Source organism: Halichoerus grypus, chromosome 7 (assembly GCF_964656455.1).
Source record: "Halichoerus grypus chromosome 7, mHalGry1.hap1.1, whole genome shotgun sequence".
Classification (NCBI taxonomy): Eukaryota; Metazoa; Chordata; class Mammalia; order Carnivora; family Phocidae; genus Halichoerus; species Halichoerus grypus.
Window position 1 is genome coordinate 75,297,128 of NC_135718.1, and position 72,089 is coordinate 75,369,216.

Genomic DNA, 72,089 nt, shown 5'->3' on the forward strand with positions numbered 1-72,089 from the left:
TTTATTATTATATTGTCCCTGCCCTTTTATTTTTACTTTGAATAATTTGTCAGTCAGATCAAAGATTTAGGTGTGTTGTTTCTTTACCAGCAAGGAGACCTTCATCTCTAAACATTTCTTTATGTTGTCACTGCGTGTGAATCATAGGTTGGTGAGGCATGGAATTTCTGGTCAAAATATTTTTCCCTCACAATTTTGTTTTTTTTTTTTTTTTTAAGATTTTATTTATTTATTTGACACACAGAGAGAGATAGTGAGAAAGAGAGGACAAGCAGGGGGAACTGCAGGCAGAGGGAGAAGCAGGCTCCCCACCGAGCAAAGAGGCCAACACAGGGCTCAATCCCAGGATCCTGGGATCATAACTTGAGCCGAAGGCAGACGCTTAACCAACTGAGCCACCTAGGCGCCCGCTCCATCTCTCACAGTTTTGTAGGGAAAGTTTCTCCAAACAAGTAAAGAACCACTTTTTTGTCCCTTCAAGTTCAATTAACTGTTCCACATGCATGTTATAGGCTTAGTTCACATATGAGGATGAATACTTCTTAAATACATTTATTTAATAGCATAAAGTTTCTGTGAGCAAGTTGAATGATTTAGCAATACTGAAATTCTACCTAGTATGTTTAACTCAACTTGAATAGTAATGTGATTAAAACTGATTTATAAAAACATACATTCACCAAAATGTTAGGTTACCAAATATATTATCTTTACTGTCAAACACAGTGAAGAGGCAAAGAGACAATCTGCTGCCTATGTACAGTGAATAAATAATGGAAGAAACAGCCTTTCTGACCTCAAGTTCTCTCCAGTACAATATAGGGACTATATTCCTTTTAACATAATAGAATAGTTGGACATCTTGAAAAAAATAATTAAGGTTTTTTATTGGTTTCACCACAGAAGTTTCATAGATGTGCTATCTACTTAGCCATAAAACTTCTCATGGTTGTGAAACCTTCCATTCTTTTAAAAAGGAAGTCTAGGGCACCTGGGTGGCTCAGTCAGATTTTGGCTCAGGTCATGATCTCAGGGTTGTGGGGTCGAGCCCTGCATCGGGCTCCATGCTCAATGAGGAGTCTGTCTGCTTGAGGATTCTCTCCCTCTCCCTTTGCTCCTCCCCTGCTTGTGTGCTTTCTCTCTTTAAAATAAATAAATAAATCTTTAAAAAATAAAAGGAAGCCTGACTTTGAACTCTTGTATTAATTTAATACAATGTATACTTGTACACAGGGGTTAAATCTCCTCAGTAAAAGTAAATGAAATGGAAAGTTGAATACAAAGGAAACAATCCTGTAGGAAGCCAGGTGAGAGTGGAAATAAACAAAATTGAAGGAATTTTTAAACATCTAAATTTAAAAAGGTAAAAATCACACCAAGAAGATTCTCATGCATGGACAGCACACGTGACAATTTTAACAGTGTCCAAAACATTATATGGGACATGGGTTCAAAAAAATTGCCATTAGTATTTCTGTTGTAGCCTCCAAGGAACAAAGAAATCTTGCTTCTAAACCATCATTTTTAAATGGTAATATAGATACTTGTTTTATTTATTCCTCTTGCTGACCTTTATTTACCAAGAGGGTCTTCTGCAGAGTGGAAGGGTGTATAGCAAGTAATAAGGTTTGGTTGGTTGTATATTCTAGTTGGAGAAAAGTATTCATAAACAACTTTGCTACAAAGCAGTAACAAAGTAACTGTTATACAAGATGTTGTTAAGCGCCTTGGGGATAAAAGAAGGGAGAGGTGACTCCTTGTTGGTATGATCAAAGAAGACCTCATAAGAAAGGTCACATTTGAGGGAGTCCAGAAAGATAATAGGATTTCAACACTCAGAGCTCTCAGGGTGCGGATGGTCTCCTAAGGATAAAGAATACTTTGAACCAAAGCCTTAAAGCAGAAATGTAACAAAGGAATGATAAAGAGATCCCCTTGAGTGTACAGTAGAGGGCTTGAAGGATTGTAATGAGTGGCTAAATTAAAGTGTGATAGCTAGGCTAGAGTTATAGAATGTTTAAATCTGGATTGAAGACTTCTTTATAAATTTGGTAGAAAATATTAATTTTAATTTGACTAGTTTATTTTATCTAGAAGTTATTATTAAGTGTCAGAGATTTAAAGAGTGAGATGTAGGAATTTCACAGATTACATTATCATACTTTAACTAAATTATGCCTCACAAAAGTATCTTACATGTACTTCTAACTATATCATGGACTGAACATCATAACAACAGCAGAGACCCAATGAGAACTTAAAAGGCCCACCCGACAATTCAATGCTAAGAGGAGGAAAACACCAGGGGGATCTAACTAGATACGACAATAGATTAGCCTAAAACATTAGTGCATTTTCCAAAATATTTGCTTTTTTTAAAAAGATTTTACTTATTTATTTGAGAGAGAGAGAGAGAGCACACAAGCACGGGAGTGGCAGAGGGAGAGGGAGAAGCAGACCCTCCACTGAGCAAGGAGCCAGATGTGGGGCTCGATCCCAGGACCCTGGGATCCTGACCTGAGCCAAAGGCAGATGCTTAATGACTGAGCCACCGAGGCACCCCATTTTCCAAAATATTTGAGTTTTGATTTGCAACCATCACTCTTAATGATGAACAGTTTGCCCTTAAGATGTAAGCTAATAAAAGGATAAAGCCATTGCAAATAGCCAGGTATTGAAAATACTGCGTACTTAATCATTTTTGAAAATTCTTCATTCATATTTTAATTTCAAAATATACTGACATAGTAATGCATACTAATTATTTAATACACATGCTGAACTTTTAACTAATAGTAGCACCCAATCAGAAAAGTTTACAAATTATTGTAAAGTATAAGAATATTTGCAAACTGGATTTGAAGTTCACTACAACCCTGTTTTTGGGAGGAAAATATTTGAAGATTTACAAGTGAAAATTAAGTTAGTTGGCTCTAGGAAATATAATCTGTAGATACTATAAATTGGACACGTATTATTCCTTCCTTTTGTACCTTTCTATTGGTCAAACATGAAGGAGTATTAGCATCTCAGTGTTGAAATATGATAAATGTTTTAACATATATGATAGGTGACCATCTGACACTCAGACCAGGATAGGAGGCTGGTGTCAATCTGTAAATTCAAAATGCATTTAAATATTAGTAAATCTTAATCTCTTTATTATTTAGATTAAAATAAATATTAATAGGAATTCTAAAGTTACCTCTACACCGCCGTCAATCTTCTTGATCCTTACTTTGTGAATCACTACTCTACAGTTTTACCTTTAGCTTAATATTAAAATTCTATTCAGATGCAAACACATCAACAGAATAATCTCGTATTTCCACCTGTCTGCATCAAATAGTAACACCTGACTGCATGAAACCACTCCGCTCTTTCTGGCTGACTGTTCTATATTTTCCCTTACCTGAAAATTTTATAAGCTTAGTTTGCCTTTTAGTTTAAACTACATCATCAACCATAGTATCCTTTAAATATAACATAAGACATATAACATAATCTGACATAAAACAGATTAACAAGAGAAAAACAAATTTGATTTGTACATATGGAAGCCCATAAAAATATGAGACTCTCCAAAGTGACCAGGACATGCAGCTTTTACACCTTTTAGACAAGGAAACAACGAACTTGTGAAGGATTGACAAAACAAAGGGGTTTGGGCTCCAGAAACCACAGGGCAGGTGGAGCATCCTGAAGGCGGAGCAGAAGCACCTGGGCCTGGGCAGCCGAGCTTCTCAATGAGAAGCTGGCATTGGCGAGGTTCTCTCATGGGGATGGAGAGGGGGGCAAATGATGACCAGGAGTAGACATGTCTACAAGCACATGCAACGTCCACAGGGACTCCCAGAAATAACTGGGAGAGACTTTTGATGAGAGTAAAAGGCTCCGTAATTTGATCATTAGGGTCGACTGCTCCCAAGCCCAAGACAAGTAGAGAAATCAGTAATCACAGGCCAATGTTTGAGGTTGGTTTTGTGGAAGCAGAATCATCCACATTTGGGTTGTGGTTCAAGCTATGGGCGTAGATGTGATTATTAGCGGAAGGCGTCGACAGAGTTTCTTTCAAGAAAAAATTCTTAAGAGACATCCTCATTTATTCTACAATTTAATCTACATTAACATATTTTTCTATAACCACTCAGACTCCAAAGTTTTGATTTTTTGGTGAATAAGAGTTGAGAGGGGGGGAAATGAATAAAATAAAGTGGAATGTGGTCTCTAAAGATAAAGACACTTAATCGTAGCATGCAGATAAGAACTTTTAAGTGTTATTCATAAGAGGCTATTACTGTAAAGATGTACACATGCTCAGTTTAAAGACAGGGACATATCAGCACTATTAAGGTCAATTTAATGAAAACTGGAAAAAAATTAACTCATGCTTAGGATTCCATACTTCATTTTGGTAGCCCTGATCACTGCTTTAGAATCATTCTTTGGTCTATTTTCAGAGAAATATTACTCAACTATAGAATTGGTTGCTTTAAAAATGGATGAACTACATGGTTTTGATTCCTTTGAAATGTTATTGTAAGCAAACTTCTTTTCTTTGTCCTATGATAATCAACAGAGGAGGATTTTTTAAAATATAAATCATTTGCTAGATCATATACTAGATGAATCATCAAGTCATCTACACTATAGTTTCAAATATTTTCTTTTTTATATTGCCAGATTACTACTGATAAGGACAAGATGGCACTTTTCTTTAAAACTGTGCTAAAAAAAGAAATAAAATCAAGGATTGATTTCTGTAACATTAATTTAGAAGAGTTGTGGCTACTGAAATAGGCAGCATAAAAGAGAGCATTGCAAAATCGACATGGGTTAAGACTTTCTTGGCTTCATCAGGTTTATACTACAAGTTAACCTTTCAAGCCTTCTCCCAATATAGATCAGTCTAGAGAACACACAGGAAAGCCGAATATGTTACATAAGTAAACAAAAGAATGAAATTAGCATTTGAAGGATTTTTATAACCAAAGGGATAATACTATAAACTGCTCAAATTTGAGGATTATTTAAAATAATCAAATATTTTTAAATTTGATCGTTTTTATAATTAAAATAAATTCTTAAAAAAAAGATTTTGCTTATTTATTTGAGAGAGAGAGCATGGTGGGGTGGCAGGTACAGAGGGAGAGGGAGAAGCAGACTCCCCACTGAGCAGGGAGCCCTACACAGGGCTTGATCCCAAGACCCTGGGATCATGACCTGAGCTGAAGGTAGACACAACTGACTGAGCCACCCAGGTGCCCCAACTGAAAGAAATTCTTAAACCATCTTCCTCAATGATACGTTTAACTAATAAACTAATGACAAATTTGAGCAAAACCTGAAAAAAAAACATTCTATATATTTATTTATAGGAAAGAATTATAATAGGATAACAACAGTAAGCACTAAGGAACATTTGCAAAAGAGAATAAGTGCAGGTAATCGTTAAAAACATAATACTCTCTTAGAAAATCAATCCTTTAAGTTGCATACCATTACTATTTGAAGTAAGAACAGAAAAACTGAAGTGTGTTAACCAACATTCTTTCTGTATCAACATGGGGTCATAGCAAATCAAACTGGAAATTTAAAATATAATTAGAAGACACCGAGCTTTTTGACAGAAGCTCAAAAATAGACATTATTGGAAGAGCTCAATGATTCTGAAAAACCTTGGCCAAAGATTTTGAAATACTTAACAGAGCAGCAAGGAAGCACAAATTAAAGAAAAGCAACTATGTGTGTATTTACTAAGCAAGCACAAGCTAAAGATGCATGTAGAGGCTTCAGTTTGATTCATTCACCCTTCCACACATCTATTAAGAGAACATTCTGGGGACACTTGGCTGGCTCAGTCAATAGAGCATGCTACTCTTAATCTTGGGGTCATGAGTTCCAGCCCCGCTTAGGGTGTAGAGATTACTTAAAAAAAAAAAGAAAGAGAGAATATTCCACCTGACACCATAATACATGAGAAGGTCAGACACAAAAATAATAAAAGCATGCTTCTTCCCAGGAGAGTTTGTAGTTTGGTTAGGCATGAAGAGACATGACCTGATGTGTGTAAGATGGTGAGAATAGACAGACAGCTCCCAGCAGAGGGACAAGGCAGGGAATGGAAACAGTGGGACCAAGGAGTCATGACTACATCTGCTCAGCGTGGTGAGTTACAATGAAACTCAAGACAGAGCATTTCAAGATTCAGAGGACAGCATAGCTCTGTTTTATAGAGTAGGCAACATAAGCCAACGAGCATACCTAGTATTACTCACATAAGAGGAGCTCAGAGATTCTAGCCGCATGTGCTTCTAATTTCACAGTATCTCTGAATTTCACTCTGAGCCTGAGTGGAGGAGATTATATTTGATAGAATCGAGCCACCAGAAAGTCTTAAGAAGTTTCTGACTTGAGTACAGTGTAGGAGAAACACCAATGACCAGCAAGAATTAGTATCTATAAGTAGTATTTGCTTTCTTACAGGAACCTAAAATGGATCTCAAATTTACTTAAGTACAGCTTTTATGATTAACGTAACTTTTCTTAATTGATTTTTCCAATTCGTTAAAATAAAATCAACAGAATTTCCTTGATTTATCTTTAAGGCATTGATGTGGTTTTTTTGTTTTTCATTTTTTGGGGTTTTTTTACAGTGTCGATTTTGCCAAGCTGAGACTACACTTCCCACCTTCCCTTCCTCATATTGTTCTGGGTTAGGGCTGACCGCTGGAGAAGTTAGCAGATGTGGAAGGCAGGAGGGAAGCAGGAAGACTTCTATTCTGCAGACAAAACTCCCACACATTATTGATTGGCTGGCTCACCTCGGTGACATGGGATAGCCAGGTCCTCAATCCTCCACCTTCCACTTCAAGGCTACCCATCAGCAAAAGCAGAGCCCACAGCCCTGCATAGACTTTGTCCCCAGGTTCCTCTGCCATCTCTGGTTGGTGACTTTTCCCTGACCTACCAACCACTCCCATTCAGAATTCATTTCCCTGACTTCTCCCATACTTGTAGAAGGTCTCAACCCCATAATAAATATTTTATTCCATATCATATACCAGACCTTAAGAGATACAGGCATAAAATGAAGAGGTTTTATTTTCCCAATTGAACCAAGAGTTTAATTTCTACTTTTTTATTAGTCAAACTGCTTTCAAAATGAACTTGGCATTCATTTAAATACCACTTAAAAATACTTTCCTCCATAATGGTAGACTTTATATTGAGAAGACGTTAGTTAAAATAATACAAGTTGTAACATATTTTCCTCTGATAAAGGCTGATTCTGCTCAACAAAAATTTGGCGATGACTATTCACCATATTATTTGATTCTATCCTGGTGGTTTTGAACTGTTCTTTGTTCTGTGGTTTATCTCCTCTATCATGCTTCATTCCTTTTAATGTATGAACCTGCATATAATCTGAAATTCATCCTGACAGGAAGATACTTGAAATCACAGGCGGGTCACCATTCAGCCACTAGAGGTAACAGCCATACCTTATATCTGGTGTCACTTCCTGAAGATGTTGGAATAATAATAATAATAATAATAATAATAATAATAATAACAGCTGCAAAAAAGATAGCATTTAAAACAAATACCATATACCATAGCACATAATTTTTAGATGTAAACTCAGTCTTCTCTATCATTGAGCATGTAGAAGTTGACATTATTCTTAGTTTAAACATGAGGAGCTGAGATCTCAAGGACATTTTTAGAATTGCTTGTAAGTCATGCAGCTCCTAAGTGGCAGAGAAAATATTTGAACCCAAATCTGCCCATTGTCAAAGACATTATTCTTCACATCAAATTTCTCTGCTTCTCTTCATGAATCACCGGTTTTTCTTTTTTTTTAAGATTTTATTTATTTATTTGAGAGAGAGAGAGAAAGAGAGAAAGCACACTAGCGGTGGGGAGGGACAGAGGCAGAGGGAGAAGCAGGGAGCCCAACGTGGGCCTCAATCCTAGGAACCTGAAATCATGACCTGAGCTGAAGGCAGATGCTTAACTGACTGAGCCACCCAGGTGCCCTTCATCTGTTTTTCTTTATTTCAAAACTCATCCTTTTTTGTGAGATAAAATAGAACATAAAACAAAATATAACATACTTTCTTTTTATGTGTGTGTGTGTCCCTGCATGTTATCGATGTCAAGGTGATACATGAACTGTTTTGTATGGCTACCTTAAAATATTTTTTCCAAAATTATTAAATCTGACAAGGCTATTTTGGCCATCGTAAAAACAAAAGCCAATGACAACAAAACAGAAAAGCATAGAGAAAAAGTTGGAAGTTGGGTCTTCAGTTCAGAGTGGGATCTTAATAGAATAAAAAAATTCCAGCAATGCTTCCTCAACTCAGCTACCTTGGAAATATGACAAGAATCATCTCTCTCATGACATTACAGTATTTCACTTGTCAAACATTTTAAGAGCAAAAAACAGAGAGAGATGTGTATTGGCTCCAGTCCCAGTTTAAAATGGGTTTGCCCACTCATTCCTAAAAGCACTTATATAAATGCTGTCAGCCCATCCACTCAGCCACTCGCATTGACAAGCTTTGTTTATCAAGAGGTTGTGATCTGTGGGGTTGGGGAAGACCGTATCATTTCGCTCTTCCCTTTTTACATTTCCAAAGTATTGAAATGTAGATTAAGAGATGGAAAATATAACTCCTCTTCTTTGCTTTCATGCTCATGAACCTATTTCCCCAAAATGATTTTGTCATGATGAAAACTGATGGCAATTTTCATGTTTCAAATATAAAAGTGTAGGATATGAGAGTGAGACCATGAAAGAGAAAATGCTGAAATCTATGATTAATTGGATCAGCAAAGATACAAAGCTTTAGCATGAGTGATAAATGACAAATTTATCTTGTAATTTAACAATGGGTAGCTAATGAGAAACCTGTCTTATCTATTTCTCTCAGTGGGGGAGATTATTCAATAAAATAATCTGGCATCTCTCCCTGAAATAGGCACTCTCCTTCATTTAAAACAATAAAATTCAGAACACAGGAAGTCATAGCTTGTTTTGCATCATCACCGGACAATTCAGTTAACCCTTTACTCCTTAGAAGTATCTCGGTTGTTTTATTCAGGTGGATGCGCATGTGTATGCAAGTGTCTGTGTTTAACCTAGAGTCGAGTAGTTAGAATTTTAGAGCTGTAGTTTGAGAGGAGAGAATGAACAGAGTTGATTCATGCTAGCTCTTAAGAACTAACCTCCAACCTGGGAGATCAGAAAGGTCTGATAAATATAGTTACAAGACAGGCTACAGGTATAGAAAATGCCAATACTTTCCCCCACTGCCTGGAAGGTTCCTCAGTCCCTTCATCAGACCTCAACTCAAAAACGGCTTCTTCAGAGCCACTTTCTCCGAGTCCCCTGAAGTCTCCGAATCTGTTAATTTGCTTTGTTAGATGTTCCTTTCTCGCAATTTATCTCAGTTCATAGGATGACTTGAACAAAATCGATAAGGCTTGTGGGGGAGACAATGTTTTTGGTCTTTGTGCCATCGCACCTCCAGGGACCAGAGACCAGCCCTGTGGTTAGAAAATGCTAGGTGCTCCTAAATGTAAGTTGAAACAATACTCAAATGAGTAACTAATCTACAGGTAATGAATGGTACAATCCGGCCTGCAATTTAAACTTGCTTGTCATAAAAAACAAAGGCAGAAATGCTAAGAGAAGATAGAGGTGTATAAGACTTTTTTACAATGCAAAACCAAACCTGATATTCCCTGACATTAAATGATAAGAAAACTTACATGACACACTAGAGAAGTCAAATTGACTTTAGTATTAATTTTGCTACTTTTGTATTTCTGAAGGGCATAGTAGCTCAGACTCACTGTATGAGAAAGGCAAGGTTGGAGAGGGAGGGAGATTGCAATGTGGGTCAGTCCGGGTACATATTTGATTTACTGACCTATTGGTCTTTCCTGAACTTATCAAGAGTTGCTTGGGGCGCCCAGGTGGCTCAGTCAGTTAAGTGTCTAGCTCTTGATTTCAGTTCAGGTCATGATCTCAGGGTCGTGAGATGGAGCCCTACGTGGAGATCCACGCTGGGCGTGGAGCCTGCTTGGGATTCTCTCCCTCTCTCTCTGTCCCTCCTCCACCCCTTAAAAAAAAAAAAAAAAAAAAAAAAAGCGTTGCTCAGTGGAGTGATCTTCCAGCAGAAAAGATCAAAGATTGATAATAGTATCTTCCTCATGTCATTGCTATGAAGATTACAAGATTTTCTTTTCTTTTCTTTTCTTTTTTAAGATTTTATTTATTTTTTGACAGAGAGAGAGACAGCGAGAGAGGAAACACAAGCAGGAGGAGCAGGAGAGGGAGAAGAAGGCTTCCCGCGGAGCAGGGAGCCCGATGAGGGGCTCGATACCAGGACCCTGGGATCATGACCTGAGCCAAAGGCACGCGCCTAATGACTGAGCCACCCAGGCGCCCCAGATTACAAGATTTTCAAAAGTTCAAGTTGCCTATTTCTTGGAGTATAATAAACTCACAATAAATAAGCTCACAAAAATACAGTTCATTTCAGCTAACTAAAGACTTTGTGGATCTTTTCCACAATGCAAGTTAGATACCATCATCACAATTGGTGTTCTTTTCATTTTTATTATTCCAATGTCTCAAGGGTGTTTGTCTTTGAAAGCGTGGGATTGTACCTCCGATGTGTTGCTCCAAAGTCATATAATCACTGAGTAATAATGTGCAACATTTAAAGTAAAAGCTATGAAAATCTGTCTAAACAAGCTAATCTGATTAGGCATAATTTGCTGAGAATATTTTTATTCTCAATACAAAAAATTGTATTCTCAATACAAAAAAAAAGAAACTACAAATTTGAAAAAGCAATATGTATGTTATTTTATATGTACACTAATGATAGAAAATTTGGACAATATTGGCAGGAAGAAAGAATGATGTTTTTCTCTCAGATAATGAGATTATATAATAAACAATTTTTTAAACTAGAGTCTCTTCTGTGTGGTTTACCTTTCAGGATATGGGTGGTGCAAAAAGAAGTCGATGATACATTTTCTGAATTACGATGTGATATACAATATTGAGCCTAAAACATAGATTTTTCTCTTTTCTTAGTTTGAGAACTAACTCACTAGAGATTGTTCAAATATATAGAAAATAGGAAGAGCTGTTTGTATTATGTGTAGATTACTGGTATCTGGTAATAGGCACAGATAACATTTGGTTGACATCAAAATATAAGTAATTAGAAATTACTGTTGTCATTTCTATTAGAGTATCTTCTATTACCTCAATTTGAAGATCTTTTCAGCATTTATTTAATTTAGACAAGCTCCAGGGATGCGTGGGTGGCTCAGTCAGTTAAGTGTCTGCCCTGGGATCCAGCCCCAAGGTAGCAGTCTGCTTCTCCCTCTGCCTCTGTCCCTCCCCCCACTCGTGCGCACTCTCTCTCTCTGTCTGAAATAAATGAATAAAATCTTTTTTAAAAAAGAAAAAAATTAGACAAGCTCTAGTTGAAGACAAAAAAGCAAGCTTACATTTTTAAGTATCAATCACATCCTAAATATCCATTAGTAAGACAAAATTTAAGTTTATTACTAAGAGTCTTAAAGGAAATAAAAACCATTTAGGACAAAATTTTAAATTAAAATTGCTGGATAATCCATAAATTGTTTCTGAATTAACTCAACATGAAATTCAATGGACAAATACAATTTTGTCTTCAATATTAAATTACTCCAAAATTTTTTTTTTCATAAAATTACTTGCATCTTCCAAAAATATTTCCATTAAAATTAACTGGGAAAAACAAAATACACCATTAATCAATGGTCTTGAATTTCAAACATGATGAGTGCCTCTTGTCAAATGCTCATAGTCAGGTAATTAAGGACTTCTGGGTTTTTTAAGGTCACTGCCTTGACACTGAATAGCCACACTGAAGAAACAGTGTCAGGGTTCTATGTGTTATGCTAGTGTTGCTCAGAAGTGTGGGATTGCTGATAATATTTTCTTTTAGAAGTAAATCTAGCATCGTCCTTTGAGACTCAAACCCCGGAATGTGGGCAAGCATCTATAAAGAAATAAGAGCAGCAAGCTGGAAATGGGGCTTAAACCAACTTCTGTTCTTCCCACCCTTTGAGGCAATGTGAATCAAGAGTTCATTAAAAATGAAAAATCTCAGCAAGCATTCTGATAATAGTTCGGGCTGCAGCTTTTATTTTACTAGTGGGAAACAGAAAAGAATTTGCCCAACATAGTTAAAAAATCGAGTTCCTTTTGTCTCTATCCTCTGATTTCATTATCACATTTTTCTTCTCTAGCTGAAAAAAATCCTACATCCTATCTTGCCATTCTGATTTTAAAGCAACAACATTTTGTATTTAAAATGTTATTCACAGATTGTTATAAAAACAACCCCAAAGATCAGGCCATTATATAATATATTTATATATATTTCACCAACTAAAAATAATGGATGAAAAATGTCACCATTCAACCACAAGAAACTTTATAAAAAATTTAAGTATTAGTATTCTGAGTTTTATTAGACGGCCACTGACAAATGTTTTATGTAGTTGGAAGTCAAATGTTAAGATATATATATGTATACAATAAAAACTTAAATTAACTGTATATTGTATTGAGACCAATGGAGAAGTCTCACTACAGTTTCTCGCTTGATTGCTTAAACAAATTTTAAAAACAGCAAGAAACAGTTGCTGAAGCCACTGAACCTGACTCTTCATTTATAACCCTTTTTTCCTTCTTCTTCTGCATATAACGTGGATAGAATTGCAACCTGCAGCGTTAGACATATATTACAACTACTTTGAACATGCAACGTGTTATTTTTTACCAAGGAGACATGATATTTTAAAAAGGCTCAGCTAAAACACTGAAGTCATGATCACCAAAATTCTATCTGTCTGAACACCTTTATCACTTGATAATTCAGCTGGGGAAAGACATCTAAATCCTTTAACATGAGCTTGTTGTTGGGTTTGTGAATGGACTAGTTGAAAAAGAAGGCTAGCACAAAATCTATTAGTATAAGAATAGAGAATGCTCAAGAGTTCAGAGGAATGTGTAAACAGGGTAAGAAGGTAGCAAAGTGGGAATAAATTAGTAGAGAAAGTCACACCCTCTCTGGAAGATGACAGACTGGGGTACGTATCCCAATTAAGGCCAGTAAGCTGTGGGAAACGTTGGAGCTCCAACAGAATAACACATAGGTGCAAAGACAAAAGTTGGAACATCACCGTACCTGACTTATAGAAGCTAGATCCATGAAAAGGGCCTGGAGTAATCTCTTGGTAAGTATAATTACAACACAATAAGGAAAGTGTTAATAAAGTTGGTTAGGAAAAGGCACTGCCATTTAATTACATTCAATTAAGGGCAAGGGAATACAATTTCTGCTTTTATATTCCTACTCAGTTTTGGCTTCGTTTATATTTTATAGTTAATTACACAATTAATATGAGTTCATTATAGTAAAAAGAATCACGTAATACAATCACTAGGGGATAACCTTTGTTTATATGCCACCTGTTTTCTTTATTTATTAAGGTACATAATCGGGAACCTGGATATATACAATTAGGTAATTTCTTCTCATTTTATAACAAGTTAATTTCTTTCTATGTCAATAAATGCAACACATATACACAGAAATTATTATCCTTATTCTCATGTAATGGACAATAGAACTGTGGCTAGTTACAGTTACTAAGTAAGAGAGCTAATCAAATGTCTAATAACATGTTGTCCAAGTGTCTTGATTTTTATTAACAAATTGCCCAGACTTACACCATTATAATTCCCTCAATAATATATATTTATATATGTTGTTTATATGAATATATACACAGATAGACAGTTGAGGCAATTTTATATATTCTCTTATCAATACTGATAATTATAAATATTTTTCATTTCTACTAAAAGTCCATTTAAATTTTTATGTTTTTGATTACTTTTGAATTGGACATCACCATATAATTAAGAATCATTTACACCCTAGTTTTTCTTTTATTTTGAGTTTACTTTATTTCTGTGTGTAAGACTTCTTGAAGGAATACATCCATTTCGTTTGTTTATGATACAGATGTTTTAAATTCTTCCTGAATTTTTAACATGTACTTGAATTTGTATGAATTAAAAGATTTCACTTACTGGAGATTCATCTATATATTTTTAATGTTTTTTTCTTTGAGTTCATGCTTCAAAATCCTTCCCCTCCACACTGATATTTCCCTCAAGTATGTTTACAGTTTCTCTTTGCATTTAAATATTTGGTCTACCCAGTATTTATTTGAGTAATGATATAAGAGGAATTGAACTATTAAATGACTTAGTCTATTTTCCCAAGTTGATAAAAGCAATAATAAATTTGGCATATTGATTTGAGGTGTGATCAGAACTGTACATTTTGAAAATCTGTTTCACACCTCTCTACTTGAAATTGACTTGGCACCCACTTATTTTATCTTTCTATTAATATGACTTAATATCTGAGAGGTCAATTTTATATTAGAAGGTTTTTCAAAAAATATTAGAAAATTTTTCAAAAATTTTCTTGGCTATTCTGTCTTCCTTATTTGTCCACATCAATACGAGAATTCTTTTTTAAAGAAAAGGAAAATCTTGCTACTTCGATCCAAATTTCATCAAATTCCAGGTTAGTTAAATCATTTTGCATATACTGAATTATTATATTCCTCAGCAAAATTTGGTAATTTTTTTCTCTAGAGATTCTAAACAATTCTTGTTTTAGTATTGATATATATTTATAGTTTTGTTGAGATCTTTTTCTCTTCTGTAACCGATTGCTAGACTTAATGTTATATTAATATCTGGTGGCCTGTTTAATTTTTATTGTTGGAATCAGTTGATGTTTCTTTATGGAAATCACTTAAAATTATTCTTTTAACATTTGGAGCAAATCTGTATATGTAGGACAAGATGACATCAATATAAGTATAGATACGTATATAGGCTTTTCAATTTTATATGTATTTGTAAATATCAATATAAAAAATCTTAACCATTTAGTCTATGATTAATATATGAAAGATAAGTCTTTTAATAGTTCCTATTTTTAATGTACTTAGCAATTTTGCAAAAAAAAAAAAAATCCTTAATTTGGCAAGTCATCACAGGATGGCTGAATTAAAGAGCAGCAATAATAAAAAATTCTTTATTTTTGTAATAGCCAGCACTTGTCAGTGATACATGAGGTATATTTGACTTTATTTATTGCATTATTTTGTTCTTTTCATTATTTTGCTTCCATTTCTTCATAATTTTTCTATGATACCAACTTTGACTGTTAGTGTTCACTTTCTTCTGTTTTCTAGAGTCTGCTTACAGGTGTTTTGGCTTCTATTAATAATTATATTTCACATTTTCATAGGTATTTATTATCTGAAGCTATTTACACTTTAGAATCAAATGTAAAACAGTTTTATATCCTGGTTAATTAGATAAATATCAAGTCTTTCTTTAGTCTATGTTGTGTTTATACCACCTGTTACTTCTTTTTTTAAATGTTTTGTTTGTATATTACTATTCCATAGAATTTTACATTATATAAAACTTCTATGGATAAAGATTTTACATTTGCCTTCTTTTGGCAGTAATACCTATCAGTCATGTCATGTTATTTCTATTTTAAATGATGTAATCCACATAGACCACCTTTCTAAGCCTTGCCTTTCTCATTCTTACCTATACTTGGTAAATCTTCATTTCCTTTTTTGTAGGCTTAAAAACTATGCTGTGTATTAGAACTTTCTATAGCTTTTATACACGAAAAAAATGCAATTAAAATTCTTAAATTTTAATGTGTTTTTTAAACTTCATTAATGTAATTCCATTGATTTTTAAGGAATTAATTCATAGAAACTTGAAGCTATCACTTTTTTCTTGGGTTTATGCAAAGTATAACATTTCATTAGTGCTCCACTCTCCTTCCATCCCTCCCTTCTTTTATAAAATTTCTCCATTTTTTTTTTTAAGAGAGTGAAAGAGCACACACACATGTTGTGGGGAGAGGTGGGGGAGAGAGAGTCTTAGGCAGACTCCACACCCAGCATAGCATGGAGCTGGATGTGGAGCTCGATCTCACCACCCTAAGATCATGACCTGAGCCAAAATCAAGAGTCCCAAGCTTAACCAACTGAGCCCCCCAGTGCCCTGAGGATATTTTAATAATACACTCTTTTGTAAAAGTCTTTCTTCCTAAAGGATAGCATCCCTGGGTATAAGATTCTAATTCAAAGTTATCATTCCACTGTCTCTTGGCTGCATGATTATTGCTAAGAAACAAATCATCACGCTAATTGCCCTTCTTTCTGGCAACTTTTAAAATCTCTTTAATTAGAGTATCTTCTGCATTTTAGTGTTATGTCTCTGGGTATAGATTTCTGTTTGTTATTCTTGTCTGGGAATCATGGGGTTTCTGAAATGAAGGACCTGTGTCTTCCATCAATGTTGGAACAATATCAGTTGTTTTATATTTTTAAAATCTTATCTCTTCTGTTCTTTCTAACCTCTTCTATTGGCTGTTATACATCTTTTATATATAAAAATATTTGGGCTTTGTATCAAAATAATTCTTGCTCTCTTCTCTATTCCAATTTTCCTCTCCTTCACATTTTCCAGCACCTGTCTCCACGTCACTTATCTTGGGTTTTCTACTTTTCAGATGTGTCATCCGGTTCACTCTCTTCCCAACTGTGCCTTATCTTTGGCTTACCCTACCCACTGATTGACTTTTTTTTTTTTTTTTAAGACTTATTCATTTATCTTAGAGAGAAAGAAAGTGCGCCTGAGCAGGAGAGGGGCAGAGGGAGAGGGGAAACAGACTCCCTGCTGAGTGTGGAGCCAACGCAGGGCTCATCTCTGGACTGGAGATCACGACAGCCGAAACCAAGAGTCCAACGCTTAACCAACTGAGCCACCCAGGCACCCCTTATTGATTTTTTTAAAACAATTTTTATATTTTTAGTTTCTTAAAGGTCTATTTGTTTTTAATAAAATAAGCTTGGTCACATTAATAGATTTTTATTTTTTAATCATAACTTATTTTTTATGGTTTATTTTAACAAAAAAGAATCACCATTATATTCATTATATATAAATTTCCTTATCTGCAATTGTACACTTTGTTCGTTTTGTTGATGACCATTTTTCCTTTATATATCTTTTTAAAGGCTTTCCATTACAAGTTTATGTTTCTTGCCAGTTCATTTAGAACATTTTTGAGGTGTGTTTTTAAAATGCATCCTTCAAAGATTTTAGTTTTCTTTTGCTAATTTCCTAAAAGCACTTATCAGACAGGAACAATTAGAATAAATATTTTAGCTTGGGTTTTTTTCTAGCCACATAGGTAATATAAATTGCCCTGAATCCAAGTAAGAATAGGCTTCCGTTTAGAAGTTTTCAAGAGAAAAATTTTTCCCACTCTATTTAGAGCCAAGGTTAAGATAATTATAGATCCCGCCATTGTCCCTTGTAGAGTTCTTTTGTTTCATCTAGTCAGCTCACGGTGAATGTCGACTTTCAGTGGTTCCAGCATTATTGAACGGATCTCCCACTTGCCCTCCCATTCTCTGATTCTTAAGTCTAGTAATACCTAGATTCTGTGTCAACAGAAATAAGCAATATGTTCCAGGCAAGCAATAGCTTCAAGACTTTCTTCCCCAATGAATTTGTCACTTCTGAAGAATTTCCTTTCTTCCACATCAGCTCAGTCATGTATTTAGGAAAACGTATTTTTATACCTCAACCAGCATTTCTAGCTGTGTGCCCAGAAAAGAAGTTTCTCTAATCATTTTGTTGACAGTATTTGAAAAGCAGTAAATCAATTTAGGCTTTTTTGCACCCAAAATTATTCACATATTTCTCTTATATTTTTCCTAATTATTTACTTCACATGTTTTCAGGGTTTATCAAAGTAGAGTCTCATTTAATTGCCATTCAAAATGAATTGATAGGGATAAAGTTTAGATTAAAAATTTTTTTTTACCTTTTTTTAAAATTTTTATTTTCTTATGTTAATCACCATACATTACATCATTAGTTTTTGATGTAGTGTTCCATGATTCATTGTTTGCATATAACACCTAATGCTCCATTCAGTACATGCCCTCTTTAATACCCATCACCAAGCTAACCCATCCCCCCACCCCCCTCCCCTCTAGAACCCTCAGTTTGTTTCTCAGTCCATAGTCTCTTATGGTTCGTCTCCCCCTCTGATTTCCCCCCTTCATTTACATTATATGTTAAAAAAAGAAGATAGTAGATTAAAAATTTTAAAAATAAGTAACAGTGGTTTTAACACACTTAAAAAAAGATAGTTTATCTCTGTCATGAAATACGGGCATTCTAAGACAGGTATTGTGCCTTAAATATCATTAAAGATCTAGGATTCTAGACGCTAGATTTCTACCGCATAGTCCCAGATGGCTGTGCTAACTCCAACTATCACATTGGCATTCAACCCAACAGAAAGAACACTGAGACACTGCCTTTGTTAAGACTTGTCAGAAGTTATACACACCCCCTCTACTTATGGGCCTCTGACCCTGACCAGAACACTGTCACGTTGCAACATTTAGCTTCAAGGTAACTTGGAAAATAACAGCTTTATACTAGGTAGTTATGTGCCCAATTTATATTCTAGGTTCCTATTAGTGAAGAAGAATAAATAGAACCTGGGGGAGAACCATCAGCCTCTGATACAATATATCCATCTATAAGCACTGATCCTTGCACAGGAACACACTGATTTTCACCCCTAAAGAGGCAATTGCAAATTTGTCAGTTACCACAGCTTCTTCCAAGAATAGGATACCTAGGAGTGTTGATTTCTTTCCCGCAAGCCATGATACAACTTCTGATGGCCTGATTATTTATAAATGGTGGGTATAAACCCTGAAAGTAATCATAATTAAAACTTCCAAATAATAAATAACTAGCAGGTCAATAGCAATCATCAAACCTTCCTTGATAACACCAAGAATGATTACCTTTCCTGGTTATACAGTACGTTCTCAAGCTTGTTCAGCTGTCAACCCCCGTTTCTACTTTCTGAGGGGAAAAAAACAAAAACAGAACAAAACCAAAAAAAAAACAACTTTTTTTTCATCTGTAGTACCAGCCTCTGTCTTCGGGAGATTGTTCTTCGTCCATTACCCTCCATGGACCCATCTGAGGATGCCCATCCTAGAGCATCCAGAATTTTTGTGACCTGCAGATTTGGGAGCCTCCTAAACTGATTATCTTAAAGGATGAGTTTTCACCACTTTTTGTAGGCTAGGCTCATGACTTTTCACTCACTTCAATTCTTTTTAAAGCCTGTTGATTTGTTTGCTTGGTCCAGTGTACGAGAAACCACAGGCAAGCATGCTTGTCTAGACATAGCCAAGACTGCACCCACAGAGCCCCCACTGGGAAGCAAGAAGGGGCAAAGGAGAATATTCTCCGCAGTCTCTTCCCTAAAGGTCTCTAGTACTGTACATCTCACCTCTACTTCATTGCATCAGATCAAACGCATTTCTATGATGCCATCCCCTTTTACCAAAACAAGTAAAATTTGTCCTTATTTCTGGCAGTCATAAGCCAAAAGAATACTTGGGGGCTCTATTACACTATACGTGGGGAGAGAAATATTCCAAGAGCAGTACCTGTCATCATATGACTTCTTTGTAGTTCAGTTAAGAGCTTGGATTACAGGACAATGCCTGAGTTCAAACCCTAGATTTGTTACTTTTAGTAACCTCTGGCAGGTTTGTTTCAGATGAGGATAATACTATTGCCTATGTCCTCAGGTTGTCATATGAATAACATCAAATAAAATCATATTAGCAGAGCGTCTGTCAGTTAGGTACAGAGCTCTATAAATATTAGACATAATGATACTAAATTATAATGCTTATAATAATAATGACAGTGATTATATTGTTTGTCCCACATCCCTTAGATTTAACCTCAGATTTACAGTGGAATGAAGCTGAGGACCACATTTCCAGTCAATTCTCTGGATCCCTATAATATTTAATAACTATTATGTACCGGACACTGTTCAAGGCACTGGGTTGAAGCAGTGAATAAACAAAAATCCTGCTCCAATGGGATTTCTAGCAATCTCCAAGGAAGCTCATTTCCCATAACATCCCAATGGGATGCATAACATCCCAATCCTCTGGATAGATACAGCAAATGAAGAACTAGAATTTCCCGGCGTGCATTGCTTTCAGGATTTTTCCTGAAGGCAAGTGCCTGCCTTTCCTCAAGAGATTACACTCCCAGAATCAACTACCAGTTTACTGACTCTCCACTTGTTTATTTGATGGCCCTCTTCTTCTCTGCCTGGACTGAAAAATATTTCCACAGGTAAGGAATATAGGTTGGAGTTCATCCCGTGTAATTAAGCTTGATAACACATAGTGAAGGAGATACTCAACATCCCCCTGCCTGTTTCAGGTAGACTTTGTTTCATGAAGCAGACTCAAAGTACACTATGTGCTTGAGTCTTAGAAGATTATACTCACTCCAGATCTGTCTACCTTATAATTACTGTCAAATCTTCCAAGATTCTGGCTGTAGGTGCTCTGCCAGTCCTTACTTTCTGTACTTTGGAATTTTTGTCTCTTGCTCTCTGTGCCTTCGGAAGAATTTTAATTAGAATTTTAGAGAAAATACATGTGGCGCTGCTAAGCACACACCATTCAAATCAGATACAGCCATCATTTTCAGATATAATCCCAAACATGTTACAATTTTCACTGTTAATTTGACTTGACTTTCTCCCTATAATATTTTTAGCACTTTTATTTTGCTTTTTAATATCATAAAGAATTCTAACCAGACTTATTTATACAGCATCCTTAACATCTATGTAATTTTAACATTTCGTTAAAATATTCTTTTCAGAACATAATTTTATGTTATGGTTCCTTAACATATCTATCACCTTATATTTACATTATTAAATGTATTAAATCTACTACAAAAATTATACATAACCACCAAAAGATAGATTTCTTGGACTTTTTTTTTTTCACTGACTTCAAAGATATTTTTAAAGTATTTTAAAATACTGTTTATTGATGGTACGGGTGTTTTGTAAGAAAAAAAGGTATGCAGTATTTACGTGAGGCTAGAGCACACTTCCCAGCATCCTTGCAGATTGTGTTTTGTTGTGGACACACAGCAAATATGGCCTGGGAATTACCTCCCAAGAAAAGCCTTTCATGCCATTCTCTATCTCTCTCTCCTCCCTGGGGCCATTTCTCTGAGCACTGACATCAAGAATAAACCTGAGTCCCCAGATGACTATGCTGAGCAAAGAGAGCCTATTCTCTACTCTCACCACTGTTGGAACTTCTCGCAAACAAAACATAAACTTCTGTTGTAGAAACCCATTTAATTTTGTGGTTGGTTTTTTTTTTACAGCAGTAAACTTAACCTGACTGATTCAGAAGCCAAGTAAAGTGATCTATGAGCTCCCCTTTCTATATTAGCTACTGAGAAAGGGTGAAGCAAGTCTCAATGGTTGGGTGTACTGGCAGAAGGAAGAAGTGCTATAGTATTAATCTCTCCTCCTCACCTGATTCCATCCCCCTTGTGTATCCTCCCTTTTATTAGGATTTACTTTAAGAAAGAGTTCATAGACATTCGAGCACCACAGGGTACCTGACTCCCTGCTTTCATGTGCTGTGTTCTGAAAGGGTGTCCTTATGATAGCAACACATGCTCTCTTTGGGTAGTGGCTCCTAGAATATTAAAAGGCAAAAAGAGTGAAACAGTCAGCTATTATCATTGTCAAACCTCAGAAACAGTGATAAAATTGTTCCAGGATCTTGCAAGGGAGAGGCTGACTTCAGCATAAAGCACCAGCGTATGGGGGACCCAATGATGTACTGCACTCCAGGAATGCTTCTCTAACCCTCCCACCACATAAAGTGGTGAAGTTAACACACGTTAGATTTATATCATGATGAAGAGGGACATTCCCAGGGGTTTTCTCTGCTCCCTCAGAGCTTTCAACTCATCACAGCAACTGTGGCCCCCAAATTGAGGAAAGGAGCCAGGGCCCAGACTTTTGGGTTTGAATTTTCTTTGTTTCTCATTTGGCTGATTCCCTAAACATATAAATAAAATTGTCATGCAATTTATCTTCTTGCATTATAAGCACCAATTCTCAATTTATCTAATTAGTGGCAACATTAGGTTGTTGAGGACAGCAAGAATATCCTCCTGATGAAGGAACAATGCAATGAAATTTAGAATACCCTTCATGGGGGCTCAGGTACACTGCTTCCAATGGGGTTACACATACCTAGGACTTTACAAATAAGCAGTATTTATAATTGTGCTTTTATTTTTATTTTCTGCTTTATAACCAAACGCTTTCCATTAGAATGACCAAAAATATACTGACATGGTAATAACTTAGGGATTCGCAAAGGTGCATTCAGTACTTAAATAATGATACAAAGGACATAACATTTCCAAGACTTTCAACCCTCACTCAATTTATAGGTGATCTCTTGTCTACATCTGTTCTCAAAATCTCCCCAAAAGACTCAATCTACCTTATAAAGAAACTTGTGGCTGGCTAAAGGTCTTCAGTCAAAAAGAAAAAAAATTAGAATTTTGTCATGTATACTATTTATTTATTTTTTCCAATCATATTTTTAATTTTTTTAAATTTGTTTTTGGATTCTATGGTAGTTCTATTTTTAATTTTTTTTATTATGTTATGTGAGTCACCATCATGTATACTATTTAGGTCCTGATCTCTTTACTGAAAGGTACATTCTAGCCACAAAACGGTAATAAGGTCTCAAGCAATATCTAAAATCATCATTGTGAGAAAATTGAAGTTTTTGAGATCTACAGAATATTGCAGGTGATAAAATCCCAATCTTTTCAGCATAATACAACCTCCTTACATAACTACCAGAGGGTAAAAACAAAACTAAACAACACAAACAAAAACCCTTACTGTGGACTGCTGAGGCTGAATCAGCCAGCCATTCTTTTTTTTTTTTTTTTTTTTAAGATTTTATTTATTTATTTTTGAGAGAGAGAATGAGAGGGAGTGAGTACATGAGAGGGGGGAGGGTCAGAGGGAGAAGCAGACTCCCTGCCAAGCAGGGAGCCCGATGCGGGACTCGATCCCGGGACTCCAGGATCATGACCTGAGCCGAAGGCAGTCGCTTAACCAACTGAGCCACCCAGGCGCCCCTCAGCCAGCCATTCTTAAACCTTAATTATATATGTCCCCAATAATCTCTCTATCTGAAATTATATATACATATATGTATATATATACGCACACACATATACACACATATATACACACATATATACATAAACATATACATATATATTTGTTCATAACATTAGAATGTGCATTAGGGATTTTAACTCTACAATATAGGAACCACTAGCAATTCATATCCTATATGAATGTTTCTCCAGATCCAAGAGCTTGGGCTTAACCTCTTTGTTTATGCACACAAAACAGCTTAAATAATGGTAGCTATTCTTGCAGATATTGTTCTGGCCACATCAGTGAATTGAGGGGTTCTAATGTTGATCAAACTGTATTACCCATAACCAACTGAGAATTTCTAAAAACACAAGTAAGTGATTTTAAATTCCCATTGTTGGCCTACAAAACAGGAGACTCAATAGGAGATATTTAGTGGTGCTTATGCTCTCAATGGAATTATTTATAATAAATGTTGTGGTACACAGCAAAAGCAACACTGAAGAATCCATAGAGAATGTACTAGAAGATTGTCATGAAAAACAGTATTTTTACCTTCATGCATAGAGGTTGCTTGAGATAATAAAAATCATAGAAAATGTTATTTATTTACACAAGGTAATTCAAACATAAGTAATGTGGCCCCAGACTTGGAAAAGAAATATTGGCTAGTATCAGGAAGTCTGGCCATTTTCTGGGCCATGAGGTTGGCCAAGACAGCCACTTTATTGTGCCTGCAGAAGGTACATAAAAAAGATTTTATTGGCAGATGTTAAGATTACTGCAATCCTGAATATTCATTCCATACCCTGGATATTTCATACAAATTGGGGGATTTCACCTCTGTAGTTGGGGATGTGGCTGGTTCATGCCTCACCAGCTGTACTAATAGTCTAAGCAAAGCCATAAAGATGGGATATAATTTTGAGCCAGATCCAAAGGACATCTGAGCTCCTCAGGATAGAATTATCCAGTTGCTCAATCAAAATTCTATTAATATGTGCTAATGATTATCTTAGAACTCTCTGAATGTTTTGAAAACCTCAAATGCAAAAAGCCCATTGCAGTAACCATAGCAAAGAAACTACTGGACTATATTTTTCTTAATACGTACAAGTACTCACTTTGTTTGAATCATCATAAGGAATTTTGCAAAACATTAGCACTTGATCAAAAATTTTGTTGCCTCCATCTTCTACATTTTTAGGAAAAGTAGAGCATACAAACAATACTCTGAACTCAAATTGGCCAAGCTCTCAGAAAGCCTTGAAAATATTCCTTTGGCCAGGACTTTTGACCCTAATATTAATGGCCATTATATGTTAGTTGTTTCCAGATTTCATACACTAAACTCTATAAAATAACAATGGGAAGACCTATGGTCTAACAATAGGAGTAGTCATCACTGATTCTGCCTTGACTCTTGAAAATCTGGCTATGTATTTTTGAAAGGCTAAGTCAATATTCTAATTCTTAGCATCTCCAGATATAAATTTCCTTTCTTTAGCATCTATCTTCAGAACATCCCCATGTATGTCTTGAAAATTAAGTCTTCTGAAAGATATACTACAGAAAGTCTTCTTTGAAAAATGCTCTGGAAAGGATACTGAGAAGTCCTCCTGACAACCAATAGGGTAGCTAAATTACAAGGTGGATCCTGGAACAGAATCATTAAAGTGTAAAATGAAGGCCAAAGCACAAACATAGACACATAGATTAAAAGAAGAGAATAGAAAGCCAAGAAATAAACCCCTGATTATATGGTCAATTAATCTTCAACAAAGAAGGCAAGAACACAATGAGAAAAAGACAGTCTTTTCAACAAATGATGTTGGGAAAACTGGACACCTATGTGCAAAAGAATGAAACTGGACCACTTTTTTACACCATAAGCAAAAATAAACTCAAAATGGATTAAGAACGTAAGTGAGACCAGAATCCATAAAAATCCTAGAAGAGAGCACAGGCAATGTCTCTGACATCAGCTGTAAGAATATCTTTCTAGATATATCTCCTGAGGCAAAGGAAATAAAAGCAAAAATAAACTATTGGGACTACATCAACATAAAAAGCTTCTGCACAGCAAAGTAAACACCAATAAAACTAAAAGACAACCTACTGAATGGTAGAAGATATTTGCAAATGACATATCTGATAGAGTTACTATCCTAAATATATAAAGAACTTACACAATTCAACACACAAAAAATGAATAAACCAATTAAAAAATGGACAGAAGACATGAATAGACATTTCTCCAAATAACACATACAGATGGCCAGCAGACACATAAAAAGATGCTCAACATCATTCATCATCAGGGAAATGCAAATCAAAATGACAATGAGATATTACCTTATACCTATCAGAATGGTTAATATCAAAAACACAAGAAACAACAAGTGTTGGCAAGGATGTGGAGAAAAAGTGAGCTTTATGCACTTTTGGTAGGAAGGCAAACTGGTGCAGGCACTGTGGAAGACAGTATTGAGTTTCCTCAAAAAATTAAAAATAGAGCTACCTTATGACCCAGTAATTGCACAACTGGGTATTTACCCAAAGAATACAAAAACTAATTCAAAAGGATATATGTACCCCTATGTTTATTGCAGCATTCTTTACAATAACCAAATTATGGAAGCAGCCCAAGTGTCCATCGACTGATGAATGAATATATATACATATAAATATATCTATAATGGAATATATATTATATATATAACATAATATAATATATAACATACAAACTATATATTATATATAATCAATTATATATATGTTATATATATAATGGAATATTATTCAGACATAAAAAGGAATGAAATCTTGTCATTCGCAACAACATAGATGGATCTAGAGAGTATAATGCTAAATGAAATAAGCCAGAGAAAGACAAATACTATATGATTTCACTCATATGTGGAATTTAAGAAACAAAACAAATGAGCAAAGAAAAAAAAAAAAAAGACAAACCAAAAAACAGTCTCTTAACTATAGAGAACAAACAGATGGTCACCAGAGGGAAGATGGGTGGGGAAGGGGGGGAAATAAGTGAAGGTGATTAAGAACACACTTATCTTGATGAGCACTGAGTAATATATGGAATTGTTGAATCATTATATTATACACCTGAAATTAATATAGTGCTGTATGTTAACTACAGTGGAATTAAAATTCTAAAAATAAATAAAAAATAAATGTACACAAAAAATTGAAGGCCAAAGAAATTGTGTCAAAGATAGCTTTCAGATTTCTAACCTGAGCAATTAGTGAGATGAAGTTACCTTTAAACAATATGGAAAAAGTATAGATAAAGTAGGATTAGTTCAGTTTAAAAGTAGAAAAATTATCTAGTGTTCACTACTGAACCTGTTATGTTAGAATGGATTTTAGACAACCAAGTCCAGATGCTGAGTTAAACATATGAGTCTGCAGTTCAGAAAAATTTTAGGGTAGACATATAATTTGGGAGTTGGAATTATTTTTCCATAGAGTTTTTCTATCTATTAATCTATCTATTAATCTATCTATGTATCTAACTATGTATCTGTGTATCTATCTATGTATCTATCTATCTATCTTCTATATCTGCTGTGAACTGAATGTTTGTGTCCCCCCCAGGATTCATATGTTGAAACCCTAATCCTCAAAGTGATGATATTTGGAGATGGGGCTCTGGGAGGTACTTAGATCATAAGAGTGGAGCCCTCATGATATAATTAGTGCCCTTTTTTTTTTAAGATTTTATTTATGTATTTGAGAGAGAGAACACGTGCATAGGGGGAGAGGGAGAAGCAGACTCCCTGCTGAGCACAGAGCCTGACATGGTGCTTGATCCCAGAACCCTGAAATCATGACCTGAGCAGAAGGCAGACGCTTAACAAATTGAGCCATCCAGGGACCCCAAATTAGTGCTCTTATAAGAAGAAACATGAGCAAGCTTGCTTCTTCTCCCTCTCTTCATCATGTGAAAATACAGCAAGAAAGCTTCCATCTATAAACCAGGTACAAAATAAGCCAGCACCTTGATCTTGGATTTCTCAGCCTTCAGAACTGTGAAAAATAAATTTCTATTGTTTAAGTCATCCAATTGATGCTATTTTTGTTATAGCTCCCCAAACAGATTAAGATACTGTCCATCTTTCAATCACCTATGCATTTAGATATAGAGATCTATTTCTCCAGCTGAAATCAACTCTCCTGAAAATTGATCCCAAGGAACCAACTGAAGCTGGGGTACCATTTTGCCAGAAGCAATCTGCTAAGTCAAAGAATAGTTAAAATTGTAGTGGAGAACTCCTGAATTTTCCTTATTTTATTAAATGCTATCTTGAGTTGCCAAGTACATAAAACTATGCACACATTTACACACATACATAAAAACACACAAGAAACAAAATTACAGGAGTGAGAATAAGTAGAAAATGAAATAGCTTGGCTTTACTGTAACTAGAGAGAATCATAGGTACTCTGATCCTAATCCTAAGTAACATAATGATCACTATCTACCAAACACAATAAAATAAAAAAAAGCCAGTGATAATGATCTGCACAAGCAGTATGAGGTAATGAGGTGGAGGAGGACTATTTATCCAAACCCAAAATATTGACCAATGTGTCCTCATATTTTCAAGATTCTTCTCATCGAAATTCTAAGATGCTTTTTGTTGCCCAGACTGTCTTAGGTGCAACGTCTAAAGTACTTTTGACATTGCAAGTTTCATTAAACTACAAATATACATATATTGGTAACTGAGTGAGAAGTGCTAACAGCAAGTCTAAATGCTTTTTCTGTGGAAAGAATGACTAACCTCTACTAGAACCGTTTCCCTGGAAACCTAATGGTTTAAGGTAACTGTGGCACATAAGCTCTGTTACTAAGCAGTGATATTTATTGCAAAAATGATTCATATTTGATGAACTGCATTTGGGTTTGCAGGGCTGGGAGTGAGCTATTAAAACCTATTGAGGTGCAGGCCCCCAAACCTCATGTGCCCTGGACTCCTCTACTCAAGTTGTTCCTAGGGGGACCTGAAGTTTTGCTCAAGGGATGTTACAAGATGCTGGTCCAATGTTGAGTAAGACTAACCAAATCCAGGGTGGTTCCCACTTCAGCGTATATTGTCTCATCCTTTATAAAAGGACTGGTGCTTGGGTGGCCCAAACAATGTGTCCCTGAGTATTGTAAAAATTCCTCTTGGAGACTATACCCCTGAAGCTTCCAGGTATGTTGGGATCCCCACCCTGTACTTTTGCAAAAAAACTAAAGTGAACTTGGTACCAGATTATGGCCCATGCCTGTGTGAATGAAAATGCCAATCCAAACATGAAAGTACCTTCAGTGTTATGTGTAGTATGTGTGACAGTCATTTTTTTTAAATCTATACTGTCATCACTTACAAGAACAAATGACACACATGGTTTAAATGTTTCACCAATGTGTCCAGTAAAAATGTAGCCATATCTTCACATTCTGGGCAATGACATTTCTAATTAAATTTGCAAATGCTTATTCCTGCTAAGGATACATAATTTCTTTGAGTCTAAATTAAAAAAAAACCTATTACAAATACTGCATCATTTAAAAATAAGTATTTCCACTTCATGTTATTTTTGCTTAATACATATTACATTCTAAAACACTTGTTTGGAATTCTAGTCTTTTTTTATTCATAAAATTTTATTAAAGATAATTTCCCTATTTATCATAATTTTAATTACAGCATGTTTTATAAATAGATTGCATATTGTATTCTTTCAAAAGATGTGTACATTTGCCTTAATTACACAAAAGTTTACTTATGTACTTGTATCTTTATAAATGCCCATGTTGAACCAAGAATTGTGTACCGAGGTTGATAACATCTAGCAGAACCAACTGAGTTATGCTGTATAAAAATGCAGGCATGGGGCACCTGGGTGGCTCAATCAGTTAAGTGTCCAACTCTTGATTTCAGCTCAGGTCATGATCTCAGGGTGGTGAGATTGAGCCCTGCCTGGAGCTCTGCACTGGGAATGGAGCCTCCTTGGAATTCTCTCTCTCCCTCTGCCCCTCCCCACCCCTGCTCGCACGAGCTCTCTCTCTAAAAAAATTTTTATAAAATGCAGGCCCAAGTTTTCAACAGAAGCCAGAAATTTTGCTTATGATTTGAAATTTCCTGGTCTTTAAACATTGACAACTATGATAGAAGCCACTGAACATTCACAGTGCTCCTTGTCCCCTTCCCTTAGTGTTGATGCTCCCTTGCCAAGCTAGGCTCCTGGTCGTCCAGCTCCTGGCCTCCTTACAAATAGACATACCACCGGGTTCAAACCAATGGCATATAAGTGGAAGGGACTGTCCGCCCCCTTTAGGCTTAACCTTAAAACATCTTTAAATTGTTATTCTTCCTCCATTTCCTCTTGCCAGGGTTGGATCACAGATGTGGTTGTACCCAGATGCCAGTATATAAATTAGGGGAAGGAAGAGCTAAAACATCCGAAGGAAGCTGTGTTTCTGAAAACTAGACATTCTGCCCATTTGTGCCACTGACGCTGCACTGAAAATGGGAAATGTCTCAAGCTCATGCAAGCCAGCTTATTTGGAGAACTATATATTATTGCAGCAAACAATTACCTTAACTAACACTGTAACTCATTTAGAAGTTTGTGAAGGAAAAAAAAAAATGGAAAAACACCTGTTGGCTTGGAAATTGAGGCCACAGGCCGACATTTCCAGTCTAGCCCTCACCGTCTACACCAGCTGTATCTTCTCCTTGCTGGAATCCTCACAAAATACTTGTGCACCCATCTGGGGTTTTGAAATGTTATTCTCTCTACCTGAAATGTGCTTTTATCGCTTTCTGTCTATTGAAGTCCTATTTATGATTTAAGACACACCACCATTGTCAGCTTCTCCTCTGAAGTGATGAAGTGATTTAAACAATAAACAATAAGATGATAGATTTTAAGACTATCCCAAATGTATTAACTCGGTAAACATTTATTTAGCATGTGGTGCCACCTCGGGATGGTGAGAACAATGACCCAGAGGATAATATGATCAGCAGCCCAAATGCCCCCTGAGAAACCCCCTCCCTATCGCCTCTTTTGTGCTTCATTATAGTCCATTTATACACATACCACAGCATCCTTCATGATGATAATATTGACTTGTTCCCATGTTTTCCTTCCTTTGGATCCTAAGCTCCTTGAGGATAGATCCCAAGCCTTATTTACCTTTGTTTTCATTTTAGGCTTATTCCCCAGGAAATAGACACCGAAGCAAAGATTTCCTGGCAGGAGGTTTGTTGGGGAATACTCTGGAACAAGTTCTCCAAGGGAATGTGGGAAGCGGGATGGGACAGAAGGAGAAGTTGGACAGTTGGACTGCATGGCAGTTGTACAGAGGCCTGGATCGATGGGATGCTTCACTAAGTTCTGGGGCTGGCACGATGCTGCAGAGTGGGCCCACATCACAGTCTTCTTAACCTTCTCTCCTACTGAATCAACATTGGGTTGAAGCTGTCCCCAGGGAAAGAGTGATAGAAGCTTGAGTAAAACAGCCCCCTTCTGCTGAGGCAATTCCCCGGAGACAGACTCGTCTGTGAGCTGCCAACAGGCAGCTTCCCCAGCAGCTGAGGAAATGAGTGTGTGGTCCTGAGGGGAAGCCGAGCAGAGGAACAGTGGGTCCCCTGCAGCATCATTCATGACAGTGGATATGAAATCCATGTTTATTGAATTAATAATGGTGAGATAGTCTTAAACTGTATCATTTCATGTTTGTGAAATGATTCATATGGTCCTGTTCAGCAGTTTCTCAATCATGTGTGCTGTGACATAGGGGATTACAAGTACCCATTTATTTATTCCCTCAGGCATCAGGGCAGCTAGCTAAGAGCTGTGGATCAGAGCTATGATTCGGTGACACTGGGCCATGAGCAGCCTTCTCCACCAACCATATTCAGTGGACTTCAGAATATTTCATTTTCTGTGTGTTTCATTACACGGCAAAGGTTGAGAAGCACAGGGGCACTGGAAATATAAGAGAAAATATCCTGAGGACTCTTCAAGGCAGGAGACCATATCATTTTACTCACAGGAAGTGACAGGATATACACTTTACTTTTACTAATGGAAGACCATGACTTATGTGTGAAAGAAAAAGAATTGAGGCGATTCCCCTTAAAGTTTAAATCACACTAAGTAACGACATGCAGCTATAATCCTTTTCCAATTGAAATGCAAGGCACATCCAGCATCTTTTATCCAAAGAGCTCCATCTGGTTTAGGGGTTTTTCTTTCTGCAAGTCAGCAGGCCGGTGTAAGTGGAATCCATAGTGGAAAACTAAGAGAAATCCAGGGAGAGACTCATCTATGATGACTTAATATGTTTTCAAATCATTTCTGAAATCTATTCACTTAAAGTGTATTAAAATAACTAAGTTACAGTTCAGAGAACATCCTTCATTTATGACAACACACAGAGAAAATGCAAAGAAATCCTGTATTTGCCTTCCCTAATGACTAGCCTCGTAATTTGCTGTGTAATTAAAACCACTTCTTAACCTGTCTGTATTTACCTCCCCGAGTTCTATGTGTTTTAAGAAGATACTCTTTATAATCGAAAAGAATGTCTCTAGGGTGAACATTTGCAATTTCTATTAACCACAAACCTCTTTTTCAAGTTTAGGATAAGCCTATGACTCTGTGTTCCCAAGGATACAGTCCTGGCATATCCTGCCCAGAGCTGTGACTCTTTGTGTGGCTCAAGACTAGACAAGACTGGAAGGTCATTATCTACCTTCAATGCTCCAAGTCATCTACACTGTGTGTCTCAGAGTGTGTTATAACAGCTCTACACAAATGTTTTCGATGTTGAAAGACCTCTGCCACCCATGTCTGTTTAAAATCTAAAAATGAGAGTGTAAGAGATTCAAGAAAGGGAACTTGGTGCCACATCCTACTCAAGCGAATCTGATGAAGAAAAGACGATGGGGGCTATGGATATACTATTTGACACCTCTCCGGTGCTGCTTCAGATTCTCATTTTACCTGTTTTTGGAGCCCTTGATGCTTTGCTCATCTCTAGCTGCTGCTGAGGAGATCCATTCCCCAGGCATGCTGTCAGACGCAAACATTGACCAATGGAAGGTGGAGGAAGCAGACAGAAAAGTCCCTCTCCATTTCCCCTTTTATGTCCATTTTGGAGCACGGTGTTTTCTTTATAGACTATCTGCTGATGTTGCAAGTAACAGGGAAAGTTTGTGTCTCTCCATGAAGCAAGGACCTCTGGTTAATGCTCACGCCTTTATTTCTCACTCTTCTTGCCCTATATTCTTTTTTGCTGTTCTGGCATTTCTCAATAAAGTGTCAGTACTCAAGGGAAAAAAAAAAAAACCACACACACACACCCTTAAAAATGTATTCTGCAGTCTATTACTGAAATAGAACAAAAGTAGACTAAATTATTGTACTTTAGTCAGATTACTTTGGGACTTCTTTTTTAAAAACAGAGGAATAAGAGGTATTCCTTTTGGCCAATAGCCAAACCTGCATCACTAAGAATCTTCACTCTAAAATGAGGCGGTTAGACTTGACGATCTCTCAGTCTCTTCCAGCATCTATCTTTATATTAAAATGTGGTCAAACTTGAAGATTTGGGACTCTTAACAACTGTTTTCAGAACTTGAATTAAAAGAACGCTTAAAAAATTGTATTTTGTATTCTCGATGTAGTATCTCCTCGTAAAATTACGAGAAATCTTAAGGGAAATGATACTATTTATATGGTTCAAATTAGGAAAAGCAAAGGAGTTTACAACCCTGTCTCTTGTAAAACAAGTTCTGCCAAGATAGTTGATAAAATGTGAAGTTAGGAAGTTAATTGCTGAAAGTGCAGGCATATTTGGATTTTGGTTATATAGTTAAAATTCTGTGTGTGAATATACAGGAAAATATTCTCTTTAGAAGAGAAGAGCCAGAAATAGGAATTTTGTGAGACCTTCTTGGCTCATGGAAATACAAGGGTCTCTATCTTCAGAATAAGACAATATTTTTGAGAATAGGTAACCTCCATGTCACCATACCTTGACTGACTTCTGATTCTCGGTTTTGTTTTTTTTTTTAATTCCCTTATGGCAGAAAACCACATAGTAATTATCAAATTAACGTTTCTAACTTTCCAAAACCACCTAGTTTTGATTCCCATGTTGCCATAAAACCACGTTTTCCTGTTTGGATCCAAACTGCCATACGATATTTACTATTTAATTTTTATGAATTAGCAACATAAAATAAAATGTAATAAACTTAGTAGCCTTTCTTCTATCCACAGAAATCCTGGACTAAATATAAAAGGAATAATTTTTTAGTGGCACCTGGGTGGGCTTAGTCAGTTAAGCGGCTGCCTTCTGCTCAGGTCATGATCCCAGGGTCCTGGGACCCAGCCCCACATCAGGCTCCTTGCTCAGCGGGGAGTCTGCTTCTCCCCTGCCTGCCATTCTCCCTGCTTGTGCTTGCTCTCTGTCTCTCTCTCTTGCTCTCTCTGTGTCAAATAAATAAATAAAATCTTTTTTAAAAATAAAAGTTTTTAAAAAGGAATAATTTTTTAAATATAGCAGAAAAAAATTTTAAAAAAGAAAAGAGAATTTGTCAAAGCTCAAAATCCAGGGTAGATTTGCAGTCTGAGAGAAGTAGGTCCAGAAATAGAACATAATGACTGGGTTATCCTGTGATAAGTGGCATAAGAGCTTTTCCTTAGGCCCAGGCAAAAATCAGACTCTAGAGCTGAGACATTTGCACAACATAGGAAGCCTAGCAGTCCCCTCCCTCTAGGGCAGGGAATGAAAAGGAATCCATGTGCCCTCAAGATAGGAGTAGGAAGTTTGTCTTTAACTTGAACTCAGGGTATAGGAAAAGCTATAGCCTCTCCCAGGTGCAAGTATTGAGCCCCAAATTATCACATTCCCTTTGTTTACATATCTAAAAGCCACTAATTAATATAAAAGGACGTATAAGATCACTTTTTTGTGAAATCAACTGAACACCTGCTGGAAAAAAACTTGAAATTACTCTCTAGGAACAGTTAATGCTATAGTTTCTAAGATAACCCCAGTATAGGAAGAAGCAACTGAAGATGAGCTGGCAGCAAAAAAATTAAATAATTCATGGCTAAACATTTTACCATGAAGAAGAGAACTCAAGCACAACATATATGAAGTACCCAGAAAAACTAAAATAGAAGAACAATTTTAAAGTGATGTAAAAATTACTTAGAACCATTAGCAACATAGGAAGAAGAGAAGTCATAATGAAAGAACCAGAACTATGAACAAAAGAATAGGTAGCTCTGATAAAAATAAAATTTGGAACTTAAAATCTCAGCAACTGAGTTAAATAGCTAATTACACCCAGCGGAAAAAGAAATTGGTAAATATTTAAGAAAGAAGTGAGAAAAATACCCAAGATTTGTAATAGATAAATAAAGTAATATAAAATATGAGAGATTATGTTACATGAAAATATTAAGAAAAAGCAGTGTTTTAAGACAACATGAATTTCTATATAGCAAATCCAAAAGAATACAGAGATAAATTATTAGAATAAATAATAGACCCTTAATAGTTTTCCAAATACAAAATAATCACAAAATTAATAGCTGTCCTTTAGTGTAGCCAAAAAAAAAAAAAAATCAATTAAGCAAGCTAATTTTAAAAAGTAGAGGTTAGTTTGGGATGATGAAAAAGTTCTTATGATGGTTGCACAACAGCATGAATGTATTCACTGCCACTAAACTTGTACACTTAAAAACTGTTTAAATTGTCAATTTTTATGCATATTTTACCACAATAAAAATAGTTTTTATATGCCAAGGCAAAAATAACTGAAAATACCAAATAATTAAATAAAAATACACAAGAACTTTTTGAAGAAAGTTATAAATTTCTACTGAAATAAACAAATGAGAATCTTATTGTAGAATTAAACCATGTTTGTAAATGGAAGAATTCAATATCGTATGCCAATTTTCTCCATAAAAATGTATACATTAAATGTAATTCTAATAACCTCAGAAGTGTTTTACAATGACACTGGGATATTTCTCATAAAAATCATATTGAAGAACAAGTTATTAAAAATAACAAAGTCAATTGTGAAGTTGATGAATGTGGATGATTTATCTCATAAAATAGCAAGCTTTATGTAATGTTACAGCCATGCAAGGTAAGCAGGGCTCCATGAATATCTTTCCCAGAGATTGGGATATGTGAAAGAAGAGGAAACTGAGTTTAGAAACTCTCAGGCATACCCTGATGGCTAGGGAGCATCCTGGATTGACATTCAAAGATGGGAGAATCCATTGGCCCGTGGATGCCTCGGATGATAGCTGATAGGTGAACTGAGTCACCCTGAAGGTATTCTTCCCAAGTAGGTATAATGTCAAGGTTAAAAGACCCAACTATTTAGAGGGTATGAGCTTTATTTCTGGCAAAGGAACTGAAATAGGAAGTTGGTGGCAAGACATTAGCCAAAATGTGCATTATCCATGTCATGAAACTTAGTAGTGTTCCTCCCAAGGGCCCACCAAAGAACATATGCTTGTATCCCCTAATAACATGTGGGATGACTGCTACTGAGCATCTATGACCAATGAAGAAAGACCTGCAAGAGTAGGACAGTTGAATGTGAGCACACAACAACATGAATAAACAAACAAGCAAACACTTAACCTGTCCCTTTCCTCTCTTAACTCCTTTACTTCTTTCAATTTCTGGAAAAATAAGGTGTGTGCCTGAGATATCATCCAGAGTAGGAAGACATGAATGGTCATGCCAGTTTTCAGCAGTTGGAGAAAAATTAAGGCATTTATACCCCCTCTGAATTCAACCCATTTAATAAGCTGTTTATTTATTTATTTTTTAAAGAATTTATTTATTTATTTGACAGAGAGACAACGAGAGAGGGAACACAAGCAGGGGGAGTGGGAGAGGGAGAAGCAGGCTTCCTGCTGAGCAGGGAGCCTGACACGGGGCTCGATCCCAGAACCCTGGGATCAAGACCTGAGCCGAAGGCAGACGCTTAATGACTGAGCCACCCAGGCCCCCCTAATAAGCTGTTTATAACAAGAAAAATAATACACAGAAAACTCAGAGTACTAAATCTTACAATCTTCTTAAAATTAATATATTAATATTTCTAAACTCACTTTTAATGGTTTGAAAAAGATGTATGCTGGGGCACCTGGGTCTCTCAGTTGTTAAGCGTCTGCCTTCGGCTCAGGTCATGATTCCAGGGCCCTGGGATCGAGCCCTCCATCGGGCTCCCTGCTCCGTGGGAAGCCTGTTTCTCCTTCTCCCACTCCCCTTGGTTGTGTTCCCTCTCTCTCTGTCTCTCTGTCAAATAAATAAATAAAATCTTAAAAAAAAAAAAAAGAAAAAAGAAAAAGATGTATGCTAATAACATTTTCTAGGTAAAAAAACAAAAATACAATTATTTTACACCATAATTACAATTATTTGGTGTTTCTTATACAAGGCCTTATACAAGGAGGATCATCAAAATAATTTAGCAGAAAGGCTAAAGTTAAAAAACAACAAAGTGACTAAAGGTCAGGATAATAGTTTATACATAGATGATATTTCTCACTTTTTTCTTTTTTTTTTAAATACGTTATTTATTTATTTGTCAGAGGGAGCACAAGCAGGGAGAGCGGCGGGCAGAGGGAGAACCAGGCTCCCCACTGAGCAAGGAGGCCGATGTGGGACTTGATCCCAGGACCCTGGGATCATGACCTGAGCTGAAGGCAGATGCTTAACCAACTGAGCCACCCAGGCGTCCCTCTCACTTTTTTTATTGATATGGAAGAAAAATAATGAGGCATGACTATTTGCTGGAAGTTAAGTCCCTAAATACATCATTAGAATAGAAAGCATGATAGTTATAATAATGTAGTATTAATTAGTATATATTTGTATATATTACTACACATATATTTATGATATTGTAGTATTATAAAATAAAATACATAGAATTATATTAGTTTAAGGCTCATTGTTACATGTTCTTTATTATAAAGAAATTTTTACTGTGGACTACTAAGTACATGGTGTTACTTATTATAGTCACATTTATGCCTAAATGATCACAAGAAATTGGAAGTAGGGCCTAATCCATCTGGGTTATTTGACATCAGCTCTCCCTTAATGCTCTAAATTTATGGCCTTTCTTTGTCACTGGAAGCTTGGATTTTGATCAATTTTCTAATAAAATATATATGTATTAGAACAAAATAGTAAATTTAACATGTAATATACTTAATCAAGAAGGTCTATGTGTTTACAGTGGAAAGGGAGTAACTCACTTTAATTGACCACATTTCCTGAAGTGGAATTCTTTGTCGTTTTTCACAAAGTAATTGTGTTGACTGGAAGTCATGAGTCCATGGGCAAGACTTACTAACATGTAACCCTTTCTGTAGGATGAACAGGGAGCTAATTTTCCAGTGGGAATCCCAAATGTTAATATCTTAAAGAATGTTTTCTCTGGAGAAGATTCTGGTTATATGTATTTTTGTGAAGAAGGTAGAGCAAGAGGGCTAGGGAGTACTTTCTTCCAGGCTTTAGACTTGTATTTTTTTTAAAACTTATAGTCCTGAACCTCAACACCACCTTTCATTTCACCTGATAATTCTTAATCTGCAGTTTCTCAAATTTTAATTCTTCAGAGAAAAAAATCCAGACTCAGTAGTGGTGTAGGTAGAATGAATACTATCTTGTTGATTATAAGAGGTTACAAAGGGACATACAAGTTCCCTCTGGGACAATCCTTCCATTTTTAGACTTAATAATAACTAACATAACATAATAAAATTAAAATAAAAAAATAAAAAGTCCTCCAAAAAAATAGTAATAACCTTTGCCTTCTGAGATGCCAGGGAACCTCAAGGTATGCATTTTTCAGGTGTTGATATCATTCATTTCCTCTCTATTTTATGTTCTTGTGTATTTTTTTTTAGGAAGTTAGTTGAGGGTTTTGTATGGTATTTTCTTGTTGCCTTATTAAGAGATTATATAACTCTGAGAGTGTGGGTTGTAGACCCAGATGTAGAGACGCATGGCAAGAAGAAAAGAGAGGAAAGAAATTAGCTTTTCTACAATTCTACTGTAAAGACACACTGTGCCATCATTTAACACTTAACATTCTCTGCTTTGTCATAAAATCAATATTAATATCAGAGATAACTGTTAGAAAGTTTTAAAAACCAGATGAAATCTTAAGGAACATATAGTCCAATGCCTCTATCTTATAGAAAGAACAGTTAAGCTTCGACTCTGAAATACTAAGTGCACGCAAGTATATTTTCATGGATCACCTACTCAAAGTATTTTAGAGTTGTGCAGCACAGTACGTCATAGAGTTCAGTGTAATGTATGTACTCTAGAGTTAGCGTCTAATGAATGTATTGATTATTTTCACTAAAGACTACTTGGTTTCCTTTAGTTTTCTTGTTTATTAGACACAAATTACATTTAAATCTCTTACTAATGAGAATATCCTAATCTTTTTGCACCTGTAAATATTCAGATTAAACTAAATATATTTATTTAGCAAAGATGAATGGCTGTCACCAATATAATCATAATTTGGAAGCATAATAATGCAAATGAAATGCATTTTAATGAAAAAGTAGTTATAATTCTGGATTAAAGAAAATGATATTCTGTTCTGATTTGTGCCATTAAGTAAATAGCTTTGTGGTTTAGAACAAATGACTTAATCTCCCTTGTCTTCATTTTCCTCACTGGCAAAACTTCTAAACTAAAAACAGTCTGGCCTTTTATCATTTAAACACAATTTTTATACATGTAAACTTTCATATGATTTACCACTCCATTTTTTTCTCTTATTGTTTAGGTAATGTTGTTTCTTACCATTTAGAAACAAAGACTATTTTGTCAAGGTGACACATACTCCGTTTCCAATTCACTGTGATATTGTGTGATGTCTTCTGTCTCTTTAAGAGAATTTTTATTGAGTTGTAGGGATTTTACATTGTTTTAGATACTTTCTATGAACCACAACAAATATATGCTTTTGAATTCATTCTAAAACAACACTTGAAAAAAATTTACTGTAATATGCGATTATAGTTATCAAATGAATGACTCTGGGACTACCCATAAGAAAAGAGTAATACAGCAATATACAGGGGCACCTGGGTGGCTCATCAGTTACACCTCTGACTCTTAGGATTGTGATCTTAGGGTTTTGGGATCAAGCCCTGCCCCACATCAGCTCCCTGCTCAGCAGGGATTCTGCTTCTGTCCCTCCCCCTGCTTGCTCTCTCTCAAATAAATAAATAAAACTTCAAAAAAAAATACAGCAATATACAGATCCATAGTCCATACAAATTCTTCTAAATGAAACTAAAGTCCTTCTGGAGGCTTTTTATTTGAGGTATGCATAATAAAGAATGAAATAAAAGTGACACCAGAAATTCAGGAGGAAATAATATATACATTAAAATCAAGGCCTAAAACCATATTCAATGTATTAGCAATAAAATTGGAATATCAACTCTAAAATTCAGGACCTAACATAAATTATAAGAAACATAGATTAACATTTTAAAATATGACTGGTCATTAAGAGTAAATTTGAAATTTTTGAACAGTCATTCAATATAAAATGATGTGGTGCCTGGGTGGCTCAGTTAGTTAAGTGTCTGACTCTTGGTTTTGGCTCAGGTCATGATCTCATAGGTCATGAGATCAAGCCCAGGGTTGGGCTCTGTGCTCAGCAGGGAGTCAGCTTGAAGATTCTCTCCCTCTGCCCCTCCCCCCACTCATGCATGCTCTCCCTCTCTCTCTCTCTAAAATAAGTAAATAAATCTTAAAAATAAATAAATATACAATGATCTCAGAACTAAGTACCAAGCATTGGGTAGGCAATTGGTGATGTCCAACAGACTCTGGTCTTCAGGGAATTTGTAAACTGGTTGGGGAACAGAGAAGTAATTTTAATGCGTTATAAATGTGAAGCTTAACCTGCCCCTATCCTTATCAAATTCTCTGACAAAACTAAAAACAATAGGATGTTAATAGCCACCTTGATCATGGTCATCATTAATGTGTATGCTGATTAGAGAATTCAAAAAAAACATGATTCCTATAAGATCATACCATCTAAGTATGCAGATCATTTGGTCCAAATACACAACTTACAGAAAAGTGATGCAAAGGCTTCATTCAGTATTATTCACATGGGATTTAAGAGTTGCTAAGAATTCCTCAAGGTAATTAAGTTCAACAATTTTGTTTCACTAGGGAAATAAACTTAAGATAGCTTCTTGAAAGAATTAACTGTAGTTGCCTTTCTGATTTTACTATGTCCCATTTATTCTTCCCTTCATGCATTCTGGATCTCTGCCATTCTACCAAATCTGTTTTCCAGGTCGCTAGTCAATGACCGAGCACCAAACCAACGACTTGGCCACTCTTCAGTATTTGACATTATTAACGAGTTTCTTTGTAAAACCTCTCCATGTTTGATGTTTCTTTAATTCCCTTGCTACTCCTGCTTGACACTCCTCCATAGACTCTTTTTGATTTCATCCTCCAGCCCTTACTTCTTCTCATGGTGTATACTTTCCACTAGATTAATCTTTTGTTTTTCTTTCCTTGCAACTACAATATATTGATTGACAACTTCTAAATCTACATCCCCATACACAACTTCATCCCTGATATATATGATCTTGCATGATTAACTGACCAGTGGGCATCTTCATTTTTTTTTTAAGTTTATAGCTACTGGATTCTGCCAAGTCCAATTTTTATATCACCAATGTAATTCTTTGATGACTTTCCCCATTATTCATTCAAGTCAGAAGGCTTGTAGTTTGTCCTTATTCCATCCATCATCTATTCTCATTCCTTATATCTACCTAGTTCATAAGGCAGACCAATTATTTTTCCTTAAATCTGTGGATTCTTCTCTTCTCTGCTTCCTGTAATTACAATTTCTACCAAAGCTTTTTAGTCTTCCTGGATAAATCATACAAGTTCATCAATCTCTTTTCCACATCTCAACAGAATGAGTTTTCCAAAATGTAATTATAATGACAAGCCCTGCAAAAAAGTGCTTAAAACTTGTATTGCCTCCCCAAAACCTTAAAGATAAAATAAGAGATCTTTAGCATGGTGCCTAAGGGACTTCAGGATATAATTTCTGTCTTAAGTTAAACAATAGTAATTGAAGTTTCTTGGGGCACCTGGGTGGCTCAGTCATTAAGCATCTGTCTTTGGCTCAGGTCATGATCTTGGGGTCCTGGGATGGAGCCCCGCATCGGGCTCCTTGCTCAGCGGGAAGCCTGCTTCTCCCTCCCCCACCCCCCCCTGCTTGTGTTCCCTCTCTCGCTGTGTCTCTCTCTGTCAAATAAATACATAAAATCTTCAAAGCAAAACAAAAATAATAAAGTTCCTGTTGTTCACTTCACTGCTGTTTAGTCATGTTAAAGTTTCTTTCCTAAATAGGTTAACCTAGGGCGCCTGGGTGGCTCAGTCGTTAAGCGTCTGCCTTCCGCTCAGGTCATGATCCCAGAGTCCTGGGATCGAGTCCCACATCAGGCTCCCTGCTCGGCTTCCACTCCCCCTGCTTGTGTTCCTGCTCTCGCTATCTCTCTGTCAAATAAATGAATAAAATCTTTAAAAATAAAAAATAAAAATAAATAAATAAATAGGTTAACCTATAGTCTTTGGATCTTAGCACCTTTTACTTGGGAACATCTTTTTTCATCTGATAGCACCTATTAATTCTTTAAATTTCAGATTCACATTCACATTTGAGAAATTTTTTGATGTCCAAAATCTGGAATAAGATTCTCTTACCACGAAATCCTAAAGGATTTGATTATCTGATAGCTTTGTTGTCTTCACCCCTAGATTTGCACACTTGGAAAGCTATGGTTTTATAAGCTGTACTAGAAACTCATTAAAATTTATAGAAAAAATCAGTGAAGTTTAGAGTTTCAGGCTCAGTAAGGAAACAAAAGCATTAGGAGTTCACTTTCTTAAACCTTATCTGAATCTGGCAACCATGCTATGAGTTAGGCAGGCAACATATATTTATTTGATTTTTTAAGTGAAAGAACAAAACCTCAGAGAGATTAAGCAACTTTCTTGCAGACATACAAGTCGTGTGATATGTGTTCTCATCATCCTTAAGCTAAACAGAAATGGGCAGGAGGAATAGAGTAGGGATATAATGCTAAGTGAAGTTTGATTCAGTTAAGAAAATTCACTGAAAGCCTATGTTTAAAGCTATGTATTTTGGCAATACCTTTCTAATTTTGAAGTAAGTTAGATTTATGAAGGAGGTGTGAAGTATTATGGAGCTCACATATTCCTTTCCTTGGGCTTGCCTTCATGTTAGCAATTCATATAACAAAGCAACAATTATCATTCAAAACACTATTAACTAAGCTAAAAAATATTATTCAAATTTCACTATTTTCCCCTCATAACGTACTTTCTTTTTTCTGTCCCAGAACCCAATCTAGTCTTCCACATTGCATTCCAATCTGAGCCACTCCTAGTGACTTTAACAATCTTTAACAATTGTGAGGAGTCCTGATCAGTTTTTTTGTGGAATATTTGTCGATATGAATTTGTCTGATATTGAAGAATACCTTTTCTTGAAATAAAAAAAAGGTTTGCCTCCATTTTTAGAGGGACACAATGATCTTAAAAAACATTGACCATGATAAGCACCCATTTTTCAAAACTCCCTGGTTTTTACACATTATGACAACAATATTCAAAAAACAAAAGTACATTGAGTTTTTATACATACACATTGAAATCTGGGAGAAAATCTACTTAGGTTTTAAGAGAGGTTGTTTCTTATATATTTTAAAACTGTAGGCAGCTTTTCCTTTATTATTATTTACGTGGCATGCAAAATTGTTTACTATACTGGGCTGTCTTTTTTGTAAACTATAAACAAAACAAAATAGAACTTTAAAAATATATTTCCGATTTCCCCATTATATCTTCTATACCTGTGATATTCCACATGATAGCCATGAGACAGATTTGGCTATTTAAATTTAAATTAATTAAAATTAAAAATTTAGTTCATCATTTAAATCAGTCACATTTGAAGGGCTGAAGAGCAACATGAGGTTAGATGCTGTATATTGGACAGTAGAGATTATAGAACATGCTAGTCATCACAGAATATTCTATTGAGCAACACTATCCCTGGACCATGATTGTAGGAGACAGTCTTTGCATTCACATAGACATATTTTCTGGATTGTTGCTGTAGACTGAATGTTTGCATCCTCCGAAAATTCACATGTTGAAACCTAATCCCCAATGTGATGATATTTAAAGGTGGGGCCTTTGGAAGATGGTTATGGCATGAGGATGGCCAGTGCCCTTTTTATAAAAGGGACCCGAGAGAGTTTACAGCCCCTTCAGCCATGTGAGGACACAGCAAGAAAACAGAGTTTATGATTCAGGAAGTGGGCTCTCACCAGATACTAAATCTGCCATTCTCCATCTTGGACTTCCCAGCCTCCAGAACTGTGAGAAATTTCTCTTGTTTATAAGCCACCTAGGTATTTTTGCAGGAGCCTGAACAGAAGAGACAATTGTCCTCATAAATTAGGAAACAACATTAATTTTGATAATAACTACATAGATCTCTCACCTATAAATTATTCTGGTTTCTTTTGTCATTTATAAATATAATTTAGGCAATAGTAGAAATAATATATATATTGGCATTTACATGGAGAGGATGCTATTTTAGTTCTTTACATACATTATCTTATCAAATCCCCACAACTCCATGAATTAGGTACTAAGAAATTCCCATTTCCACAAGCGGAAACTGAAGAAGAGAGTTGTCCAGAGTCACAGAGCCAGGAAACAATATGCCCAGTATTTGTCCCTGCTCTTGACCATTTTCCTATGCTGAATCCCCCAGTGTGTCAATTTCTTTCTTTTTTTCCTTCTATGTTGGATTACTATTTCAAATTTCTGTATATCTTCTGGAAAATTCCTAAAATGAGCACCAGATATAATATATTTGGGGGAATGTAGTAATTAATAAAAACCAAATCATCTGTTATTAGTTATCATACTAGATATTCTAAGGAATGCCTTTTTAAGTTTAATACCATAAGTGTTCACTTAGTTTTAACAGAATCTGAGAAGATGTAGAGAAATTAAGTTTTGAGCAGGTAGTAATTTTATTTAGGTAGGTACTGAAGTTTGTTTTAAAATAGTCTTCAAGAGAAGTAAAAAAAAAATAAACGATATTGTTCTTTCTGACTGAAAGGGAACTAGAGAATGAGGCTTCCTTCTAAAGCCCATCGAAGAAGGTTGTGATTTGTTGCATATTTCCTTGTATTGTTATTTCCTTTCTTTTTTTTTTAAGATTCTGTTTATTTATTTTAGAAAGAGAAGGAGCAAGAGTAGGGCAGGAGCAGAGGGAGAAGGAGACAGTCTCCAGTAGACTCCATGCTGAGTGCAGGGCTCAACTAGGGGCTTGATCCCATGACCCTTAGATCATGACCTGAGCTGAAACCAAGAGTCGGAACCTTAACTGACTGAGCCACCCAGGCGCCCCAGTTATTTCCTTTGTAAATGAAAATGCATTTTCGTTCTTAGGTATGGACTTGATTTTAGCATTCCCCAAAGTTAAGGTGACATCTAGCTCATTTATTTAAAGAGTAGCCAACCAGATTTTGGAGAGAAAATGTCACCGACATATCCGCCATGTCAGTTTAATGGAAGCAATAGTGGAGATCCATGAATTGGAAAATGACAATTAATGTTAGTGATAATTCACATTACTGTGCCTGGCAAGACTTAAAACTATACATTACTAAAATATTTTAAGGGTGCCTGGGTGGCTCAGTCAGTTAAGTGTCATGGCTCAGGTCATGATCTCAGGGTCTTGGGATGGAGCCCCCCGTTGGGCTCTGTGATAAGTGTGGACCCTGCTTGAGATTCTCTCTCTCCCCCCACTCATGTACCCTCTCTCTAAAAAAAAGTAAATTAATAAAATATTTTATTTTTTAAAACATTATTGATTTATTTGAGAGAGCTTATGAGTAGGGGAGGGGCAGAGGGAGAAGGAGAGGGAGAGGGAGAGAGAATCTCAAGCAGACTCCCTGCTGAGTGCAGAGCCCAACAAGGGCCTCCATCCCAGGACCCCGAGATCATGACCTGAGCTGAAATCAAGAGTCAAAGGCTTAACCAACTGAGCCACCCAGGTGCTCCTTAATAAAATCCTTTAAAATCCCCACCCCCAGATCATTTTCATTTTATTGAAGCTGTAGACGTCTCAGATGCTCAAAATTAGTTCACTCCCATTTCTATAGGGTGTTCTTATGTTAGATACTTGAACTCACCAAAAGTGTGTATATTCAGAGATGTTAATTTCATCCATTGTGGTGGGTATTTCAAAATTCATGATGCTCCATCTCTGGGTGAGTACAGTACCTTTTCCCTATTTTTTCTGTTTTGCACTTTATTTGTACTTTACATACTTGGTTAATTTCCTCATCTAATCTCTTCTCTGCATTTATTTTCCTCCTCCTCCAATCAACCTCCTGATAAACTAATTGTCTCTAATAGTTTTATCTTATAGCCACTGCATTTAACTTGCTATGTCCTCTGCTTTCTGCCAACTACTGATGGAGCTCACCTCCTCCCGTCCCTCCTCCACCCCTCCAAAGTAATCCAGGAGACACAAAGTGCTTGCTCAGCCTGTTAAACCAGGACATCAATTTTTTAGCGCTCAATAATGAAACAGGCTGACTCTGCAAGGAAACTATAAGGAATTGCCCTGCTAACCCTTGCCCAGCTCATCTACATTTATTGATGATAGCACATTATTTCATACCATTTTCTTGGAGAAGAGTATAGTAACGCTGGTGCTCCAATTTTAGGCAACAGAATTAAATGCTATATAAGCCATATGAAATCAGTGATTTTATTATTGTATCATTAATGACTATCCTCTCATTCTATGAACATAAATAATATTTAATCATTAGTGTTCAGATTGGCATGCAAGCTAATTTGCAATATAAATTTCCATCAGTGCAAATTTTCTATTCCCTTTACACTTACTTTTAGAAAGTACAAATTTTGTGAAAAAAAAAAACATAATTTGCTATTTCATACCCTAAGAAGGTATAATCTAGAAACTAGATTATAAATATCTTCCATGTGATCACTTCTGAAACTGCAAATTTTTCATAAATTATTCCTTAATTTAAGTGATTAGGGGTCAGCACAATTTCCAAGCTAAGCTGATAATTGTGGCAGGAAATTATGGCAAACACATCAAATAGACAATGTTGCATTCAGGTCAATATTCTTTCTCCAAAGGCACCACCGGTTAAGGGAGGCAGTCAGCCTCCATTGCATGGCCCATTCAGGTCATCAGTAATCCGGGGTATCCATTTCTCCTTACATTTTTAATTATGATATTTATTTTATTTGTTCAGTTGTGAGTTAAAAGATTGACATTCTTCCCCTCTCTATTTTCAGTGAACGATTATGATTCAAGTTTTCAACTTATCAATTTTTTATTTTCAAACCATCTTCTTTTCTTATGCATTTATCTTGGCCACTACTGTAGTCATTTAGTGCAGGAAAAAAAAAATAAGCATGTGTGTAATTTGGAATGTATTAAAATTCTCATTCTTGGCTTCTTTTCAAGGATGTTGTCATAAATAACAGTCTTCTTTCCTTGATTTTTGCACACTGTGCTCCCTTTCCATGACACAGAAAGTACATTCTTTGGCAGAAACTAAGCAGGAAAATATAGCTTGCCTGGAAGAAAGGCAGCAATGCAGAATTCACCTGTGACCCAGGAACTGACCCCCAATAAATCCAGTTGCTTTCCACATCGTATGATTTCTTCTTAAAATACATTCCTCTGGCATCTAAGCCGATATATTCTCCTGTTTTCAGGTGACTGCTGTTTAGTCCCTTACTCTATTTTTCCATCCTCCCATCTATCCTGTAAAAGCAGGTGTTTTTCAGAGATAGGGCAAAATAACCGGCCGTCTTCCCGCTGCCCACACTCTCCCAGGACACCCACAACTCACACTTTCACATGCCTTCAATTATCATCTACATGCTAGCAAATCCTAGATCCATATTTCCTGACAGCACTTATCCCCCAACTTTGTACTCATTTAGTAACTGCTTAGCAAACACCACTATGGCCGCGTCCCATTGCCATTACAGACTTCCCATGTCCGAAAGTGAGCTTCCCTAGCTAGAACTCAATACTGTTCATGCTGATGAAAAATGGCAGTCATTGGCATCAAGCCAAAAACCTGAAGGTTCTCGCTAAAACCTCAGATTTATTCCAGCTCTTTTATAACCAGTAGACTTCCAAATAACATCCCATTTTCTAAACATAATCTCTTATCTGTCATCTTTTCCCCCTCATCATTGTCACTATCTTTGTGCAAGTATGGCTTACACTTGTACACTGCATCGTTCAAAGCATTTCAAAAATATTGGCTGATTCTTTTTTTTTTTTTTTTAAGATTTATTTTTTTGACAGAGAGAGAGAGAGACAGTGAAAGAGGGAACACGAGCAGGGGGAGTGGGAGAGGGAAAAGCAGGCTTCCCGCGGAGCAGGGAGCCAAACGCCGGGCTCGATCCCAGGGCCCTGGGATCATGACCTGAGCCGAAGGCAGACGCCCAATGACTGAGCCACCCAGGCGCCCCATTGGCTGATTCTTATGTTAGGTGCTATTATTAACCCCATTTTATAATTTATTATTATTTATTGAGGTTGAACCAAATAGATGTTTTGATCTACAAAAATGGCAATTTGGTACAGTTTAACCTAGTTGTCCAATTATCTTTAGGAGAAATCTCAATATCCTTAACATGTACATAGTCTCTGAGTTTTCTCCAGCTCTACCCTTCAGGCCCTGCTTAGACCATTACTTTCTAAATTTTGGCATAACACAAAATTTTAACTCTATTTTCTCTCAATTACTGGCTTTTGCCCATGGAAGATTTTCTGCCTGGTACATTATCTCTTTTCCTCATTTGTTTATTCAACTCCTTTAGTTAGATATTCCTATTGAATACTCATTTCCTTCGGGAAATAGAGTCTTCTCTACTACAGCAAAACTCCCTTGAAGGCAAGAATCACATGTGACTTGCTCACATCTAAATATCTGCCTTTAAAGCTGTGACTGTCACATGATAGACAGTCAAAAATATATGTGTTGATTGAAATATTTTTTGTCAGTTCCATGCCTGTAAATTTATATTTATTATTTTTGACATGTAAAAAAGATTTTTATAAGTTATAAAACTGAGGTGCTGTGAGGTTAAATTAATTGACCAAAATTATATGCTTAATAAATATCAGATCTCAAAATCAAACCCAGGGCTAGTGACTCTAAAACTTAGGAATATTCAGCATTATTCCGTATTTCCGCCAAGTACAGAAACTAGGCCAATATAAGTTAACTCAGATTGTTAAAAATTGTCTTCAACATAGTTAAGGTCATGGATTTAATTCCTGTAAAGACTTCTAGTAGACAATATACAACACAATTTTTGACACTACTACTAAATTTAATTTGACACCTATCTCAAGAAGGATCATATGAAATAAATTATTCACTACTAACTAGATGCATACTAATCATATTAAATCACATGGTAGTTGTATTAGAAGAATAGTACATTTAAGACTCTTTAAAGTCTCAGGTGCCTGGGTGGCTTAGTCGGTTAAGTGTCTGCCTTCCCATCAGGTCATGATCCGAGGGTCCTGGGATCAAGCCCTGCATCTGGCTCTCTGCTCAGCGGAGAGTCTGCTTTTTGCTCTCCCTCTACCCCTCCCCACTGCTTGTGCTCACTCTTTCTCTCTCTCTTGCAAATAAACAAATAAAATCTTTTTTTAAAAAAAAGAATTTTTAAAATCTCAGTCTGGTATTGTTTTCTATTTATGGTACCTTCATTTAATTTTTTTTTAAAAGTGTATGTGTGTGTATGTGTGCATACGTGCACATGCACTGTGAAACTAGAGGAATATTCAGAAAGAAATATTCTAGTGAAAAGAAGTATTTGGAATACATTCTTATATTTTAATATTCAAATATATTTTAAGCTTGGGACAGTGAAAAAGATCAGATTAAATTTACTAGTGCCAAGATACTGCAACTATAATTTATATATAATAATTATTCCATTCAAAACTGTTAAAGAATAAATCATTGTGTATTTTCTTATTACCCTTTTTTCTTACAAATATGTCATTTTTCAACTAGTTAATGTATTATGATATCATGTCATACATAAGTATATAAAAATGTCATTAAGGAAATACAAATTCAAACTATAATGAGTTACCACTATACCTGTATTAGAATATCCAAAGTATTAAAAGATCTACCACATCAAATATTGGCAAATAGTTGGTGAAACTTGATGTCTCATACATTACTGGAATATAGAAAGGTACAAAAAACAGTTTGGAAATTTACATGTCCCATATAATCTAGCCATTCTACTACGAGTATTTGCTCAAGAGAAAAACTATGCCCTTAAAAGGCTTGCATGCAAACGTTCATAGCAGCATTATTACTAATAGCCAAGAATTGGAAACAGTCCAAATGCTCATCAACAGGTGAATGGCAAAAACAAAACAAAACAAACAAACAAAACAACCGCAGTATCTCCTTACAATAAAATAGTACTCAGCAATAAAAAGAAGAAACTACTTATACAGACTACAATATGGATGAATCTCAAAACAGTTATGCTGAATAAAAGTCAGACAAAAAGTAGTACACAGTGTATGATTCCATTAATCTGAAATTCTAGAAAATGCTAATTATTCTGTAATGACAGAAAGCAGCCCAACAGTAATGGGGAATAGAGATGGGTATGGGGAGAGACCATAAGGAAGGGTTAAAAAGGCAAGAGGAAACTTTTGGGGTAATGGTATGCTAATTATTTTCATTGTGGCAATGATTTCACAGATCTACATATGCCCAGACCTACCAGATTGCACAATTTAAATAGGTACAGTTTGCTTAGTCAGTAATATTTTATTAAAGCCATTAAGAAAAAAATAAGGAAAATATTTTAATCAAAGCTGAGGTTTAAAAACTGACATGGAGAGCTTAATATAGTGATTCATGAGGATACTAGCAAGAAGAAAGGATAAAGTATGGAAAGGAATCAGTAAAACTGTCATTATTCACAGTTAATATGATTGTGTATGTAGCGCACATTAGGAAATTTATTTTAAAAATCTATCTTGATTAATAAATTAATTTATCAAGTCAGTATAAAATTAATTTTATATCTAATAATCATAAACAATTTGAAATTAAATTTAAAATTAACTGAATTTTAAAATAATTTAAAATATCCCATCAAGTGTCTATGAATAAATTTAACAAAAGATATGCAAGACCTACACACTATGAAAAATTGCTGAGATAAATTAGAGGAAACAAATAAATAGGAACATTTACAATGTTCATGGAACTGATCTACAGATTCAATGCAATCTCAAAATTCCACAGGCTTTTTAAAAATATATTGACAAGTTGCTTCTCAAATTAGTATTGAAATGAAAATGATCTAGACTAACCAAAAGAAAAGGAAAAAGAAGAATGAGAATGAGAAGAAAGAAGAAGAAGAAAAAGGAGGAGGAGGAGGAGACAAAGAAGAGAAAAAAGAAGGAGGTGTTGTTTCAGAAAGAAAACTACTTTGGAGGACTCTCAATAGTATCTGATTTCAAGACTTACTATAGAGCTACAGTCATCAAGATAGTATAGCATTGGCTGAAGGATAGCCAAATGTATCACTGGAACAGAATAAATAGTCCAGAAATAGAATCAGGTCTACACAATTCATTAATTTTTAAGCAAGGCATCAATTCAATTACATTTAAAAAAGGAAAATCTTTTTAATAAATAATTTTTGTAATACTGGGTATCCATATGAAAAAAAGAACCTCTGTCACTATCATGTTTCATATACAAAAATTAATTCAATATAAAATATTGAATAAGTATAAATACTAGAACTGCATAGTTTTTAAAGGAAAGCATAAGATGATACTTTTGCAAACTAAGCATAAGCGACGATTTTTTTTTTTTTTTTTTTTAAAGATTTTATTTATTTATTTGACAGAGAGACAGCGAGAGAGGGAACACAAGCAGGGGGAGTGGGAGAGGGAGAAGCAGGCTTCCCGCGGAGCAGGGAGCCCGATGCGGGGCTGATCCCAGGACCCTGGGATCATGACCTGAGCCGAAGGCAGACGCTTAACGACTGAGCCACCCAGGCGCCCCAACGACGATTTTTTTTTTAATGTAGGACATAAAAATCATGAGTTAAAAAGGAAAAAAAGATCATTTGGACTTCATCAGAATTAAAATTTTCTGCTTCTCAAAAAATACAATTAAAAAAATGTATCAGTAGGCCAAAGTCAGGCAAAAGACTAATACCTATAAAATATAAAGAAACACTAAACTATTAAAAGAAAAACAATCTACTTAAAAATGGATAAAGAACATGAACAGATAATTAGAAAGGAACATAAGTAAATACCTAATAACAGCATAGAAATATTTTAATCTCACTAGTTATCATGAAAATGTAAGTCAAAACAATATTTAAATACGTTTTATACCCAGTGAAGGAACTTAAAAAGACTGAAAATATAAAATGTTGATGAGGATGCTAGTAGGAATGAAAAACTGTATAACCACTTTGAAACACTCTTCGGTAGTTTCCTTCAAATTTTACAATACACACCTAAATTGTGATCTAATAATGCTACTACTAGGTATTTGCCCAAGAGGAAAGCCTTCTGCAAGGAAAACCTTAGGAGCCTTATTCACAGTCATCAAAAACTGGAAACAAGCCAAATGTCCTTCAACAAGAGAATGTTTTAAAATAATTGCAAAATGTTCACTAAATTCACTACTCTTCAGTAATAGAAAACAAATCTACTACATGAGAAAACATTAATGAGTCACAAAAATGTCAGGTTGAGTAAAAAAATACTTAAATGTAAGAATTCACAGTGATCCTATTGATACGAGTTTCTAGAATAAGCAAAACTTAAGTTTATAGTGATTGAAATCAGAACAATGGTTGTCCATGGGTGAGGAAGGGTGATAGACTTTTCTCTTGTGACTGAAATACCTATATCTTTTTTTAGTAGTTGTTACATGGATATATACAATTTTCCAAACAAATCAAAGTAAGACATCATAAATCTGTAAAGATGAAAACAACTGTATATTAATATCCCATTAAGCATAAATGCAAAAATCCTTAAAGAAATATTAGCACTTGAAACAAAAAAATTTAGCAAACTGAATGCAGCAATATATAAAAAGGTAATGCAGCATGACCAAGTGGAGTTTCATATGGAAAGATGAATTAGCATAATTCACCTTATTAAGAGGAAAAAAAAAAAACTAGTAAAACCATATGCTTATGTTAAGAGGTAAAGAAAAGTAACTTAAGAAAATTCAACACCCACCAATGATTAAAACTCTCAGTATTCTTAATGGTGATAGCCTGAAAGCTCTCCTCTAAAGATAAGGAACAAGAATGTTCCTTCTCACCCCTGCTCTTTAGCATCATGCTCAAGATCTCAATCAGTACAAGGCAAGAAAAATAAATAATAGGCATACAGATTAGAAAGGAAGAAGTAAAACGGTTGTTATTTGTAAATGACATGCCTGGGTATGTAGATCATCTTAAGGAATCTGTAAAATGCTACTACAAATACTAAGTTAACTTATTTTTTGTAAAGATTTATTTATTTGAGAGAGAGAGAGCCTATGGTGGGGAGGGGTAAAGGGTATTGGGGAGAGAGAGAGAATACCAAGTGGACTCCCCACTGAGCGTGGAGCCCAATGCGGAGCTCAATCTCATGACCCTGAGATCATGACTTGAGTTGAAATCAAGAGTCAGAGGCTTAACCAACTGAGCCATCCAGACACCCCAAATACTAAGTTAATTTAGCAGGATACAAGGTTAGTATTCAACATTCAATTTTATTCCTACATAGTAGCCATGAATAATTTCAAAATAGCATCGACAACAACAAAGAAACAATTTCCAATTTCATCAAACCCATGAAATGTTGAAGGTTTATTTAACAAAATATGTGCAAGATCTGTATACTGAAAACTACAAAACACTGCTGAGAGAAATTAAAGACCTAAATAAATAAGTATATATACAATGCTTCCTGTTTGGAAAATATTAGGGTATCAGTTGTTCCTATATTGACCTATAGATTCAATGCACGCCCAATCAAAATCCCAGCAGGATTTTTTTGGTAAAAATTTGTAAGTTGATTTGTAAAAGTATATGAGGATAAACAGGACCTAGCACAACAAAAATAATTTTGCAAAGTAGAACATGTTTAGAGCAGAAGGTCTTACACTACCTTATTCCAGAATTCATTAACAAGCTAAAGTTATGAAGGCAGCTGGGTTCATATAGATCAATGAATCAGAAGGGATGGAGGAAGTTAATCATCCCTATATGGGCAATTGATTTTTAACAGAAGTGCCAAGGTATTTCAATGGGAAATTAATTTCTTTTCAATAAATGGTGCCAGAACAACTGGATATCATTTGGAAGGAAAAAAAAAGTTACAATATTTTCTTTACAGAAAAATTAACTAAAAATGGATTAAACCTAAAATCTATACCTATAAAACTTCTAGAAGGAAACATAGGGGAAAAATCTCTCTCTCTCTCTTAAATTTAAGATAGGTGGAGATATCTTAGTTGGGTCATAAAATGAAAAGAAATAATAAATTGGACTTCATAAAAAGTAAAAGCTTCTGGTTTCTGGTGAGAAGGCATGCCACAGACTAGATAAATTTTCCTTTATGTATATCTGACAAAACATTGGTGTCCGGAATATATAAAACTTACATTATGCAATTATATATACAATCTATATATGTCTACAACTTAATAAGGCAGTAACTGCATTTAAATGGGCAAAAGATAGAACCAAGCACCTCACAAAAAATTTATGACTTGATAATGAGCCACATGGATGAATCTCAAAAACATTTTGTTGAGAGAAAAACATTTGTTGAGAGGCTTAAAAGATCCCATTAATATGTAATTCTAGAAAAGAAAGCTGATTGAGGATGCCAGAAAGCAGATTAGCGGTTGCCTGGGGACAGGGACAGGGAAAGGCAATGCCCCATCAGCATCATGAGGGTACTTGTGGAGATGACAGAAATATTCTCTTTTAGGCTTTGAGTACGTGTGTGTTGGGAGGAGGCATATTATATGATATATATATTCATCAAAACTCATTAAATGTGCTATTAAAATGGGTGTATTTTATTTTATGATATTACACATTATTAAAATTAATTTTAAAGCAAAACGTACACATGTTGCATTGTATAAGTTACAATAATGAAAAGTATACAGAGAATTATAGTAAAGTATAATAAATGATAGGGACCAAAATGGAAAAGAATATCTATTTTAATTAAGGATGTCCTTTAGGCGCTCTCTTAAGGATATAGATACTATGCATAACATAACAAATGACCAATGAGCAAATGAACTTTGGCTCAAGAGCAGAAGGCTTTGTCCTTCAGATCCATGGAGATTGAGACACAGTGACAGTCAAGTGGGTGGCTCATGTGTTCCAGCACATTTAAGAGTCACTGTAACGGCTGCAATCAAGAAGCTAGTGGTTTTCCATCAAATGTACCCACGTTTGTGCCCCTGCTCTAGGGAATGTTTTTGAGCTTTGGGAATGTTCAGGTTGCATCTGTAACTTGTAAGGATGATAAAGGGAATATGCTTACATAACAATCCTCAAACTCTCACTGGTAGCAGGAACATCGATTCTTACTTTGGATAAAAAATTCCTCGCTTTAGAAGCATATATTGAACTTTTACTAAGCTCCTGATACAGTACTTAGCAGATTGCTGAATATGGGATTAGTCTAATATGCTTTTATGGAAATAAATGGTCAGGGAACAGAAAGGTATAAAATCTTTTAAAATGGAAGACCTCCTTGGTGAGTCTCCAGTGCCTCTGTTATAATGTTATCTATTCTGGATTTTTGACTGCTGTGTCTAATGGCTCACCTCTAGCTACATTTTGTTCTGTTGAAAAAAATATTTTAAACAGTTTAATATTTGCATTTGAAAAGGAGCTGTCAACACTGCAACCCTAAAGAACACATTGTGCGTTAATTTCAAGAGTTACCAAAATGCTGGCAGGGCAGAGATTTTTGGCAAAAAAAGAAACTTTCCCTGTTTCTCCCAACCTCTTTATACTCTCATATTATTACCAGTTATTTTTCAGGAGTTAAAGTTAAATCCAGTGCAACAATGTGTGTCAAGGTTTTCTTTTCCATTGTAAGAAGTAAATCATCAGTCTAGTGGGTAAGAAATACATTCTTTCAGAAAGACAGGCAAATGGATCATTGTATTGTGATTAAAAATCTGTTAGTAAGTCAAATATGGATGGTAATTTACTGTAGGATAAAAGTGACACCCAAAACAGTGAGCAAATTATAGACTTCGATAAATGGACAACTGGACATCTATGTAAAAAAGATGGATTTGAAGTTCCATCACAATACACTAAATTACTACCAAATGGATTGAAGATTAAAATGTGAAAATAACCAATAATAATTAGATTCCATTTTAACAGTGTGGTGGGGAATATCTTTCTAAATACAATTCATCATCTAGAAACAGTAAGGGAAAGATAAATTTGACTGCATTAATAAACAGCAACAACAAAAATTTTAAAAGTGAAACTTAAAATTGGCAAAATTTGATAAACATGTAAAAGAAAAGTGACAAAAAATTTGAAACTATCTTATGGGCAAAAATACTAAAGTTCAATGTCATGTTCTCTTTTGTTAAGATTTTATTTATTTATTTGACAGAGAGAGACACAAGGCCAGAGAAAACACAAGCAGGGGGAGTGGGAAAGGGAGAAGCAGGCTTCCCACTGAGCAGGGAGCTTGATGCGGAGTTCAGAGCTTGATCCCAGGGTCCTGGGATCATGATCTGAGCCGAAGGCAGACGCTTGACAACTGAGCCACCCAGGTGCCCCATCAATGTCATGTTCCTTTTTGGAGAGGCTATGATGAATTGGGCTCTTTCATATACTGCTGATGAGAGCGAAAATTCAACCCTAATGGCGGAAATTTTGTCAATATTTTTAAAAATAACAAATACATGTATTTTCAACTTGGAAATGTTACATATGGGAATTTGTTCTTCTGACAGATATATATACATACTTGCAAAATGACCTCTGAATATTCATTGCAAAAATTGTGATGGCAAAAGATGGAAGGAAAAACTCAAATATACATCATTAAGGTACTGATTTGTCTTAAATTATGATAATTTAAATTAAAATAATTTAAATGATTTTATTTGTAATTCTAAGTAATTTAAATTAAAGATAAATAAATTTTGTTAATCTATAATGATGTATGGGACTGTAAAAAAAAAGGAGGAAAATATGTACTGATAGGGGAAGGGCTCCAACATATATTAAATACAAAAACCAAGATGTACAACAGTGATTTAATATGATTTGTTACATGTAAACGGAAATAAGACCCCATATTCATATTAACTTGAATATAGAAAAAGAATATCTAGACAGATACAGAAGTCAGGAATAGTAGTTACATGGACAAATATAAAGGATGAACAGGTGGAAATAGGTCTGAAACAGGTACTGAACATTATATTGTTCTCCTTTTATTATCAAATTTATATAAATGAGAGCTGGGCTTGCCTCAACCTAGCATGAACCATCCAAAACTTCAGGATGCTCTGTCAGCCCATGCTCCTTCCTCTTGACTCTTGTGGCTAGAACCTTGACCTTGGATCCAAATTCAGGACCACATGGGACCAGTATTTTCTCCCTTCTCTTTGACAGCCAGAGCATGGTATGCATGACTTAAGTTCAGCCAAACCTATACTCCACCTCCAGTTTGAATCTTGAGCGAGTGACAGAGAGGTGCAAGGGCAGACAAGAAATTACCCCCAGCCACAGCAGCCCACCCCACGAAAATCCAGCAGTGGTGAGGCCCTGACCAAGTGGTGACGATGCTCCCAGCAGCGCCCAGAAGCTCCATCACCACAACCATCAACCTTTGTCCCTTTGGATTTTATAAAGTTATGGTCCTCAGCCTTTCCTCTACATCTCTGAACTTTCCAGTGTTCTTCCCATAAATGCCATTTCTTTGAAGGGTAACCAGAGTTAGTTTATTTGGCTAGCCGATGTGGGAAACAAAGACAAAAGAAAATTTTAAATCAAATTTCCTTACTGCCTACAGCCCATTGACAACTCCTGGAAAAAGGAACTAGGGACTCAGCTGCCTCAATGTTGACACTTTGTTAAAGGCAAAAGGAATTTTTTTTTTTTTTTAAGATTTTACTTATTTGAGAGAGAGAACACGAGAGCAGGGAGGGTCAGAGGGAGAAGCAGACTCCCTGCTGAGCAGGGAGCCCAACGCAGGACTCGATCCTGGGACTCCAGGATCATGACCTGAGCCGAAGGCAATCGCTTAACCAACTGAGCCACACAGGAGCCCTGGGCAAAAGGAAATTTTAGCTTAACATTAGCCCGACCCTCCAGGATTTTGTGAGTCTACTTTAAGCATACAGAAATTCCTTTGGAAACTTCCTTTATCTCTACCCCCCAAGATACATGTTGGCTATCATCCTCCAAGCATATGGCTCACCGATACACATCTGAAGGGTCTCATGACTAAGGTTTACCAGGCAGCAGTAAATTACCTTTTCCTAACAATAGCTAGCCCCTCAAGGTCCTGGAAACCTTGCTTCCAAAATTCCTTAGAGACTTACGCTCTCCCTAACCCCGTCCCAACTTGGAAAGTATATAATCAGCCCCTCCTCATGACCCCACTGCAGCTCTCTCTACCCCTGGGTCTTGTCCCTGTGCTTTAATAAAACCTTTTTGCACCAACGACGTCTCAAGAATTCTTTCTTGGCTGATGGCTTCCAACCCTAACATTTCCACACCACTAGCCACATCTAGTTATTGTGCTACCCTCTTTGCTGTTCAACTGTGAGCCTTCAGAGGTCAAGAAGAATAAGTGGTCATTGAGAGAAATGATTAATTCAGTGACTCGGAATAATATTGGTACAAAGGTTTTTATTCATTGATAATTAAAAAGCTTCAGAATAACAAAGAGCTTCCAATGTCTAAGCTCCGGGTTTGGGCAAAGTTTCTATGTTAACTGACTTGCTCAAGTTCCCAGTCTCTAATCTAAGAACAGATTGAATAATTTAACACTATAAAAAAAGGTTATTATTAAGAAGGCACTGAATTATTTTTTGCTTAAAATAAAACAGCAGGAAAGCTGTTCCTAAAAATATATTTAATACTAAAATAAGTGTGAAATTTTCAGAAATCATTTCTTTTAAAATGATAAATTTTACATTTTAAATTATTCTCACTCTTAATGACTATTCCTTTACACCCTGGTCATTCTATTTCTCTTACACAAAAGAGAGGATAGTCTGTATTAGATAATTTTTCATTCAGTTAAACAGTGAGAAAATAGATTTCCTAGCAAGTATTCCTTAAAAAAAAAAACAATGTTTACTTTACACATGACAACACAATAAAAAACTCTTACTGGAATTAATATCCCAGAAACAACATTTTACTGTGTTAATACAAAATCCGGAATGTTACTGAAATAGATTTTTTTTAAAAATTCCCACAACATTCAATTTCTTGAATAATATTTTTTACACAGCACTAATCATCTTCAGCTAACATACCCCTAGGAAATGAAAGCATATGTGAAATCTATTTGATTAATGTATTAGAACATTGCAGAATCACCTATTTTTCCTCTAGACAGAGATCACTTTTCCCTATACTTCCTCTTCCTTGTTAACACAAAGTATTCCTATGTCAATAACATTGATGTGACAATTTGAGTAATTTCCCCATAAGGGCACTCCAAATAGCAACTCCTTCATATATGCTGTCTTTATAAAAATGCAATGTATTGATGAGCCCTGGGTATTATATGCAACCGATGAATTATTGAACACTACATCTGAAACTCATGATGTACTATATGTTGGTTAATTGAATTTAAATTAAAAAAATACAATGTCATATGCCACTCTAGAAAGCTTTCTAAAATTATATATTGTCAAATATAATTCTTAACCATTAAATTTCTCCATGTACTGTGAAAAAGACAAGAAATGTGGGAGCCACAGAGTCACTAGCTCAAGGATTACATTGGCTTTGCTCAAAGGGCTGCCGCTCTGTCACTCTTAAAAAGGCTTCAGGTACAAATAATCCATTCTCTGTTCTCTTTTTCTGGTTCTCCTAGATGGATCTTCTAACTCTGTTTTCATCTAATTATATTCCTTATTCTTTTTCTTCTTTCCTTTCCTGTAACATTTTCCTCTCCTGAGTTTCGAACTTGCTACTGAATGTTTAAAATCAGAATGTACACATGATACTTTTCTCATGGCTCTTTTCCCCTCTTTTCCTTGCATTCGATGCAACATTTTCTCTTAGCTCTCAGTTTTGTAGTTTGTTTGTTTCAGACACTAGTTCTGTTTTCTCTTAGTTCGGTGTCTTTGTTTATCCTGGACTCTCTCTTTCATGCTAGAAATTTTCCTCCACTTTGTGCTGGTTCTCACAGTCTACGTAAGGCATAGTTCATAAAATCTAAGGTTGCATAAGAAAAAAATTCATTGCCAATTAAATTACTATAAATGTGCAATCCAGTACTCAAGAGAGAAATTAAAATCCTGATAGGAAGTTGTGTGTTTATAAAGAAGGATTTCCAAATCTTGGACTTCTCTGTAAGGTGATCATGACACCAAGAGAGGTTTTTCTTTGGAGGAAACAAAATATCTCTTATCTGATCTTTTTTTTTTTTTTTTTAAAGCATAGAGACTGATTTATTTTTCCACTTCTATTTTTAAGAAGAAACCTATGCAATTCACACTCATGTTAAAAAATGAATACCGGAAATAAATTTGAAAGAGAAGACATGGAAGCAATCCCCAAAATGTGATAACAATTCACTTACTTATTGTCACTGATGGGCAATTGACTTGTGTATGTTAATTTCTCAGACAAACTAGGCAAACCCATTTGATCGTCCAGTTTATTTCAACTTCTTTGGCCAAAAAAAAAAAAAAAAAAAATCTAAAATATACTTCCTATTTCCTCACTTTTCCTAGAGACTACTGAATATAATTAAACTTTTCTTGGTCATCACGAAGAACATAACAGTGAAATAAAACAGAAACATGTCTTTTGGGGCTACTGAGGTTTGGAATGCCATTTACCCCTTTCCTCCATATACAAAAACGTCTATGCTTTTTGAGTTATGCCGATTTTTTTAAGTTTTTATGTCTCCTCTTAAATCAGCTCACTTTTTGCTGCAGCCTATGTGTCTGCTTCCTGAAAAAAGCCCCTAATTTGCTTCCTAATCTGCTGTGCACTGAAAAACCGCATTGCCAAGCTCCCATAATTGTGTCTAAAATAAGAGCAAGTAAACTCAGAGACGGCTAAGGCGCCTATCAGCAAACTGCATGGGTAAGACCAGTCTCAGTGCTCGCTACTTTGTTAGCCTCTTAGCTCCTTACTAAGAGCTTGCCAAAATACCGAATTGAGTATGTGTTTGCCTTATAACTCGTGTTAATTCAGCCTCATGGATGCATGTTTCTGTATTTCTACAACTCTGCTCATGAGTTCAGTCTTTGAAAGAGAAAAGGGTTTTAATATTTTTTTTTAAAGATTTTATTTATTTATTTGACAGAGAAAGAGACAGTGAGAGAGGGAAAACAAGCAGGGGGAGTGGGAGAGGGCGAAGCAGGCTTCCCGCGGAGCAGGGAGCCCGATGCGGACTCGATCCCAGGACCCTAGGATCAAGACCCGAGCTGAAGGCAGGCGTTTAACAGCTGAGCCACCCAGGCGCCCGGGTTTTGATAATTTTTATATGTGTCATCAATAAATAATTGTATTTATTTCAGGGAAGCGATAAAAATTTCATTGTTTTTAATTGCTCGAAACGAAACACAAACAAAATTTACAGCGCTGTCTATGTCACTTCAGATCTGTTCTCCGACGTATCTATTCTAGAACTAGTGGGTTGAGACTAAAAATGCATGGATAATTCAGTAGGTTCTGGCTAGCTGGAATCTGGGGGAATGTGTTGCTCTAGATACAAATTTTCTGTAGAGCTGAGAATTCAGCCACTATAAAGCATTCAAAATTTGGAGTTGATTTTTCAGGAAATTGTTATAAAATGTATCATATGCATCACTGTCTTCTAAAGTAATATACAAAATACATTTTAGTTGTTTTTATGTCAAGATGAACATTACTAACATAAATTTTTGAATTTCTGCAGACTGTTTTCCCCTATACTGACTGGATCTATTCTGATGTGCTTTTAAATTTTACACCAGTAGAATTTATTCAGCTTCATTGAGCTACTTTTAATCTGCTTTGGGTTTCAAAACCAGATAACTAAGATAGAATTCTGTATAAATTGAAAGTAACTTGAATCTGAATGAAGACCTGATAACTTGACTATAATTATGTGCATGGATTTCATAACCTGTATTACAGGTCATCTATCATTTTTGTCCATTATGTGTTTTCTGCCTTTAAAATAAATAAAGCTACTGGATTTACTACCTGAGCTCCAAATAGCTGAATTTTAGGGGCCCCTGGGTGGCTCAGTCATTAAGCATCTGCCTTCAGCTCAGGTCATGATCCCAGGGTCCTGGGATCAAGCCCCGCATCAGGCTCCTTGCTCCGCGAGAAGCCTGCTTCTCCCTCTCCCACTCCCCCTGCTTGTGTTCCCTCTCTTGCTGTGTCTCTCTCTGTCAAATAAATAAATAAAATATTTTTAAAAAATAGCTGAATTTTAATATACAATAGGAACCACTTTCTTTCTTCATTTTATCTTATTTGTAGTTAATTTTGTAATTCCTTGAGTCAGATTAAACCCAGGCTCTTGAGTTTCTACTTCCTATGGTAATTTCTGTTTGAATTGGACATTAGATGCTATTAAGAATTTCACTGCAGTATTGTAGTCTAGCATGACAATGTGAGGAGCTCTGTGGACTCATTCCTCAGTGATACTAGGGAAAATTATATATATATACACATTAAAATTATATATATATACACATACATTAAAATTACATATATATGTGTATAATACACATATATGAAACACACACACAGCAGTCTCTGGAAATGGTCCCACAGATATATAGCAAATGAAAAAACATTTACTCAAGAAATTCTACTAACATTTGGTAAGAACAGTGAGAGTTTATTGTGTTTGAAGACCTGCTTCCTCTCTTCCTCCTACCAATTCATCCCAGTCTGATACAGCCTAGAACACGGGGTTGCCTCTCCAAACCAGAGTCCAGATGGAGAGCTAACTTACTGCCCCCAATACCTGTTTCTGAGACTAAGTTGTGGGTGAGTGGAGGTGACTAGTGGGGACTCTCTTCTTTCCCCATCCCTCCCCTGTGGGAGACAGTCTACCTTGGGCATGGAGCTGAGAAACGTCGGGCCCCAGTCACCTTCCTCTAGCAATGATTTCATGCAAGGAGAGCCTCGTAGAAGTCCTAGGACAGGGGCGTCGGGCTGGCTCCGTCGGTAGAGAAATCTTGATCTCTGGGTCGTTGGGCACAGAATTTACTTAAAAAAAAAGTCCTGAGACCACTGCTTCCCTCCACCGAGCATTTCACTCCTAAAGCAGTGATGCCATTCGGTGAAATGTGCACTATTCTCCTCAAACCTAGCTCTAGATTCAAGTCTCAGTTTTTCTTTTCCTGCGCATGGAACAAGGGTGTAAAACAGGTAGCTCTTAATGTCTACCTCAAAGACTGACTTCATTTGCAATAGAGCATGAAGAAGTTCAAGCCTCAGACCCCTTTCAAAACAGTGAAGCTTGTAGTGAAGGACAATGAGGGGAAGCTTGGTGGACTCAATGCACATGTATGTTGTACATATAACAGCTGTTGAACTATAGACTGGCTGGCTCATCTGTGAGAACGCAGACCAGAGACAGCAGTGAAGAGCCTGATTGGGGTCCAGACACAACTCAAACATTAGCCTCGGCAAATAGTCTTTTTAAAGGAGTCTGGAAATGATGGGTAGAGTCTTCTGAGGAATATATGCCCCAGGACAGGGTCGATAACCATAGAGCAATCAACAGATGGTCAGAGGGAACCATGCCAAAGCCACTGTCTTTCCAGGGTGACTGTGGGCATAACCAAGTCTGTGTCTCCCAAGAAACAACATTACAGGCTTACTCTGTGAGAAGTAGAATAAATTCAAATAAGTAACACAGTTAGTCACTAAATAACTCCAAGCTATAACAAGTTTGGTAAGGGCTGGTGGGGGGGGGGAGGGGGAGTAATACCTAGAGTTGCTAGAATATATGACCTAAAATACAGCTTGTATAAAAAATTATGAAAAATGAATAAACAAATAAAACAAGTTTTATTTTTCTTATTTATTTAAAAAAAAATTTTTTTTTTTTATTTATTTGTCAGAGAGAGAGAGAGCACAAGCAGGGGGAGTGGCCGGCAGAGGGAGAGGGAGAAGCAGGCTCCCTGCTGAGCAGAGAGCCTGACGTGGAGCTCAACCCCAGGACCCTGGGATCATGACCTGAGCCGAAGGCAGACACTTAACCAACTGAGCCACCCAGGCGCCCCTAAACCAAGTTTTAAAAAGCAGAAAAGAATGACTGTTATGCGAGAAAAAAAATCAGGTAATAGAAATTCTTATAATGTGGCTGGAAGTTACTAATTGAATATATGAGATAACCCATATGGTAATCACTCATAGTCTTCACAATTTGCTTTGTAATTTTTACAGAAAAGTTATAACCACTGAAAATAATGCAAGCAAAAAAAAATTTTCCCCAAATGTAGATCCTTTCCAGTCTTCTTCTTTCCCTTACATAGCTACATATTTTCAACAGGTATCATCTTCTTTCTCTGCCTGATGGACCTCTTCTGGTGATAATTTATTTAAGATTTTGTATGTCTTCATATGGTATTATCCCATCTTCATTGTTGAACATATATTTATTGGTATAGAATCCTAAGTTGATAGAGTTGTGGTTTCCTTTTATGCTTTTCATTCCTGGAAAGGTGTTGCTACACTGTCTTCTGGCTTGCATTGTTTTCAATGAGAAGTCTGCATCATTCCTGTCTTGGTTCTTCCATAGGGAAAATGTTCTCCCACTCCTAATGTCCTTTAACATTTTGTCTTTTTCTTTGGTTTTCTATAGTTTGAATAGTATATGATTGGTTGTGTCTTTGTTGGTGTTTATCCTGCTCGTTATTCTCGGAGGCTCCTAGATGGGTGGTTTGGTGTCCATAATTAATTTAAGAAAGTTCTCTGCCATTGTTACTTCAAATATTTTTTTCTGCTCTGTTCATTATTCCTTCCTCCTCTACCCCAATTTATAGAGAAATTATGCATTTTAATAGTATTCCACAGTTCTTGGATGTGTTATTATGTTTGAGGGTTTGTTGCTGCTATAACTGTGTTCATTCTTCCTTCTGTTTACATTTCTGCTTGTGGGCAGTTTCTGTTGACCCACATTCAAGGTCACTAATTCTTTGGTCACATCAATTCTACTGATGAGTCAGCCAAAGGTATTCATTTCTGTTACTGCCTTTATTTTTTATTTCTAAGATATCATTTTGATTCTTTCTTAGAACTTCCATCTCTCTGCTTACCCATCTGTCCTTGCATGTCGTCTCCCTTTTCAATCAGATCTCTTAACATGTTATTCATGGTTATTTTAAATTCCCTGTGTGATAAGCCCAAAATGGGTGTCTGATTCTCATGTTTGCCATATCTCCTCATGGTGTGTTTTTTCTTGCCTTTTGTCAAGCTGTGTCACTCTGCTTTTTGAAAGCCAGACATGTAGCAAGTAACGAACTTGGTAAACAGTCCTCAGTGTATTATGTTAATCTGACTAGCAGTTGGCCAGGGTTTAATGTTTGCTATAGCGGTGACTATCTGAGGCTTCGTATTTCTCTGGAGCTTTTGTTTTCATCTGTACTCTTGACTTTGGGCTTATAGAAATAATTTTTCCCAAAGAAAGTCTACATCTTGTGGTTCTTTCAACTGTAATTCATTATTATTATACTGGAGCCCTACTGGGGTGGTGGTAGAATGGAGAAAGGAAGAGCACTCTGTAATCTTCTGAATAAGTCTCAGACATTTAGTGGACCTGTTTCTGTGCTGCACACTTCACAAGGGATTCTTCCCTTCTTTTAGACATACAGCTTTTTCTCCTTTCCTCCTACTGCCTTCCTGGTTGTGGCATTTCCAATCTTTTTTTTTTTTAAGATTTATTTATTTATTTGAGAGAGAGAGATTGAGAGAGAGCGAGCACACACATGAGGCTGGGAGGAGCAGAGGGAGAGGGAGAGAAAGAAACTTCAGCCGACTCCACACTCAGCGTGGAGCCCAACATAGGGCTTGATCTCACGACCCTGAGATCACAACCTGAGCCAAAACCAAGAGTCCCACGCTTAACCAACTGCACCACCAAGGCACCCCTCCAATCTATTTTCTTTTCTTTCTTTTTTTTTTTCCTCCAATCTATTTTCTTAAAGCCCTATCCCCTGTTGAAATGTGAGCAGAGAGGAACTGCCTCCTCCCAGCTGAGGTAAGGTTTCAGAACTGAGCTCAGGCAAAGTCCTTTCTCTCCTGCCTCCCATATGACACATCCTTTTGAGCATTGAGTGGAAATGCTTTGGGCTTCTTTCATAATGGTTGCTCTTCCCTCGTCCAGTCAGAGCTGGGAGGGCATGTTCTCAGGTCTTTACCTACCCTCCAATCAATGTGTGAGGGCCCCCCTAAGAGCTCACACATCATGGCTCTCGCTGAAGCCCACACAATCTCCAACAATTAATTGAAATGGCCATGTGTTTGCTCCTCCCAGGTTATGACTTCAGACGACTCTAATCCAGACAACAAGATCTGGGCTTCTGTATCTGGACTTGCCAGGAATGTCAGTCTGCCGACAACTTCAGTTACCTGATGAGTCCTAGAAATGTTGCCAATTTGCATTTGTCCAACTTTTTCTTGTTGTAAGCATGAGAATAACAACTTCCTAGCTTTTTACATATTGGAGCTAAAGCCAGAAAACTAGATTTATTTTTAGTTTAAAAAGTTTTGATCCATCTGGAATTTACTTGGATGTAAAAAAAAAAAAAAAAATGAAGGGGGGAATCTTATCTTATTTTTATTGACCTCAGCTACTCCGTCTTTCTAATCATTTATTAAATTGTCTACTTTTATTATCAGCTATTGTCACCTTTATTATATTCAGAATTCCTATTTGAACTGAATCAAATAATTCTAGTATTAGAAATCATGAAGTCTATCAGTTATTTTATTGCTACAATATCTGATTTTGAAAACAGAATTCTAATAGAAAGAATCATAGTCATAGAACATTATAAATCTGGTGGACTAATCCAGTGCTGTCATGAAATTATCTTAATTCAAAAGACAGTGGTTACTAAATGTTTAATGAAATGGTAAGCACTTAGTAATTAATGGAAGACAATCATTTAATCCAACACATAAATAATACCGAACTTTGAGAAATTTGGCAATTGTAGGTCACACTGATAAAAGAGACTTTCTCATTAACTTCAAATTAGTCTTAATTTAATATTCATGGTGATTGACATGAACAATCTTGGCATACTTTTCATCCAAAAGTCTGAGTATGTTTTCAAACTGTTTTTGAGTTTTAGTTCACCCATTCGTTAAGCAAGCACCCTAAAAAAATTCTAGTCTGTTGGAGGCTAGTCTAGAAAGTTATTCTCTCTCAACACCCAAACCCAGAGTTTATATTTAAGCTAAGACAGAAGGCATTAACCCATCTGACACAATTACAGGCTAGACAAAGCCTCCTTTCTTAAAGAGAGTTAGTTTCTACTTGATTTTATTTAGTATCCTTACGTTTCTTAGGGGAAAGCAGAGAAAATAATCAGGCATTATGCTGTGAACCATTATAGTGCATCTGAATAATGGAGTTAGCTTTGAAGACTTAAGTGTTATGGAAAATATTCTAGATTTTATGTGACATTAAAATGTTGAGAGGCAATCACACTCATAATTCTGCTTAAGTTTCGTATTGTCAGTATTGCTGTTTATAATTAAATCATTCATGAGAAAGAAGACTCATTTTCAACACACTTTCATTTTTACTACCATGTTCACAGTATTTTCCTTACTGTGGACCTCATTGTTTTGTATGAGAGACAGTGGTAGCACCAATTTCTCAGAACCATACAAAATGAAACAAAACAAAAGCCTCCTACTACCCTTATTTTCTTTCAATGGTTTTTTTTTTTTTTTTCATCTTCTCATAGCTAAACTTCTTTTTTTTTTTTTTTAAAGCATATTTTTTTTTTCCAAAGATTTTATTTATTTATTTGAGAGAGAGAATGAGATAGAGAGAGAGAGCATGAGAGGGGGGAGGGTCAGAGGGAGAAGCAGACTCCCCGCTGAGCAGGGAGCCCGATGCGGGACTCGATCCCGGGACTCCAGGATCATGACCTGGGCCGAAGGCAGTCGCTTAACCAACTGAGCCACCCAGGCGCCCAACATAGCTAAACTTCTTAAGAGTGGTATATATTTTGGGGCATCTGGGTGGCTCAGTCAATCAAGTATCTGACTCTTGATTTGGGCTCAGGTTATGATCTCAGGGTCGTGGGATCAAGCCCCAGTTGGGCTCCACACTCAGCACAGAGTCTGCTTGGAATTCTCTCTCCCTCTGCCCCTCCCCCCATTCATGCTCTCTCCCTTTCTAAAATAATTAAATAAAATCTAAAAAAATTTAAAAAAAAGTGGTGTGTATTTCTCTTCATCCCCTTTTTTGCTACCTACCCTCCAATCAATGGTAAGTCACAGATGCTGAGGCTTCAGATGATGTCCAAGCCACCAAAAGGAGTGGTGGCTTACCAGCGGCCATCTTCCTTCATCTCTCCGTACAGTCAGTTTTGACCAGTTTTGACTCCTTCATCTTGAGCTCTCCTCCTTTGACTTTCTCATTGCCCATAATTCCAGTCTTGTTTCAGTTCCCTTTCCCCTCTTCCTTATCTCGGTGGCCTCTTCTATCAGCCTCCCCTTCTAACTGAACATTAAAATCTACTGGCTGTTCTGGATCTTGATTTGTACTCTCTCCATCTCATATGTGTGACTCCTCCTCACCCCTGAGGGCTCACCTACAAGCACTTCCTCAAGGACAGTACTCTGGCCCTTCCAGTTACAGTTCAATTTTTTTTTCTTTCCTGATAAATGGCTTAATTTGTCCAAATGTAGTTAATTTGTTTAATGTCTGTCCCACTTCTTAGGTTGCATGATTCATAAGACCTGAAATATATAGACTCTTTCTGACCTGGCACAGAAGCTCACCCGTTGTTTTTATTTATTCAATAAATGGATGTGGAGTCTTGTACAAATCCAGAATATGTTAGGATCCATAATTCAATATTCTTGCCCAATAGTTGGTTGGATTTTTTTCCTGCTGATTCAAGATGACGTCTCAATGCACATTCCATTGTCTTGCTGAATATTATTAATAGACTTTTAAATATTAAAAATCTCAAAATAAATTTAGATCATACCTTGCCCTTTAAGAAATGCAAAAGTAAATAGAATATGTTGTAAGTTTAACACCAAGTATCTGAATCTCTACAAGACTTTTTAGGCTTCTTCCATGAGAAAATCTATAGAAATTGAAGATTTTGTCCAAATGAACATTTTTCTGTTTAAGTCCTCATGATAATTGTATTTAGCTATTCTTATGCCTAGTTCACCCCATTTAATCTTTAACTGTTTGGGAATAACGAAAACCTTAAAACGTTTAAGATAAAACAAAATAGAACCCATTGAAAGTACACTTGATTTTTATCTCTTATTGGAGTTAAGAAGAAATGTTTTAATAAAAATGAAAACAAATTTGCTTAGCTATCTATCATTATCTGACTTTTTAAAGGGAACTTAAATTCATCTTTGAAGAATTTTCTCCTGAAAATAAGAATTCACAAATTTCTCACAAAGACATTTTTAAGAACTTAAGGACCAAAATGAGTATTATTTCCACAATACACCAAAGTGTTATTCATATGAATGATTTTAACATTAGTTCTGCCCAAAGCAGAGATAATAATATTATGTAGGAATATGACTAATGCAGTTGTGCTGAGGAAAGTGATAGTGGGTGGTGGTTTGGTCTCATATACTTATCCACATTAAGTTGAACAAATGTATAGCTTATCCATCTGAACCCTGTATCACTGTCTATATAGCTTTCATCCCCAGCACCTTAGACCTTGCACATAACACAGATCATAAACACTCCAGTACCTATGTGCAGATGTGGTCATGATGGTCTCCATGCCTCCACTCCCAAAGTTCTAATCCCCAGCTAGGTTACCATGAGATGTCATAATTTTTCACTCTGTTCGATGTTCTGGAACAAGCTCCTCTGGAAATAGTGCTGAAAGTACTCTGTATCTTGGCCACTGTGCCAGTATTGTCCCCTCTCCAAAGTGCTGTCAGTACCTCCATCTTGCATCTAGCTCCCTCCTTCTTGCCCTTTACTGCTCAGTGACCCCATGTCATACCCAAGAGCTACTGGCATATGGCAGGAGACACTGACCATGACTCAAGTAAACAAACTGAGAGGCAGATGTCTTTTTAATGTTAAAAAAGTACAATGATCTCAAATCTGAGCAAAATTCTCATCACCTACAACTGCACTCAACATATTTAGATGAAATTCTTCACCTAAGAATTTCCTGTGCATATTATATTTCTTAATCACTCAGTGCCTTAGTGTTCTCATCCACAAAATGGGAGCGATAATACCTCCATTATTTCTAAGAGATATGACTGTGATTATTTTACCTTGAGAAAAGGGAAAGGGAAATCACATAAGAAAATATTTTGGTTTAGAACACATTATTCTAAGTAAATGAAGTATACATAACTTTGAACAGGGCAATATCAGCAGGCTTTCATGGCAGCAATGTTTTCTAAGGACATTTATTTTCCCTGAATAAAATACAGCAGTTTATAAAATCAACAAGTCAGGAAATGACAGATGTTGGTGAGGATGCAGAGAAAGGGGAACCCTCCTACACCATTGGTGGGAATGCAAGCTGGTGCAGCCACTCTGGAAAACAGTTTGGAGGTTCCTCAAAAAGTTGAAGATAGAGCTACCCTACGACCCAGCAATTGCACTACTAGGCATTTATCCAAAGGATACAAACATAGTGATTCCAAGGGCCAGATGCACCCCAGTGTTTATAGCAGTGATATCCACAATAGCCAAACTATGGAAAAATCCCAGATGTCCATCGACAGATGAATGAATAAAGATGACATGGTACATACAGTGGAATACTACTCAGCCATCAAAAAAATGAAATCTTGCTATTTGCAATGATGTGGATGGAACTAGAGGGTATTATGCTAAGTGAAATAAGTCAATCAGAGAAAGACAAATATATGATTTCACTCATATGTGGAATTTAAGGAACAAAACAGATGAACATAGAGGAAGGGAAGGAAAAATAAAATAAGACGAAATCAGAGAGGGAGACAAACCATAAGAGATTGTTAACTATAGGAAACAAACTGAGGGTTACTGGAGGGGAGGGGGGTGGGGGGATGGGACAACTGGGTGATGGGCATTAAGGAGGCCACTTGATGGAATGAGCACTGGGTGTTATACACAACTGATAAATCACTAAATTCTACCTCTGAAACTAATAATATGCTATATGTTAATTAAATTGATTTTAAATAAAAAATTAAAAATTTTAAAAAAAGGCAGTTTAGCATTAATAATCATGTCCCCACTTCTCTGAGTATGTCTTAGGATACATTTGCTTCTTTCTTGGGCAGATATTAAAAGAAAGACATTGCACTATACTGAATATATCCAAAATAGAAATATATCCAAGGTAGCTGGTAAGAAGCAAGACCAAGTCTTACACCTAATTGTGGTTAAAATTAAATATCTTGAGCATCATAGGGAAAATATCCAGAAATGACTGAATGTAAAAAAATAAAAATCCTGTTCTTTTTACTGCAGGAGCACTATTTTCAGCATACTTTCTCATCAAGAGAAGACTCAGATTGTTTTTCAATAGTAAGGAAGTTAGATAAAGAAAACAATGCTATTATTCTCTGTTTCCTCTATTGACAAGTAATCTGGGAGACATACAAACCATTTATTCCTGTGGAAAATGCTGCATCTTTCTCTAACAACCTAAGAAACAACAGCATTTAACATTAGTACTTGTTGAGGGATGAGCTTCCAACTGAGAGCTGTTAATTCTGATCAAGAGAAATAGTTTCAAAGCTGCCTAGTTCAGGCTCCATAGTTTGAGTTTCTTCTTGACTTGATAAGATTCACATTTCACTCCAGTGATCACCTGTACCTCAGAAAGACTGGTCCTCAAAATTCTTAAAAAATATATTTATCCAAACAAAGCATAAAATAGAGCTCTTTTTTATGAGGGATATGTTAAATTCTTTCAGAAGAGTATGGAATAGATAATGCCAGGGAGGTGTATATTGGAAGAAAAAAACTATAGCAGCTTATTTGAATAAATCAATAAAAAGAATAAGGGAATACACTTACTAGGAGGATG